This window comes from Cryptomeria japonica, chromosome 11 (assembly GCF_030272615.1).
Source record: "Cryptomeria japonica chromosome 11, Sugi_1.0, whole genome shotgun sequence".
Lineage (NCBI taxonomy): Eukaryota > Viridiplantae > Streptophyta > Pinopsida > Cupressales > Cupressaceae > Cryptomeria > Cryptomeria japonica.
Genome location: NC_081415.1, coordinates 566941492 through 567013580, shown reverse-complemented (window position 1 = coordinate 567013580; position 72089 = coordinate 566941492). Strand labels below are relative to the sequence as shown.

The following is a 72089-nucleotide window of genomic DNA, read 5'->3' as shown; positions in this document are numbered from 1 at the left end:
ACCTGGAAACTAAGGAGCAGCTTCCACAACATGAGGTTGATCAAAATTCACTCCCCTTATACGGGGTACTTGGAAACTATAAGATTGAGAGTAGACCGCCTCCTACATCCACCAACTCCTCCAAATCCTTAAAACTCTCATATGTCTCTAGAATCCTCCCCATCATAAGTGTAGAGTGCTCATCCATAGCCGTATTAAAAACCCTATTGAATCTTTGGTCTTTGGCAGGGTACTCAAATGCATTCACCCCATGTGCCTTGGTGAATGGGTGGCTCCCTTAAACAACAACATCCTTAAGATAATGCCATTTTTTTATGAACACCTTGTCTTGGTTCATCAAGGTCAGTGGTGCCAAGGATAGGCTATCCTTGTTCTACACATGGTATTTGCAGACAGTAGTAAGACCATTGATCTTCTCAGGCTTTATATTCTTGTGGTTATAGAATAATTAAGGAGGGAATGACTAGCTAGAACTCTGAGAATCTTATCTAGAGTAATTGCTGCATCTGGGTTGGTTTTTTATTGGTCGATAAAAGGCAAAGCCACAATAATATATTGATTTTAAAGATAATTTACATCAAGAAACTACAAATTTCTAAAATGTCCCAGTAGGGCCTAAACACTATGAAAATAAAGCTATGTCCATGAGTATGCACAGAAAGAGAAAACCACATCCAAAACCCTAAAATTCTCTAAACTTTGAGTGGAATTTGAGTGTTGATTACAATTCATTTATCCTTTTCATAAAATCTATTAAATTTTTTTTTAAATTTATAAGTGTAATGATACGTTAAAGTTTCTTTGTAAGTTTAAAATTAATAGAGATCAAAAAGAGCCAACTATGTGCTTTGTAGCAGCCTAAAAAAGGAACACACCAACTGAAAACCTATATGTTTAATCCTCTCTTTGAGGCATGGGTGGAGGCATTGGGGCACGACCTCTTCCAAGACCCCTTCATGGAGGACGACCCCTTCCTTGCCCAGAAGCATGACTCGTACCTCGGCCACCACCTCACCTACTCTGCTCTTCTTGGGGACCCTCTTCTACTATTTTGGGAGGCATAACACCATTGAGTCTAGTAAAGTCTAGGAATTCTTCCCTACCTGTGTCCTCCGGATTGTCCCCTAGAAACCTCCATTTTAAAACCCTGAGGGCCATGGCAACAAAGGATTTGTACTTTTGTAAGTCCTTTCCCGTCAGGTCTAGTAGAAAAGGATAGAATTTAATCAGCTCTCCTGGGACATTGAAGAGGATTCTCTCACTCGGACACTAAGTGCTAGAATCATGTCACACTTTATTTAGGACTTCTTGGAATTCAAGTAAGATGTCACCTGGGAAGAGTCGTTTGGTGAGGTTCCAGATTTCCTGTTTATCAAGCTTGACGTCCATCAAGGAGGCAAAAAACTGGGACAAAATTTTCATTTTTTCTCAGGGGTATTTATCTTTAATGATATGCCCACTACTAATAATGAGCCTAACGGCCAAGATGACTGTTGGCTCAGGAACTAAGAGGAGCCTCTTCAATCTTAGGTCTATGATTAGTCTAAAAGAGACTTGGTGGATTGAGGCAAAGAGAGAGATGGGGGTATCTGCTCCAAAGCATGAGATTGGTGTTGGGAAGACACTCATTATAAACCCGAACGACTCCTCCCTAGACATTGCTTAGAAACCTGTAGTAGATTTATCTTTTGTGAAGATGGTTACGGAGAGAATCCGGTTGATATTCTTGTGGAGGAAGCCAAATAAAAGCTAATAAACATTTTCCTCAACATGCATTTAATACAAAATGCCTTGCAATGAATTCTCCTGCAAAGGTGGCAAGGGATATATGTCTAGCATCATGCCAAATCTTGAGACTAAAAAATTATGCACTTTCCAACAGATAGCGCATGCCTCGTACTTCCAATGACGGCGGACCGTAGGCTGTCTTTTTGGGATGAAAGTGGGAAAATCATTTTTAGAAAGGCCAAAATTAGATGATGTCATAGTTGATGTGACAATTTCACTTTTGATAAGCTAGCAGAAAAGTTTGAATTTGAAAAGATAGTCGTTTAGACCAAGTTGGCGGAAATTTTTTATGTCTGACGTATGAAATTAAGAATCCACTACTAAGAAATGTTGATATACTAACTGTAGCTTTAACCATGATTAATGATGTCCTTCTCCCACCAATGTAAAGAAAGGCCTTCTGCTGTAGTTTTTGAGAGAGATTTTGCTTCTGTGTTAGCCTCTTTGTAGACATGTTTAGCCTCATATTGCTCTAATTTGATCAAAATATTAGTTATGCTATCCAAAATCGCCTGTAGCCACCAGTTTGGTGTTCTTCTTGATTTAATTTCATTGATTGCTATCTCTGAGTCTCCTTGTACTAGGAGGTTTCTTATCCCATGTTTGTGGCAATCGAGTAAGCCTAGGAGCAAAGATTTGTATTCTATTATATTGTTAGTATCTAGTGGCAGTGGCATGGCCATCTTTCCAATTACTGTTCCTATATGATCTCTAACCACATATCCTATACCTAAAGCACCTGGGTTTACTTTGGAGGCTCCATCAAATTTTAGCTTGAACGAACCTTGTTTAGGGGGAGACCATATAGCATCCTTTCTTGCATTAGGGTTTCTCCCAAAGGAAGGAGGAATCTTGATCCCTTGCCATTTTTTTCTTATACTGTCATCCCGAGTAGAATTTTTTTTGCTAGAATTTGTTGAGAAGGCTAGTTTGCAATTTATTGCCTCAACAATTGATGTTTCAATTGAGCATAAAACTGATTCAAATATTCTTTCTTTGTCATCAAAAAGACTTCGATGCCTTTCTTTCCATATTACCCAAACAAGGCAAGAAGGAGAGATTTCCAAAATATGACTTAAAGTGCTTTCCTTAGAAGGAAGTGGCCGGCATTGAAAAAGAGTGACTGTATCATTAGGGAGGGTTATTTTACACCCAAGTTTTGTACAAAACCATCGCCAATATTTTGAGGCAAACGGGCAGTTTAAAAGGAGACTGTCTACTATTTCTCCTTGAGCTTTGCACAAAATGTATCTTGAGGGCCCTTCATAGCCCATTTTAGTGAATCTTTCTACTGTTAGGATCCTCTATTTGAAAGCCAACCATGGAAAGATTCCTTCTTTTGGGATAATCTTGTTGCTCTAAAATAGGTTTAGTGGAATATCTTGTTCCTCTTGATTCCCAAAGTTTGCTAGAACCCCATAGCCATCTTTAGCATTATATTTACCTATTTTAGAACAAACCCATATAAGAGAATCTTTCCCTCTTCTGGGATTAATATTTCTTTCTCTATTGAGCTCTGATAGCTGGTTCATTTCAATAGTAGGAATAGGCAATCCCTCCAATTTCTTCCAGCTCCATCCTTGCATTCTAGTAGCCCTGTCCAAAACCAAATAATCACTAACTAGAGTTCCCCAATGTTGTTGAAGCCAATGCTTAGCTGTTGGAATATTGAGAGAGTTGTCAATGCTTGGATATCCTCCCCGTGAGTCTTCCTAGAAAAGGCTAGAGGATCCATCGTGGATATCCCAAGACAAAGAGTTTGCAATTAAATTTTTGCATGTGACAATGAAATTCGAGGTCCTAGATCCCTCTGGATGAGAATTTGATCTTAGAAGATTTATAGGAACCCATCTATAAGGTTTTTCTTTTACCATTATACTTACCCATATTTCTTTAGGGTCTTTAATGAACTTCCAAACTAGTTTAGCTCCCAAGGCTTTGTTCTATAAGTGAAGATTTTTTATTCCTAGACCCCCATGGACTTGGGTTTGATGATTTTTTCCCATGCAATTAGAGCAATTTAATGTTTTTCTTCACTGTTTTGTCAGAAGAAGTTTCTCATCTTTTCAATGATGAAGGAATTTGCACCAGTAGTGAGGGATAAAAAAGGATAAAAGGTAGATGGGTAGAGTAGAAATAACTACTTGGAGCATTACCACCCTACCAGCCCATGAGCGCCATTTCCCTTTCCAGGAGTTAATATTTTTATTCAGCTTTAACTTTAGAGGATCCCAAGGTTTTGAGTTCCTTAATCCTCTGTCAATTGGGATGCCCAAGTGAATATAGGGAAGAATGCCTCTTTTAGAGTTCTAAATTATTGGGATCTTAACCACTAAGGGGGCATGGGTGGAGAAGAATTTAATTTTTTATTTTTCTTTTTTCATAATTTAGCCTGAGGCCTTCCCAAAGGATTCCAGGAGCATTTTCAGCTAAATTGCTTCCTTGATCTTTTCTACACTCAACAAGAGGTTATCATCTGCAAATTTTGATGCCAGTCAATGAAACATCTGATGAGGATGTTGTATGTCCTATTGACATTCTCTCGTCGAGCAGGTGACGAAATTATGACGTCCGCCTAGGAAACATCCAATGAGGATGTTGTATGCCCGACGACATTCTCTCACCGCATGAGGGGTCACGGCCACCGTCGAAAGAGTCCCGGGTGTTGTCATAACTTTGACATCCACCTAGGAAAAATTCGATGAGAATGTTGTATAACCAACGATATTCTCTCACCGGATGAGCGGTCATGGCTGTCGTCAGAACAGTCCTGGGTGCTGTGGGAATTTCCACAACAGTCAAAGAAACATCTGATGAGGATGTTGTATGTCCTATGGAATTCTCTCATCAAACGGGTGTCAGAATTCTGACATGCACGTAGGAAACATCCGACGAGGAAGTTGTATGCCTGATGAAATTCTCTCGCCGGATGAGTGGTCATGGCCATCGTCGGAAGAGTCCTGGGTACTGTCATAATTTTGACACCAGTCAAGGAAATATCTGACAAGGATATTGTATGTCGTATGGTATTCTCTTGTCGGATGAGTGTCAGAATTCCAACATCCAATGAGGATGTTGTATGCCTACCGACATTCTCTCACCAGATGAGCGGTCATGGCTGCCATCAGAAGAGTCTCGCGTGTCGTCGAAATTCTGAAGTCTACTGAGGAAACATCCGACAAGGATTATGTATGCCTGATGATATTCTCTTGCTGAATGAGAGATCATGGCCATCGTCAGATGACATTCTCGGTGTTATCTTTTATGGATGGTTTGTAAATAATTTGTGGTTATATTTGTGCTTAACTATTATATCTATTATTCTGGTATTTGGTTTATGTATTCAAGTAATAAGGTTTTAATGCTTGAAGTTCTATAATTTGTTGACAACTGATTCACCCCCCTCTTAGTTGTCCTTCGGTTATCTGAGTTGTCTAACAACAACAACATGCTAAATGTAGTCTAAAGTTTTTGTGGAACTATTTTTAGAGTGGACATGGAAAAGGAGAGCATGATGGAGAAGGAGCTTGAGTGCAGCATGCACTTCGCCAATATAAACTTAGAGGTAACAACATAAGAAATTCAATTGAGATAGTAGAATGGTGCAAAAATTATTTTGGTGCATGTGACACAACGTACAAAAAATGTTATTTTGGGGAAGTTAAAAATTTTGATCGATCATAATTGCCAAACAACAAATGGCATTAGAAGTTTGCATCAAGTGATGACTATAGGACATAGCAAACCTCTTTTGATTCAAGTTAGATAAAAATCATGTTTTTGTGTTGATTGTATTGAAATAATGCAAATATTCAACAATAGCAAAACATTAGACATGGATTTGCTTCAGAATGGAAGATGAAACAATTTGTCACAGTGCCTCCTTTTGAAGATAGTGACATTGTAGATATTCATGATCCTATATACTTAGCTAATTATGAACGTGTTTCTTATTTAGTTGTGCGAGGTACACTTGCATTTTATTTAAATATACTTACGGTTTTTCATGTACTTTGTTTAAATTTAAATTCAATATGAATTCTTTTTACACTCTACCATAGACTATAATTTAATTGTTTGTATTTTGCCATATACGTGTTATATTTTTGTTGTGCTTGCAAATCCTAACAATGTAGAAGGTGTTGACTATTACCTACTATGATACACAAAACCAAAATGTAAATTGTCAGAATCAATGGAAGATGTTCATGGGGAACAATATCCCACTGGATCCGTCATTGTTGAAGGTACTTACTATCAACAAATGAAGATAGATAACAATGGTGTTAAATTAATTGAATACATGCCCAGCCAAAACGTTTTGCATTATAGTCATTTAGTTATAGAAACAAGATTACATTTTGAAACTTTACAAAAAAGAGTTTGAATCTCCCAAAAGTGGTGGTTGTCTATCGAAGATCATGAAACGATATTAGAGATAGTAAAAGATAGAGAGTATCCATTTTTTTTTAAAATAGATTAATAGCTCTAGAGGGGTAGTACCCTTGTATTACTCAAAATTGAGAAATACATACCTGGTTCAGAAAGAGTCATAAAGGGAAAGAACTAGGAAGAAAACCCCCTACCATTGCTCCAATAGTGAACAAAAAGGCCAGCCAAGCTGGCAAAGATCCTAACAAGCTAGAAAAAAGAGACAACAGGAGGAGAACAAAATATCAATTGAAACCAAAAGCCTCTAATTATCTGAATAATGCAATAAGATGGGATATGGAAAACAAAAGAGGATCATAGCATGGGACAAGGAAGTGAATACATTTAGGATTCTTCATCACTTGATCCCAGGTCCTTGTCATCGAGAGCAAGAGCAATGGCTGCATCCAAAATTACCAGGCAGTCATTCCCGCAAGAAGCATGAGCCAATGCTTACGCTTTTTCCTAGGGGTGGTGGACATCATCTGGAATCCACTCTTCACTGCAGCCAAGACCCCAAGAGTTTCCTTCAACTATGTAACCATTAGCCATAATGCCAATGTGTTCTCTACCCAAAATCCCTTCCTCCTGGATAAAGGTACTTCTCCCAACAGTCGTGAAGTCTGGTAGTATACTGGCAATCTTGTAGAGGAACTCAATATTTTTGTTAATAATAGGTCAGGAGGCCTCCAAGGCATTGAAGTCAAGAGAGTTTACAATCACCTTTATTCGCACCTCCACACCATTACCCAAACTCATATAATATTTTTGGGGGAAGGGCAATCTGAGATTGTCGTCGACATTGTCCAAAACTGCATCAATTTCCCAAAGAAAGTGGTGCTCAACCACCATTTGGGTGAGAAGATTTGCCTTTTGATTTCTAATCCTCATATAGAGCAGCATAGATAGGAAGAAAGCCAGGGTGTTCACATTGGCTCTGTGTCTGTGGTATGCATTAAGGAATTCCTTTCCCAAAATTATTTTAACATAGTGCAGAATCAAAGGGTGGTTTGAGGAAAGAACTGATTCCAAGAGCTTATCAGAGATTTTTCCTAGGAATGCCAACTGATGACAGGTTTCCTCCAGCAAAATCAATGTTTCCATTGAAAAACAACAGAGAGAGAAAGAGGAAGAGTTTGATATGAGCTCACTTAATTTATTAGAACAAGTGAACTCGTGTAATATTTTGATCATGATACATGTCTATATATGCATATATATGTATACATACATGTATATATATACATAATATGTATATACTATTTTTTTAGATTGTCATACGTATGTATGTATGTACATTCGACCTCTTTTTTTGGATTTCTATACATATGTACAAACATGTATATTTGAGTTATTTTTTGCAACATATATACACATGTACATTTGAGTTTATTTGTTGCAACTTCTTTGAAATCAAAATTTGCACAATTTGAGTTAATTTGTTGAGTGCTATCTTATATTGATTTGAATCACTTAGTTGAATTGAATTAATTAATTGATTTGAATTGATTTGAATAAATAATTTGATTTCATTTGATTAAAGCATTGGAGGTATTTGAATCACTTAATTGAATTGATTTAATTAATTCATTGGATTGATTTGAATCACTTAATTGAATTGATTTAATTAATTCATTGGATTTATTTGAATCACTTAATTAATTGATTCATTCGTTGGATAATTAATTAATTGGATCTATTAACTCATTGCATTAATTAATTGGATTGATTAATTGATTTGATTAATTGATTTCAATTAGTTTTATTAACTCTTTGAATTGGTTTGAATTGATTTGAATTAATTTGATTAATTGATTTGAATTAGTTTGACTAATTCATTGAATTAGTTTGAATTGATTTGATTAATTGATTTGAATTAGTTTGATTAATTCATTGAATTGGTTTGAATTGATTTGATTAATTTCTTTTATTAATTAATTGAATTGAATTGATTTGATTAATTCAGTGAATTCATTTTATTAATTGATTTGAATTAATTTGATTAATTCATTGAATTGAATTGATTTTATTTAATTAATTGATTTGAATTAATTTGATTAATTCATTTAATTGAATTGATTTGATTTGATTAATTGATTTGAATCACCTTTTGATTTGAATTGATTTGATTAATTTAATAATTAAATCAATGATAAAACTAATTAAATCAAATCAATAACTAACAATTCAACTAACTAAATAATTTAATAATTCATTGGTTTGAATTAATTTGATTAATTGATTTGAATTAATTTGATTAATTTAGTGAATTAATTTGATTAATTGATTTGAATTAATTTAATTAATTCATTGAATTAAATTGATTTGATTTGATTAATTGATTTGAATTAATTTAATTAATTCATTGAATTGAATTGATTTGATTAATTGATTTGAATCACTTTTTGATTTAAATTGATTTGATTAATTTAATAATAGAATAAACAATTCGTCTTGAGACATGTAGTGTTGTGGTTAAAACACTTCATTGGTGAAGCGGCCACCAAGGTTCAAATCCCTGTTGGGCCATTGTGCTCGCAAGGCCTTGTGCCTTCACTGGGTAGTTGTGCTCGTGGATTTGAACAAGTGAAGTGTGGGGATGGGGTCCCTCGTTTGTTGCCTCATTGGTTCATAGCTCTAGGTCAAAAGTGTTCATGTGGAGCGAGAGGGCATGTCATGCGAGCATCACCGTTCATGTTAAAAAGATTACCAGACATTAAAAAAAAATTTTAAAAAATAGAATAAACAATTCAACTAACTAAATCAAATCAACAATTCAATTAACTAAATCAAGTCAAAAATTAATAATTGCTACTAGATTCTTTAATCTTAAAGATGGGTCCTCCTTGGTCATTTCCAACATCTATACTCCTAATGGGAGATCAGCTAGGAAATCCCTATGGTTTTCCATTTTCCTTTCTAGATCTCTCTTCCCTAATGAAAAATGGATCCCTCTGGGTGATTTCAATACCCATCTTTCTAATCTGGAAAAATCTGGTGGTTTACCAATTTCTATTGATAGTAGACAAGACTTGGCTGACATGATCAACTCTTTGAGCCTTTTAGATCTTGATGTTATTGGGGCTAAATTCACTTGGTCTAATAGACGCAATGGGGAGGAACTTATTCAGGTCAAGCTTGATAGGGGTCTTATTTCTTCAGATTGGCTTCGTCAGGCCTCCTACAGACTCAATGGCTTAGCCTGTGTTGGATCAGATCACTTCCCCATCTGCCTCTCAGTCTCTCCATTGTCTGGTAGAAAGGCATACCCCTTAAGATTTGAGAAAATGTGGCTCATGGCCCTAGAAATCCAAGATAAAATTTTGGAGTAGTGGAATATTGATATCCAAGGAACGACTATGTTTTGTATAGCCAAGAAGCTCTCCAATGTTAAGTCTAATATCTAACATTGGAATAAATCCACTTTCTGCAACATCTTCAAAGCTAAAGAGAAGCTCAAACTGGAACTTGCGAAGGTTCAAGAGCATATCCAAGCTTACAAGTTCGATATTGATGTCTCGAATAAAGAAATTGATATTTTTACCAAGTTATATGATATTATCTCTAAAGAAGAAGAATTTTGGAAGCGGAGATCTAGAGCATTATGGCTCAAAAGAGGTGACGAAAACACTAAGTTCTTCCATATGATGACTCTTAAGCACATGACTACCAACAGAATAAAAAAAATTAATATTGGGCAGAGATGGGTTGATAAGCATGATGAGATTTGTTAGGAAGCCATCAATTTTTTCTCGAAACTCGTTTCTGTGGATGATCCTCTTGATCCTTCAGCTCGGATTGAAATATTGCAGCAAATTCCCTCCATCATCTCTAGGTACATGTGTTAGGCCCAATATCGAAAGCTAATGTACTAAGAGGGGAGGGGTGAATCAGTACTTCAAAACTTTTCTTCAACAATATTCTTACTGTTATGCATAAACAAAATAGTGTAGTAATATAAAATAAAGTTAAAACAAACAGATAACAATCATACATGATTCACTCCATAACACATATAATTTGGTCACACAAAAACTCTTGGTTAGAGAGAAAAAATGTGGTGGGGATGGCACCCACAACTTCACTACTGCAATAATAAAGATTGCTCGGTTAGAGCTACATTTAGCTATTTCTGATAGCTTACCCTGTTAGGAGTAACAAGATCTGTTAGATCTATCTTGCTAAATGATTTTACAACATTAATCCAAATGCTGCACCTGGTTAGAGGATTTACAATTTATAGACTTGGTAAGAATCTTTTACCCTGTTAAAGGTATCTCTTTCAACTTCACAATATTACAATAAAATTATTACAAATATCTACAACTTTACATCTGAAATGTTATAGCAGATTCTATTTGCTTAGAATCAGATTACCTAGCTTATAGCATACCTCAGTAACCCATATTGTAACTCGGTAAACCCTTCTATTTACTCTATTCTTAGACTGTTCACTGATAACCTTCTCGGTGACCTCTCTGTGTCTCTGTAACAGTTTTCCTTCATACATACTTCTCTCTTCCCATGCTGTATAAATAGATCTCTTAAAGAAGTGATCTAATTCATTGCTTTGATCTTACAAACAAGATTCCTCGAATGAATAACTAAACAAAATATTTCATTAGTTAGATTGACCTTGCAATCATACACAATCTTCTAGTGCAATTTACAATGTAATAATGGTTAGATGTGCCTCGATCTTGTAACACGTTTTTATGTGCATGTCTAGGTTCAATGTATCTAGTAATATGTTTCACTCGGTGAATATCAACTCAGTGAGTTAACTTTACTACTCGGTAGCCATGAAACAATACTCGATAAATAGCTTGGTGAATACTGCATTCTGTGACTGCTTTCTTCTGTAACCAACTAGTCTGTTCATACCGACTTCTCTGTGTGTACCGACTGCATGATTCGGTAATACTAACCGACTAGAATATATAGTATGACTTTGAATATAAAAACTAATGGCAATTTGATAAGTAGTAACAACATGAACTTGGAGCTTACCAGAATCCCCTCCTCTGAATAAGTTCACAATGTTGTTTTCTCTTTTGAAGGTAACAAGGTCCCCAGACCTGATGGTTTCCCTCTTTCTTTTCTTTCAAAACTTTTGGCATGTTATCTTCTCTGATGTGGTCGCTGCTTCTCAAGAATTTTTTGGATCTCGCTCTCTCCTGAAGGAACTGAATGCCACCTTCTTGGTCCTCATCCCAAAGAAATATGGCACCTTCTCTTTTTTAGGATTTTAGACCTATTAGCCTTTTCAACTCTATTTATAAAATATTCATCAAGATTCTTGTGCTCGGGCTTAAGATTTTCATCCCCTCTTTAGTCTCTAAACATCAAAATGGTTTTGTGCCTAGGGGGCAGATCCTGAATTCTCCTATTGTGGTTCATGAGAACATCCACTCCCTTTGTATTAACAAAAAACCATTTTTTCTCCTAAAACTTGACTTGCTAAAAGCTTTTGATAGAGTTAATTGGTGCTTCCTCCTTAGAATCTTTGGGGCCTTTGGAATTGGAGATAACTTCATCCATATTATTGAGAAATGTGTTTCTACCCCAAATTCTCTATGTTGATTAATAGATCTGCTTCCAGTTTTTCTTTGGGTCTAGGGGCATTTGATAAGGGGATCCTCTATCTCCTTTCCTTTTCATTCTGATGAGTGAATCTCTTAGCAAAATAATTCAGAGGGAGGTCAGAAGTGGAAATATTATGGCCCTTCGGCCCTCCTCTTAGGCCCCCACTTTCTCTCATGAGAAATTTGTTAATGACACTATCTTGATGGGGGAAGGTTCGATCAAAGAAGCCAAGAATTTAAAAACGACTCTGAATATATATGAACATGGCTTGGGATAAAAAATTAGCTTGGCTAAAAGCTCTAGCTTCTTCTTTAACACCCCTAACCACAGGAAATTTAAGATTGCCTCGATTATTGGCTACAAAATTCAAACTTTGCTTGATTCCTATCTGGGCCTTCCCCTCTGCCAGGGCCTGGCTCTTGACTCTTTTTGGGCAAATCTTATAGACAAATTCTAGAAAAAATTGGCTGGATGGAAAGGTGCTTTGCTAAGAAAAGCTGGGAAGCTCCAATTACTCAAAGCCTTGCTTCAAAGATATTAAAATCACAATTAAAATCAAAGATAAATTGGAAAAAATTCAAAAAAAAATATTATGGATAGGAACAGAATCCAAAAATAGATTACACCTTGTGGCTTGGAATCAAGTTTGCTTGCCCAAACTCATGGGACATCTGGATATCTAGAATTTGAGAGACTTCAATGAAGCCCTGATGTCCAAGAATCTATGGAGATGTCTGAAGGTGACTAATGAATGGACTAATATATTCAAACTTAAGTACCACATTCCTAATATCCAAAACTCTATGGAAGCTTATGAGCTCCCCAACGCGGTTTTTGATTTTTGGAGCAATTTCTTTGGCTCCTCCAAAGTTATCTTGCATGGTTGGAGATGGATGCTAGGTAATGGTACTAGAATTAGGTTTTGGGATGACTGGTGGACTGGTGATGCCCCCCTATCAGACTCTATTTGGGCTCCCCTCTACAAAGAATTATGCCTCATAAAAATTAGCGCCTGGGTGGCTAATTGCATTAGAAATGGAGAATGGTTGGACCTCTCTTCTGTTGATAATGATCTGAGACCTATGCAACCTTGGTTGAATTGCATCCACATCCCCCACTCTCAAGGGGAGGATGAAATGTTATGGAACTTCTCCTCTTCTGGGAAGTTCAAAGTTGTTGATGCCTATAAGTTCATCTCTAGATCCTTCTCCCCCCCCTATTGGGCGGGTATCTATAACAAACTCCTAATTCCTTAAATTAACATCTTTTTCTGGTTATTTATGCAGGGAAAGATCTCTACCATTGATAATATTTGCAGAAGAGGTATTCCTCTCTCTAATTGATGTTTTCTCTGTAAAGAGGTGGAGGAAAATGTTGGCCATCTACTGTTGCATTGTGCCTATGCCAAAGATATCTGGAATCACTTCCTTAACATTTGGAACATTGACTAGGTCTTCCTTATGTCTACTCAGTGAATGTAGATTTAATGGAAATGCCCTTTTCATAATCCGGCCTTAGGTGTTCTTTGGAATTTATCTCTTCCTCATATTTCCTGGGGCATCTCGAAAGAAAGAAACAATAGAGTTTTTAGGGACTTTGAAACTCCTCCTTTTGTTGTGGCTATTAGAATTCACAATGATATCAAAGAGAACTTTCTCCACTACTTCCCCAACAAAAAGAATGACTCCCTCATTCCTACTCTCCAAGAGGATTGGGATACTATCAATCTGTGGAAAATTGATTGGAACATTGCCAACCCAGTCCACAAAACAAAGCAATGCAGAACAAATGTTGTATGACATCCTCCTCCTATGGGCTGGATTAAAATCAATGTGGATTGGGCGGCTAAAGGAAATACTAGGCCGGCCAAGTGCAGGGGAGTGGCTAGGAATCACTCTAGTCTGCTGGTTTTCGCAGTGGCGCTCCCCTTGGGAACACAGACTAACCACTACGCAGAAGCCAGTGCTGCCCACATTAGGCTACACATGGCTAAAAGAGAGGGGTTTACTAAAGTGTGGCTGGAGTCTGACTTGCTAAACACTATCAACTACATGAGTAGTTGCATGGATCCTAGCTGGATGATTTCCAGCCTGATCAAGGACTACTGAAATATAATTAATGAACTAACAGATTTCAAAATCTCACACATATACCTGGAAGGCAATAAGGCGGTGGATCTACTAGCCAATCTAGTGGTGGGATACTTGGTAACCAACTAATGGAGTAGAAGGTATTCTTTCCCTGAAAATCTATGCGATCTGGCATGTAACGATCACTACATTAATCAATGATCCCTCATCATGACCTGACTGAGTTGATAGGGAAATGACTCTTTCTATTTTTCCCTAGTCAAAAGTCTAGAAACCTCCTCGGTGACTTGATTTCCTATCTCATTGTGTGGTTTTTCCACTACTGCTTTGATATCCTTTGGGTGTGGCCAATTTTCTACGACTAGTTGGCGATAGTGAGCCCCTTCTCCTATTATCTGGTGACCAGGAGCATAACGGGACAGGATAAGAACAGACAAGAGCCCTCTACTTGCAAGAAGTCAAAAAAGAATAAAGATGTCTGGCAGGAAGTCATCGATGGTGGTCTCGTCCCCTATCTGGATCGGCTTCATGGCCCCTCTACTCTGATTACAGAGGCCTTTGTTAACGGATGGCAAAAAGGGAGTCTCAGGGCTTATGGTACTGATTATTATATGTCTGAATAGTGTCAATCATATGTAGTAACTCATCCCTAATAATATTTTCCCTTTCCTTATTAGGTTGGGTTGTGGTAAAATCTAATTTGGATGTAAGATGGTCCAGTGCGTTCTATAGGGCCTAAGTGCTTTTGGAAAAAATTTGAACCCAGACATCACTATCACTAGAAGGAATTCAACAAGACTATCTAGATGTATGGTTAGTGCCCTCTCAATGAACTCTACCATCCGATGCCTAATCAGCCATGTCGAAAATATCTATATGTACATAATTATAAAAGAAAAGAATTTAAAAAATAATTATTTAAAACTATTTTAAACACCTCTAACTAATTTTGAAAACTATTTAAAACTAATTCAAACATATTTAAAAATAATAAACAATTGTAATTTAAAGTACTATTGGAAGTAATTGAAACATTTGATACAAATTACTTTAAAGAAACATTAAAATTAAATACATGTACAAGATACACATACACATATACATACACATACACACACATATGCATATAGACATATACTATACCTATATACATACATACATACATGCACACATAAATAAACATGTATATACATATACATGTAAACACACACATACACCCACATACATACATACACAAATCCACATACGTGCATGCATATATGTAAACATACACATACGTGCACATACATAGGCATACATGCATATGTAAACACATACATGTTTACATGTATGCGTGTATGTATGTATGTACATATGAGTATGTGTGTGTGTACATGTGCATGGATACACATGCATGCATGTGTATGCGTATGTGTGTATGTGGGTGTATGTGTGTGTATGTATGTATGTGTATATGTATATGTATGTGTGTGCATGTGTGTATGTATGTATGTAAGTGTATGTATGTATGTGTGTATGTGTATGTACATGTATGCATGTGCACATGTGTATGAATGTATGTATGTCTATATATATGCATGTCGATGTATGTATGTATGTATGTATATAACATGTATGTATGCATGTGTGTATGTATGTTTATGTGTGTGTGTGTGTATATGTATGTATGTGTGTGTACGTGTATGTGTGTGTCTATGTATACACACATAAACACACATAAATACATACACTCACATACACACATAAACCCATACACACATACACATAAACATCATATACACATGCATGCATACATACAGACACACACATACACACACATATACACACGCATGCATATACACATATGTACATACATACACACAAACATACCCGCACATACCCATGCACACACATGTACAACTATGTATGCATGTGTATGATTATTTGTATGTATGTGCACATGAGTCTCTATGTGAGTGTGGGTGTGAGTGTAGGTGTATGTGTCTATGTGTTTGTATGAGTATGAGGATTTATTTTTTATGTGTAGTGTATTAATTATATTTTTTTATGGTTTATATGTAAGGGTAATGAGAAAATGATATTTTTTTTAATAATTTAATAGGTATATGTGCATTTTTTTTTAATAGTTTCATAGTGTCGGTTTTCACATTTTGCTAGGTTTAATTTTTTTAAAACATTTTTCTAATGTTTTCCTTCTAAAATTTTTTTAAAAATTGATAAACTATTCAATAAAAATAATTATAGCAATAAATATATTAATTTTTTAAATTACAAATATTAAACCAAAAGAAGAGGAAAAAAATGAACCTTCCTGGAAAAATGGGGGTTGGAAATAAGCTCCTTGTGAGTCTGACCAAACTCCCAAAGCTCATAAGGCTGCAAATGGGGGTTGGTGGGGAAAATATCAGTTTATATAATCGATAGTCCGGTCCGACTCCTGGCACCATTTCAGCACCATGCGGCCCGGGTGTAGTCTGGCTAGATTGAGTCCGAGTCCAGTCAGACTACCCATAGCTGGCTTAAAGTATGACTCAGGTTCATGCATTTACCCCCTGGGTAAAAGTACAAACCTGTGTCACACTTTTACAAAGGAAAAGGCAAACACAACAATAACTATTCAATTTCATCACCATAAAAGTGTCATTTGCATTTTGAATTTGAAGATGATGTAAACTGATTAAATGTGTAAAATTGGTTGAAGTTTAAGTCTGCTATTTTTCAAAAAAAAATTGTCAATAATTTATATTTTTTTTTTAGCTTTTTAGTCCAGTTTTTTATTGCTAAAAAATGTTGAAAAATAAGGGGTTTAGTTCCCAGCTCAAAAGAAAATGTAAATCAACTTTTTTTTTTCTGATTTTGATATCCATTATAGATCACATATTTATAAAGTGCATGAAAAAAAATAAAAAAATTTGATGTATATTTTCTTTGTTATAGTATTTGGAAGTCGAATACACCAGAATTTGACAGTTTTTGTCTCCCACCACAATTTTTCTATTCAATTTATGATAATAAAAAAGAAAAAAATACTCTTTTGGAGAAGACTCTCTCTTCTAGTGAGCTATATTTTTTAAAAAAAATTTCAAGTGATTCGATATCTTTTTTGCATCTTGTTATCGAACAAAAGAATACCGAGTTGTAGTATTTTTTATTTTTTTAATAAGTTTAATTTACCTATTGAATTTTGTTGCAGAAGTGACAAGTTGGAGAAAATCATCATTTTTGTTGATGTAGCTGCCACTTGACATTCCACATAGATTGTTCTGGGTGGAACTGTGAGGGCCAATGCAACAGGTCACTTGAACCACATATGAAAAAAAGTAAATTCTATTCGATAGGTCTTATTTTGATAAACTCATATATATATATATATATATATATATATATATATATATATATATATATATATATATATATATATATATATATATATATATATATATATCTGTGTGTGTGTGTGTGTAGCAATTTGGATAAGTTATAGAAATTTAGTTTTGTTGATGCATTTATTTTATGTTTTATATGTTGATTTTACATGTTTTATTCTTAAATTAAATATTTTGTGTCTATGCATTGAACATGTATACATATTGATTTTAATTTTTTATTTTATTAATGTGTATGGAATCATTTTATTACATGTTGTCTTAAGCGGTCATTTAAACACATGTATGGATTCATTTATATTTGTACACATGCTTGGATTCATTTTATTCATCTATGTATTCATTTAATTTATATTTACACATGTATAGTTTCATTTAATAATGTTGTATATATAGTAACGCATATATATATATATATATATATATATATATATATATATATATATATATATTAACACAGGTAGCTTGAATTTTCAATGTGTGAATCACCTATTAAATCATCTTTAAATGTATGTATATATTTTTACACATGCATGCATTCATTTTATTTATCTATGTATTCATTTAATTTATATTTACACATGTATGGTTTCATTTAATTATTTTGTATGGATTCATTTAATTATGTTGTTGTAAGGTGTTTTAAGTGGTCTTAAGGGGATGTAAGGGGATAATTGTGTCATTGATATAAGTTCATTAAATTTAAATATGTAGATATAAGTTTATTAAATTTTTGAAGATCATTAAACATACATAAACACTTAACTACAATGAACAACTAAATTAAATTTTAATGACTAAATTTTTATGCTTAAGGGGAGTTAAGGGGATTTAACTAGAATGAACAACTAATTATGTTGTCTTAAGGTGTTTTAAGTGGTCTTAAGGGGATTTAAGGGGATATTTGCATCATTGATTCTTTTATATTTTTACACATGCATGGATTCATTTTATTCATCTATGTATATTCATTTAATTTATATTTACACATATATTGTTTCATTTAATTATGTTGTTTAGATTCATCTAATTATGTTGTCCTAAGGTGTTTTAAGTGGTCTTAAGGGGATTTAAGGGGACCTTTGCGTCATTGATTCTTTTATATTTTTACACATGCATGGATTCGTTTTATTCATCTATGTACATTCATTTAATTTATATTTACACATATATTGTTTCATTTAATTATGTTATCCTAAGGTGTTTTAAGTGGTCTTAAGGAGATTTAAGGGGATATTTGTGTCATGGATATAACTTCATTAACTTTAAATATATAGATATAATTTCATTAAAATTTTGAAGTAAGTTCATTAAACTTGTACATAAACACTTAACTAAAATGAAAAACTAAATTAAATTTTAACAAGCAAATTTGTTTAACAATGAGCAACTAAAATATACATAAACACTTAACTTTCATGTACAAATACAATTAACTAGAACACTTAACTAAATTCAAATGACCTAGAGATTCTATCATTTAAACACAAAACTTTCAAAAACGTAATCTATATGTGTGTGTGTGTGTGTGCAAAGTAGTATGAAATGCAAATCTATCTAACACATACACATTGATGCAGAGCCATCCTTGTAACCTACGAAAAACCTCAAAATGTATGACATTGACCCCTCAAAAAAAGATTGGGATCCTATCAAGACAAGGCTCTACATCTTTAGTTAAATCCTCTCACCATCTTCAAGACTCATGCCTACTCAATCTTAGGTACCTTGCTCCAACACACTCTACGATACCCCAAAGGGTTACTGACCATTTGTATACTATTTTTGGGTCATACAAGACTCCCTAAGGTCAGACCAAGCACCGATTGTAAGGATTCATCCCCATTCCATTAGAAACCTACATAATTAGGCCTAGTTGCTTGTAGCCCTTTTTAGCGGGTAAAGGGACCTTAAGTTAAAACTTTCTCAAACAACATAGCAAAAAAATTATGGATTCAAGTACCCTTTTTGAAGTTACACAAATCCCCAAAAGGAAGTGTCAGGTTCTGACAAAAAAAGGACTGAGCCGGTAGGATGTTGATTGTCCTAAAGGGCTAATTAGGCCTCCATTTGTGAAGCACCTATATCCAGATGAGTGAATCCAGAAATTACAACCCCATGGGCATGTGGGTAACCATAAACCATAAGGGATTCCAAGGTTACACACCTAGAATCATCACCATTTACACACAAGAGCAAGTTTGTTGTTCAAAATCTAGGTAGCCACATAGAGATGTCTACCTAGGGTTTCTTCAAACACACCTCTCCCTTGCTCCTCCTGCAAAACACTTTTGTAATCCTATAATAAACTGACCATAATTTCATTTCACCAAATCCCATGGGTCTCAAATTGATAAAGTGCAAGGTATGGCCATGGAGGAGGAAAAACCCAAGGTAAACCCTGGTTTTTCGGGAACCTACTGTAAAATTTGAATATCAGGAGAAAAACACATGACTATAACTTCAAACTAAACCCCAAAAAAATTTAACTCTCCTCTAAAACCAATTCATATCATTGGGAATGGATCTTAATCTGTACAGTACCGTACCACGGACCAAAACTCCAGAATTGCAGGAAAAACTCTGAATTCTATTAGTTTGTTGTCACCAAAACTCTCCTTTGTACAATCTCTCCTTGGGAATTGGAACCAAAAGGTGTATAAACCACTCCAAAAATTCTCTCAACCAAAACCAAGAGGTTAGAGTCATTGGAGGAATTTCAAATAATCAAAAATGTAAAAAGTGCATAAAAGCTGCTCATGACAACTTTTGACAACTTTTGCAAAAGTTGTCAAATTGTCATATTTCACCTCCTAATGCCTTGGGAAAAGTCTAACCCCTCCTAAAACATCCTATAAGAATTAAAACCACTTGGATAACTATTTCCTACACACATTTGATCCACTATTGTCCAAAAGTCCTAATTGGCTTATAGAAATACCAAAATAGGAGTTTGGCTCACAAGATGGGGTTCTTTATTACAAACACACAATGCATGATTCAAAACCTATACAAAAAATTATAAAGACATATTTGATGCCTTATCCTCCCTTCTCAGAGTCTAATTTATCATCTTGAAGGGTTTAATAGGGTTCTCCTACACCATACTCCCCGGAAGAAGAAATGTCAAGTCCACTTGAGATGAGAGTCCACAGGTCTGCACCATGGTCTTTGATATGTTGCTCTGTCATCTAGATGGCTTCAGAATCAGGTTGTCTTTTCCAAGCCACCAAATACTCTATGTAAACTTTACTCTTGGTTCACTTTGCAACCTTAGTGTCTATAACCTTATGCAACTTTGGTGGTTCATGTTTGGGAATGTCATCATCTACAATAATTCGAATTGTGTCTTCTCCTGCACCAACACTACATTTATAAAGAGTTAAGTCACAAACATTAAAGATACCTAACAAACCAAGATCATATGGGAGTTGAAGTTCATAGGCATTTGGACCCCATTTCTTCAAGATTTGGCAGGGTCTAATCTTTCTTTGCATTAGCTTTGTGTATCTGCCTTTTGGAAGTCTTTCCTTCTTCAAGTGAACCCACACCAAGTCTCCCACATCAAACTGAACATCTCTCTTCTTTTTGTCAGCATGAGATTTATATCTTTCATCAAATTGTTGAAGATAAGTCTTAAGTTGGTCATGGATTCCTTGATGATGGTAGCAAAGGTTTCTCCATTTGCACTAAAGGCTTCTCCTTGAGGTAGCTCTCTCAACTCCATCACACCCCTTGGGTGGATGCCATATACAATCTGGAAAGGTGACTTACCAGTAATCCTATTTACTATATCATTATAGGAGAATTATTCCTGAGACAATATACTATCCCATCTTTCTCCATGACTATTCAAGCACCTTAGCAGATTCCCTAGTGACCTTTTTACAACTTCAGTTTGGCCATCCGTTTGGGGATGGTAGGCTAAGGAGAAGGATAAATTTGTACCAAGCTTCTTCTAAAGGGTCCTCTAGAAATGACCAATAAATTTCACATCCTTATCAGAGATTATAGTCCAAGGCAACCCATGTATCTGGACAATCTCCTTGAAGAACAAGTCTGCAACATAAGAAGCATCACAAGTGGTTTTGCATGGCAAGAAATGTGCCATCTTACTACACCTATCCACCACTAAAAAAACACTATCATATCCTTTCCTTGTCCTTGGTAATCCTAAAACAAAATCCATACTTATTCTTTCCCATGGTCTTGAAGGGATGGGTAAAGGCTGGTATAGGCCTACATTGGTAGACTTTCCCTTTGCCTTTTGGCAGATCACACACATCCCTCATAAGTTGAGACTTTGTCACATTTTTATCATCAAAACTCTTAGGTTTTTGACATCTTTTGGTTTGCATAGTAGTAGTGATGTATTGTAAATTGACTATATGTATTCCATGTGTTAAACCTAAACTTATGAAAACATGTTTGAACTTTGCCGATCTATTCCTGTAGCCATGCCATTTATTCCTACAGCCATATGATTTGTTCTTGCTGCTATGCGGATTATTTAGGGTAATATCATATGTGGATTAGTAGATGTGTTAATTAAATAAAATGTGTATCTATGTCCTTGTAAGTTGTTTTTGTTGTAGTGCAAGTAATAAATGATGTCACAGTGGATATTCTCCTTTCATTCTTGAAGAAGGAAAAATCATGTAAGAGATAACTGAAGATCAAACAGAAGAGGAGTTGAGTGAGCGCAAGGTACAGAATAGGCGGAGAAGCCAGGAAACACTACTGAAGTCTAACTTTAGTGGGTATTGAATTTTCAAAACACCACCACGGCATGCAAAGATTGTGGTTCAGTTTAGATCCATGTTTCTTGCAGCCAAGCTCTAGTTATCTTCTTTAATTAGTCAATCATCCACTGCTTCTTCTGGGAGTGATTTATGTTGTCTATTTTAGTTGATCTTCTCTTTATTAATAAGCTCTTCCTTTTTCTTGGAGGTTAGATAGAAGAGAAAGAAATAGAGTAGAGGATTTTTAATAAGCATTTTTAAGTTTCTTTTCAAATATATGTAATCACTTTCCAGAAGTAATGAATAAAAATTATGTTGTTCTGATCCGTTAAAGGTAGTTTTTTGGAAGCTTGATATCACTCATCCAAGGGGACAACTTGGTGAGTGATCATGTATGTGCTCATTGAAATTAGTTTTTCTTTAGTTGCAGTAGAAGTTCTTGCTTTGACTATTCCTGCAACCACTAGAAATAGATCTACTGATTGTTCCTACAGCCATGCCAGAACAGAGTAATTTCTGTTATCTATATTAAATCTTTCTAGCATTGTTTTTATAATTTTTTCCTATAGCCTTTCATAATTTCCATTCTTGCCTTTACTTTTCACATAATGTTAGTTGCTGTAGTAATGCAAAATAGCCATTGAAGGAACTTAGTGCATATATCGTGCAGACCCATTTCAAGTACTATGTCCTTGGGTTGATAACTAAATGAACACTAGCCATGAAAATAGTAACTTTACCAGATGAATGTCCAAACTTCGGGTTGAGACTTCAGTTAGAGTTATTATTATTATTGTTGGAGTAGACATTTTTGGCATCGTTGTCGAGGATGGTGTCAAACTAAGAACCTCTTATGGTTATTATTCTTTTTAGTTTTAGTTAATTATTTTGGTATACTTGATCTTTTGAAAAATTTCATGAATCTGCATGCATAGAAGAAGAAGAGACCCCAAAGGTAGATTCCTGCCCACTCATTATAATCATGTAGAAGATAATTTCCTAGATATAAATCCGTTTACTGAACTTTACCAAGCCCAACATAATTTGAACCACCCTGAATCTGAATTTTTGGAAGGTAGTCTTCAGTTCCTTTTTAGTCTTCATGAAGAAGAATTTCCTATAGTAACATTGCCCACAAGTCCAATGCAAGGGAACCCACCTCCTGGTGAGAATAATCCTCCACCACCACCACCAGGTCCAACGTTTGAGTTTCCCATATCTGATCAGCATGATAATGCTAATCTCAAGAACATTTCAGCATCTTCACTCCCTAAATTTTATGGATTGGTGATAGAGGATCCAGACACATTTTTGTTTGAGTTTGATGTTCTCTATAGGAGTTTTGACTATACTATAGATGGCCATAGACTCAAAAATGTTCCTGCAACTTTGAAGGAGTCATCCTTGAGATGGTTTATGAGCTTGGGTAGTAGCACAACCAATACATGGGATGAGATGAAATGGTTGTTTCTTGCAAAATACAAAGATTATTTTAGAGGTACTGATCGTCATGGTGATGATATCTTTAGAATGACACAAACTAAAGAGGAGAGTCTTGAAGATTATCTGGAAAGGTTCCTATTTAGTGTCAAAAAGTCCAAGCATAGTACTCTCAATGAAGATTCCATCAAGTTGATTTTTTTGAGGGGAATCAATGATGAATGCACTAATTCTTTGGATCTTATGGGAGAAGGTGACATTATACAATCCACTTGGGTTGAGATAGGACAAATTTTCAAGAAGTATTCTTGATCTGCTTCTAAGAAGAATAGGAGATTTAAACTAGGAGCACCATTATCAGCATCTGGAACTGGAGTTTCTAGATTGGAACTTAGTCTTATGTTAAAGTACATCAAGGAGGACATTATAAACAATATGGATACCCAGTTGGATACACTGGCAGCTAAGAAGAAGCATGAGGAAGTTGATACATTTCTTGCAGAATTTTGTCCTCATTGTAAACAACAAAACAAGGATTGCAGATGTAAAATGGCTGCAAATGTGGAGGTACCTGACTTCAAGCCAATTCAAGGTGAGGATGAGCAAGTCTTCTATGTTTCTCAAAGAAGACCAAATTTCCAACAACAAGGTATGCCTCCAGGTCCACTTTCTTTTTCTGGTTATAGTGGAAACTCTTATGCACCGAATAACCAATGGCAATCACCATATTCTCAAAATTTTGGTATTTATCAAAATTGGTATGGTTCTCAAGGCCAAGGGTAGCATTTTGGTAATAAAATGCCATAGTGGTAGCAGCCACAAGGGAACTAGTACCCACCTCAGGGACAAGGAAACCAATTTCAAGGGAATTGGTAACCTACTTCTCAATGGAGGGGGAGCCAGCCATGGAATGCCCAATCTCTTGGTTATCAACCACCTATCTAGCAGCCACAACCTCCAGCACTAATGCCTCCTCTTGCAGCCACGGCTATACCTCCTAAACCAATGCAGTTGCCTACTCAATCATTGCCAAATCCTAATATTAAGTCTCAGCAACAACCACAAGCTTATTTAGCCGATCTAAATCAATACCTAGCCTATTCTTTATCTCTAAAGGATATTCACCTCCGATCTGGGACAACTCTGCCTAATCCCTCTCATCTAGTTATCATTAAGGTACAAGAGGAGAAAGAGATATCTCATCCAACAAATACAATACCTTAGAACCAAATATTTCCACCATTCCCCCATAGACTACAAGAAAAGGAAGTTCCCACAGAACAATAACAAAGCTTTGATATTATTGATCAACTGAAGCATATTTATTTTAAAATTACATTGTTGCAAGCAATAAAAGATGTTCCCATAAATGGTAAGGCACTGAGAGAAACATGTCTAAAAAAACCAGGCAGGAAGAAAAAGGATCCACAAACACTGCATGTTATGGGTCAACTGGCAGATACTATGTTAGGCAAAATTGCCATTCCAAAGTATTTTGATCCAGGTAGTCCTATTGTGAGTATAGTCATTAATGGCAGTCAAATAAAAAATGTTTTAATTGATTTAGGTGCAACCATTAATGTAATGACAAGGGAAGTAATGAAACAACTTGAGATCAATAGTTTAAGGCCTACACTCATAGTTCTACAGCTTGTTGATAGCTCTATAGTGAGACATGATGGTATCATTGAAGATATAGTAATTATTTTGGATTCCTAGGAATATCCTCCAGACTTTATGATTTTATCTCCAAAAGCAAAATTGGGAGGATATCCGGTGATTTTGGGTAGACCTTAGCTTGCCACAGCTGATGCATATATTGGATGTAGATCAAGGGATATGACTATTTCAGATGGGAGTTCTACAAAAACATTAGCCTTGTATTCTCTAGCACGACCCCAACTTGAACAATAACAAGTCGTTTGGCCTATTTTGGGAGAAGAATTTGAGGAAGTTGACTCTATTAATGATGATTAATCGAGGGCCATTCATGAAATTATATAATGAGGAATAAATTCTTTATAAAATTTTGATAAATGAATTAATAGAAGAGAAAGAATTGTAGGAATTGGTTCCAAATGTTGCAAGTTTGGACTTTCCTGCAGCCACTGATATATTGCATACTCTGTTGCCACAAGAATTATCTTCTTGTAGCGTCCTAAAATTGTGACACTCGCAATTTTGATTGCATTTCGGTGTTCATGATGGCGACGCAACACGCAACCTGAATGGAGACCCCGAAACCTGATTACGACACTGAAAATTGCATTTTCTTGTACCCTGGCCTGAACCTCCTTTGCACCCTGCTGTCCTGGGAGGTGGGACCAGAGCGCCCAGTGCCCTGGTCCTTCAGGACCAGGGTGCCCAGTGCCCTGGTCCCCAGGACCATGGCGCCCAGCGCCTTGGTCCCTGGGTCCTATTTTGGGCCCGGTCTCCTAAGGGGTCTCGGGTCTTTTTGTTTGCAAATTGGAAATTAAACTTTCCTGGTCGGCCTAAGGTCGGGAAAATCAGTCTATCAGCCCTAAATGACAAGTATATAAACTACATTTTTCTCTCTCATTTGGCATGAGAAGGACATATGTGTACAAGCGTGGAAACTATACTCAAACATTCAAGCATTCAAACATTCAAGCATTCAAGCATTCCTTCTAAGTCTCCATTCAAGGATAAGTGTTGCATTCAAGTCAAGGATTCAACCATTGAAGAGGAGATCACATACAACATCTATACCTTCGCACATAAGGATACAAACATCCTTAGAACAAGGTATTAGTACTTGTTTTATAGTCATTTACATTTACAACACTTGCTCATTTCTTGGTTAATTCCAAAACCGGGGTTTGACCTAAAGGCAAACCCCTAATCCCTAACCCCCCAATCATCTTCGCTTTTCTGTGTGTAGGTTGCAGGTACGTGGCTGAAATTGAAGATCTGGAATCCTTGTGCAGAGACGAACAGATCCCCCTTCATTTCACGGATTTTTTGGAGGACCGTGGCACCGGGCGCCATCGTCCTAACAACTTTTGCTCAAATTTGCAGGACAGCGCCGTATCGACATTTTACTGCTAATTCCAGGTCTGCAACTTCATACTGTATCTCTATCTCAGTTTATAAGCGAATCTTTGTCATTTTCTATGCATTCCTAGCTTAATTCTTCTATGCACATTCTTTACAAAAGAGGGTAGCCTTGCTGTCTTAACCCTTGAAACTCATTTAGCATCCAATCTTGCATTGTGTGGGATTGGATCTTGTGGGTTTCAACCCCTCTTTTGAATGTAAAGTCTCTCCCCTAAGTGAAAACCATCAACCCTAGCGAATCTCCCTTCTCTCTCCTCGAAGTTGGAAGAGGGGAGAGCAACTAGGGTTCGATCGCGATTTTCCGCTTTACACTTCTTCTCATTTTTTTGAGATGAACTAGATTAATCTTACTATTAAGATAGAAGTGGAGTTGAATAAATGTTTGAATATCAATAGAGATCTATCAAATACTCAAAAAGAGGGCCTTGTGGACTTGCTAAAACTTCATAAAAATGCTTTTGCATGGGATTACAAGGATATGCATGGGATAGATCCAATAGTTTGCACCCACCATATTTATATAAAGGAAGAGTGTTGCCCACTTAGATAGCCTCAAAGAAGAATCAATCCTTCCTTGAAAGAGATAGTTAAAAAACAATTGCAAAAGTTATTAAAAATTGGGTTTATCTATCCTATCTCTGACAGCGAATGGGTATCACCTCTGGTCATAGTCCCTAAAAAAGGAGGAAAATAGAAGGTATGTGTTGATTATAGAACTCTGAACTTAGCCACAAGAAAAGATCATTTTCCATTACCATTTGTGGATCAGGTATTGGATTCTCTAGCTGGTAAAAGATATTTTTCATTCCTTGATGGATTCAGTGGCTACAATCAGATCCAGACAACCCCCAAGGATCAAAAGAAGATAATATTTACTTGCGCATGGGGGATGTATGCATATTTTGTTCTTCCTTTTGGGTTGTGTAATTCTTGAGACACTTTTTAAAGAGAAGTGATCAGTATCTTTTCTGATATTTCTCAAGACATTATGGAAATTTATATGGATGACTTTACAACTTATGGTTCTGAATTTGAGAAAGCATTAGGTAATCTAAAAAAAGATTCGCAGCAATGTGAAGACTACAATTTGTCATAAAATAGTTAGAAATGTTTCATCATGATGGAACAAGGAATAGTCCTTGGTCATCATATCTTTGTAGAAGGCATCAAGGTGTATCCAGTAAAAATTAAGGTCATTCAGCATATCAATGACCCTGTGAAGCAAAAAGATGTAAGAAGTTTTCTTGGTCATGCCAGATACTATAGACAGTTTATCAAAGATTTTAGTAAAATTACAAGTCCCTTATTTTCACTACGTACTAAAGATATGGAATTTGAATGGACCCCAACATGCAATGAAGCTTTCTTAAAGCTTAAGCATGCTTTGACTCGAGCACTGTTTCTTAAAGGCCCAAATTGGTCTCTACCATTCCAAATCCATACAGATGCTTCTGATTATGCAATAGGAGCATTGTTAGGACAGAAAATTGACAAATTGGAAAATGCAATATATTATATTAGCAAGAACTTGCAGGGACATGAGTTGAATTACATAGTCACAGAAAAGGAAATGCTAGCTGTCATATATGCACTTAACAAATTTAGACATTATGTCACAGGATATCCCATATTTTTGCATATAGATCATACTACAATTAGATATCTCATGAATGAGCCATCAATTATTGGTAGATTATCTCGCTGGTTATTGTTGATGTAGGAATTTGATATCACAATTATTGATAAACCAGGGAAGTCTAATGTGGTTGTAGATTATCTTTCAAGACTTCAATTACAAGAAGATTCTACAGTGATAGATGACGCTTTTCCAGATGAACATTTGTTTCTCATTCAAGCTCACACTCCTTGGTATGCTGATATTGCCAACTATTTAGTTGTTTCTAAGATGCCAATTTATTTCTCTCCTAAGGAAAGAAGGTTGCTAGTCAAAAAAATCTTTAACTTCTCATGGATTGCTGATTGTCTATTTTACGCTGAACCTGACCAGGTCATGAGAAGATGTGTCAGAGAAGATGAAACGTATGACATCCTGCATGCATGTCATGATGAGCCATGTGGAGGCCATTTTGCTGTCAAAAGAACAACACTGAAAATACTCAATACAGGATACTATTCGCCCACATTACATAAGGATGTAGCATAGTACACACAAAAATGTGACAGATGTCAGGGAATGGGAACACCTACAAAATTTGATGAGATCCCACTATATCCATAGATATCAGTTGCACCATTTGATAAATGAGGATTAGATTTTGTTGGCCTAATTGATCCACCTTCTAATGGCAAATCTTATATTTTTGTATGTACAGACTATGTAACAAAATGGGTAGAAGCTCGTGCCATGACACATGCAAGAGATAATAAGGTAATTGAGTTTCTTTATGAAGAGATATTTACAAGATATGGAGTACCAAGGGAAATTATCTCAGACCAGGGACCTCAATTTACTTCAATATAGATAACAAATATGGTCAATGAATACAATATAAGGCATAGGAAATCTACTCCATATCATCCACAAGCTAATAGACAAGTAGGAGTTACAAATAGAGAGATTGAGGCTATTCTTACAAAAACAGTATTGGTTCATAAAAAAATTGGTCTCATAAGCTTTCAGAAGCAATTTGGGCATACAGGACAACCTGGAAAACACCAATTGGTTTTACACCTTTTGAGATGGTTTATGGCAAAACAACAATGATGCCTATTGAATTTGAGCGTAAAACTCTGAGGATAGCTTGGCAATTAAATATGACATTATCTGAAGCACAGAAGGAATGCATTCAACAATTAAATGCTCTAGATGAATGGAGGAAAATAGTTGTTCAACAGACAAAATTGATTCAAAATCAAAGAGCAAAGTGGCATGATAAATATATCAAGGACAAGAAATTCAAAGCTGGTGACTGGGCACTATTGTATGATTCCAGATATAAATATGCTATGGAAAACTTCAAACCAGGTGGTTAGGTCTGTATGAGATAGAAGAAGTTTTCCAGAATGGAGTTGTTCGCTTATCTACAGTTGATCCTATTTGATTCAAACTCTTAGTAAATGGTCACTGACTACATCTATATCATAAGCCGACAACTAAACAGGAGTTCCTGCAGCAATTTGCTCGATAGGATGAAACAAAGGTTCCTACAGCAGCAAACAAGGTTCCTGTAGCAACTGATAATGATCTTGCAGCAACTCATCAGTTTCCTATTGCCGTTGAGCAAGGTAATAAAGGTAAAGTTCCTGCAGCCTCTACAATGAACATGTTTTCCACTTCATAATAAAATATTTCCATATCTTATGGGAATATTTTTCTTCATAAATAAAATTCCATCCATGTCATTCCATCCCATGTTCTTACCTGTCATTTCACTTCATTTCGTCGTCATTTTTTGTACAACTACAACTATGTGTATATTGTGTTTTTTTTAATTATGCATTAGTTCATTATGATTATATCTTTTTTAAATCTGCTCCACTCCTTGAAATATCGTCAGCTTGTGTGGACACATGCTAGGTTAATTTTGGGGGGGTTTTTTATGGTTCGATTTCCAAAGTGATTGATTATCCATCCTTTCAGGTACTCCGAATTGATTTGTTTCCATCATTGCTTATCATGCTATTATTTCACGCAAGGGAATAATAAATTCTATCACCAGAATTGAGATATGTATGGGAATTTTAATTTAGCAAGTCTGTCAGATATTCTGGTCTTCTGTTTCTCAGCTACAGAGTAAAAAAATAGCATAGTAAGAGATGGATGGTGATCCAATTCGCCATGAGCCAATGGTTCATGAAGTGTTTCTACAGGATTCTCTTTTTGAGCATTATTTTAGACACTAGAGCTAGCTGGATTACTTCTTAAAAATCAGAGATTATAATGAAGAAATTGCTTCAAAATTTATGCATTCCTTTAATGAAGGAGAAGCTACAATTAAAGGCTTGAGGGTTATTGCTACGAAGTAGCGAATAGTAGAAGTAATGGGGTTGTCGCAGGAAGGAGAACTATTTCCAGAATTAAAAGATGCAAGGAGCGCCAGGGGAGAGTTCACAATTCCGATGGATGGACCCCTAATGGTGGACAAACAAGGAACAAGAAGGGTTTCTCTGCCAGCAAAGTGTCCTCAGGTAGCTTTGTATGTTATGAAATACATTACATGTGAGGGGCGATATTCAAATCTACATTCACCTCATTTTAATTTACTTAGTCATCTACGACATGGCTGGCGAGTGAATGTTCCTAATTTCTTATACCACCTCATTTTTACAAGCGCTAAGGAGACACAAAAAAATGGAAATCACTCTGTTAGCCATCATGGATTGGTTAAGATGCTTGTACAATGGTCCGTGAGAGATGTTTCACAAGTAGAATGGGGTGTATTTGAGGATATACTGCAGTTTAGGATTGAAGATGCCCCTATTGGAAAGAATCCACCAGTTGAAGAAGAAAATGTTGCGGAACCCTCTTCCCCCGTAGTTGGTGAAGATGAGGATTTGCTTGTTGCTGAAGGAGCCACAATTATTATGGAGGAAGAGATGAGGGAGGCAAATATGGAACAACCCTCTACTTCTCTTCAAAGAGATTCATCAATTCCTCGAAGAAAAGGGAAGGAGTTGGAAAGGGATGAAATAGATGAAGAACCCATGGCCCAGCCACAGGTAACTTAGATTCCTCCTACAGCCAAGAGGCATAGGACAAAAAGAAAAACTCCTGCAGAAACTGAAGCAACTCCTACAACCACTCCAAAGGTTTCTGTGAGAAGAACACGTAGTAAGACACAAAAATCTCATCCTAAGGGTAATCCGACAGAGGTTATTACAGTGGAAACTTCAGAAGAAGGAAGCCCTGCAGCTATTGAAATTCAAGAAGAAGGAATCCCTGTGGATTATGAAATCCAAGTAAAAATTGATGAGGACAGACTAGGAAATATTGTTTTTGTGGCACAACAACTTGAAGAAACTGTTGGAAATATTTCTCAGTGGCCTGAAGAAATTGTTGGAGATATTCCTGAGCAGTTTGATGAGACTGTTGGAGACATTCTACAACAGCCTAAGGAAAATATTGGAGAGATTCCAACACAGATTGAGGAGTTTATTGTGGAAATCCCACGGTCTAAGGTAGCACCTATTAGACCTCCTTCATCCCTAAGGAGTTTATATATTGCTTTAACATTTTATAGACAATGGGAAATAAAGAGGGCTAGGTTGCAAGGGATTATTAATAAACAACAAAAAGAAATTGAAAAGAGAGATAACAAAATTGAGGAATTAGAGGCAGTGTACGTCACCTCCAAGGGTTGATGCAGTGCACTTGAAGGAGCGGTATTTGAACTTCAAATTGAACCGCATTATTAGGGAGCTTAGCCCCTCCTTAGAAACACCAAAAGAATTATTTTATGCTTACCAAACCTCCCCACCGACTGTGAAGAATTTTCTATGTGAATTGTACTTACATAACTATGTTGTACCCTCACACATTGACTGGAACCCTTTATTGTATATTGGGAATATCCATATCAAAGTTTTAATGTCATGGATCAAAAATGAGATCATCATGGGGGCACAAGCCAAGGAATATGAAAAATTAGAGTTTGAATGTCCATTACCATTAAGGAGAGAATCAAAAGCACCAAGAGTTCTTTATTATGAATGGCAGAAATTACTGGTAAGAGATGATGTTAGAAAATTAGTGCTTCCAATGAGAGAAGAAATCTATCAGGCATATGAGCATTTGGTTCAGACTGACAGGATAGCTACAATAGAAGGGTTAACTCAGTGCAGGAATAATTTACCAGAACGGTTAAAGCAAGGAGAACCTTATTCACTATAAAATTTTCAAGCAGTCATGCATAGAGCTCCGAGATATATACAGTTAGGCAAGGAGAAAGCCAACAATTGGCTACCATTGATCTTTCAGCCCCCAATCCTTATGTGGCCACTTTTGGCATATTAGCCTACAGAATAGAACTATGATGCAGTCATAGAAGAATCAGCTAGATGGTCCAGGTTGGAAAAAATGAAAGGATTTTATTGGAACTTGGCTTCATGGGGGATAGGTTAGGGCACCATTGGTGATTTCAGAATTACTACAAGAGTCAGAAATTTTCCTTTTGTTGTAGGATCAACAAGCTCTTAAAGTTGGGGGGCATGATAAGTTGAGACTTTGTCATGTTTTTATCATCAAAACTCTTAGGTTTTTGAAATCTTTTGGTTTGCATAGTAGTAGTGATGTATTGTAAATTGACTATATGTATTTGATGTGTTAAACTTGAACTTATGAAATCATGTTTGAACTTTGTCGCTCTATTCCTGCGACCATGCCATTTACTCCTGCAACCACGTGATTTTGTTCTTGTTGCTATGCAGATTATTTAGGGTAATATGATATGTGGATTAATAGATGTGTTAATTAAATAAAATGCGTATGTATGTACTTCTTTGTTGTTGTTTTTTAGTGCAGGTAATAAATGATGTCACAGTGGATATTCTCCTTTCATGCCTGAAGAAGGAAAGATCGCGTATGAGATAACTAAAGATCAAATTGAAGAGGAGTTGAGTAAGTGCAAGCTACGACATAGACGGAGAAGCCAAGCAACACTACTGAAGTCTAACTTTAGTGGGTATTGAATTTGCAAAACACCACCATGGCATGCAAAGATTGTGGTTTGGTTTAGATCCATATTTCCTGTAGCCAAGCTCTAGTTATCTTCTTTAATCAATCAATCATCCGCCTCTTCATCTTGGCATGATTTATGTTGTCTATTATAATCGATCTTCTCTTTATTAATAAGCTCTTCCTTTTTCTTGGAGGTTAGATAGAAGAGAAAGAAATAGAGCTGAGGATTTTTAATAAGCATTTTTAAGTTTCTTTTCAAATATATGTAATCACTTTCCAGAAGCAATGAATAAAAATTATGTTGTTCTGATCCATTAAAGGTAGTTTTCTAGAAGCTTGATATCATTCATCCAAGGGGGCCCACTCGGTGAGTGATCCTATGTGTACTCGTTGAAATTAGTTTTTCTTTAGTTGAAGTAGAATTTATTGCTTTGACTATTCCTGTAGCCACTGGAAATAGATCTGCTGATTATTCCTGCAGCCAAGCCAAAATAGAGTAATTTTTGTTATCTATATTAAATCTTTCCAACATTGTTTTTATAAGTTTTCCTGTAGCCTTTCATAATTTCCATTCTTTTGTTTCCTTTTCGCATAATGTTAGTTGCTGCAGTAATGCAGAATAGCCATTGAAGGAACTTAGTGCATATATCGTGTAGACCCATTTCAAGTACTGCATCCCTAGGTTGATAACTAAATGAACACTAGCCATAAAAATAGTAACTTTACCAGATGAATGTCCAAACTTCGAGTTGAGACTTCAGTTAGAGTTATTATTATTATTGTTGGAGTAGAAAGTCCTCACAAATCTCCTTACATCTTCCTATAGTTTGAGCCAAAAATAGTGTCTCTTCACCAACTATAGTGTCTTGTCAAGACCAAAATGGCCTTCCATTTGTCCACAATGTTTCTCCTTAATTATATTCATCCTCATAGAGCATTTGGGTATGCATAGTTGTGCACCCTTAAACAAAAATCCATTTTGAATCAAAAATTCAAAATACTCAACATGAAACCGTTCATCAAATGAAGCACATACCTTATAGGCCTCACCAAAGTCTTCATCACCCTCATACATGGCTTTCAAGGAGTCTATTCCAACACTCTCCAACTAAATTTGATTTGCAATTAAGACTCTTCTTCTCAAAGAATCTACCACCTTATTATTGACCCATTTCTTGTGCTTAAGAATGAAAGTGAAATCTTTTAGGGTCTCTACCCATTTGATGTTCTGGTGATTCAAATTTTCCTGACTATTTATAAAGATAAGGGCCTAATTGTCTGTGAAAACTATGAATTATTTTGGTAGCAAATGGTGTCTCTGCTTTTTCAAGGATTAGACTAGAGCATATATCTCTAGGTCATAGGAAGAATATCTTCTCTTTGCCTCATTAAACTTCTCACTGAGAAAAGAAACCCTCTTGATTGAGCACTGCCCCAATAGCCATGTGACTAGCATCACACTCCACTTGAAAGATCTTGTTCAAATTAGGTAGGGAAAGGAATTGTTGGGACTATTTAAAATTGAGTCAAAGTTTAGAGGCCCATTTCAAAATTTTGCCCTACATTTCCAAATGATTAAAATAACTCAGTTTGAATGGCCTAGTTTGCGAGAGGGTAAAGTGGAGCCAGTTGATTTTCAAGGGGTAAGGCTCAAGATTCTTGTCCTACACCTTTCATTTGGCCTATGCAGTGATGTGAAACTTTTAGAATTCAATTTGGATAAGTTTATAAGGTACCCATTTCGAGGGGTGAGCTGAAAGTGCATTCTAGGCACAAATGCAGATTTTATTGAGTAGACTACTTTGAGTGATTACATCTTTTGCCTTGTTGATTGTCATGGAAAATTTAAAAATGGATTCAATTGTATGCATAAAATTGAGTTACCCTACAAAATTTCAAGTCTTGATGAATCCATTTGCTCAGTTTTCAAAGCCAAATCCATTTGCAGTTTGTGTGGTTTGACTAGTCCCTGTTTTGACAGCTAGTTGGAGCCCTATTTCGCACAAGTGTAAAAGTTGCCTCACTAAGCATCATGTCAGAATGTTTCTTCTAGGTTAATGCTGATATAATTGATGAGCTATGTTTCCAGTTTCAAGCTCCTACCAATCTGTTTAGTCAGTTTGCAAAAAGGTTCATTTAGCTATCATTTTCAGTTATCCGTACTTTCAGTGCCGTATTAGTTAATGTAGCCATTTTTATAAGCACGCCATTTGAATCCTGTCAGTCTGGTGATCCAACTGGGAATTATAAGTTTTAATATGTACTTTTAAGGTACCTATGTTTTAAATTTGAGGGCCTACGAAGGTCGTTTGATAGTTTTGAGAAAGGCGTCATGTGTTGCCAGAACATTGACTTCGTCAGGTCCGCAGTGTCGACAAAGCCAGTTGGGCATTTTCACCAATTAATATCTCTTCTCTCAGGACTCATTTTGAGAAACCGTTTGGTAGATTTAATTCTTGCATATTAGATTACACGCTTGTCATATGGCGAGATCTAGAAAGGTGTTTTGACAGGTTTGAAAATTACGTCTTCGCGATTAAATGCGAAAATGTGGCATAATTGCCTGAATGTTGCAAATTTCAGTCTGATGATCCGAAAATGATGTCGATCATTTCCAGAGGTGTGTTTGAGGTGTCTGAAGCATTTCGAAGGCCAGTTGTATGAAAATGAAATTTTTTTTAGTCAAGCCCACATTGGGGCCCGACCTGGCTCAGGCCCGTGCATTAAAAACAACAAAATTGTTCTTAGTAAATGACTTCATTTATAGATAGCCCTGCTCAAGGTTCCCATCAAATTGCTATGGGTGAGATCGATCTAATGCCTGATATATCAACACTGTGTTGTATCCCCTGGTCCGACCAAGAGAAAATGGTATTGGTTGATATGCATTCAACACCCGGCCAACCTTGGGACTATTGTCCAAGGACAACCTTGAGAAGAATTGCAACTAAATTGGAAGAAGAATTTGGTTTGGTTGTAGGTATTGGTTTTGAGAGCCATTTTTATCTTCTAAGAAGGGAAGATAAGAACAATTGGATTGCAATTGATTCCACATCGTACTGCTCAGCTGCAGCCTTTGATGGTGCATCACCTGTTCTGTTAGATGTTCTTTAAGATCTTCAAAGCATGCATATTTCTATAGAGAAACTGAACACAGAGGTACGAGATGGTCAATTTGATGTAGCATTGGGGTATTCTGCTTGTGTATGTGTTGCTGACAATTTAGTCTTCCTACGAAAATCTGTAAGGGCAGTAGCAAACAAAAGGTCTCTACGTGCAACTTTCCTTCCCAAGTACTTCCTGATGCATATTGGTTCTTGTTGCCATGTACATCTAAGTTTATGGAAGGATGGCAAGTAACAAAGTTAATGGCTGAAGATATGTCGGTGATGCAGTATGGTATGTCTAAAATTGGGGAAGAGTTTATGGCTGGTGTCTTCCATCATCTTCCATCTATAATGGCCTTTATAACTCCATTGCCAAATAGTTATGACCGATTGCAGCCAAATACAAGGAGTGGTGAGCAAAGAGAAGTTTCAAAATTCTAGGGCCTATAGTATTAACAAGAGTCACTTTCACTTTATCCATGTTGCAGTTGTAATCATTGCGGACTCTTTAATCTTATGTTTTAGAGTGCTACCATGGGTTTGGCAGAAATCAGAAGTTGTAGTTTTAAAGTTAGGGCTGGATCCTCAAAATTAAATCATTCATACGATAGGATTTTTGCCAGCTATTACTCTGTGGTCTCAATTTATAGAACTTCCCTTTTCATTGTATTCAACCTCTGTCTTTGAGTATCGACATGGGTTTAATAACAAACTATTTCACTATTTTTTAGAGACATGCTCGTTAGTTTGGGTCTTATGGTTTTGCTTGGACCACCAATTGTTGTCGCAGTTGTCATAATTTTCCAAGAAGGAGGTCCATACTTAGCAACTTACCTCTGGGCATTTACGCTGGTTTTATCAATTGTGATGATGTCTTTGTACGTAGTTCTTATTGCTCCACTCTTTAATAAATTCACTCCTCTTCCGGAAGAAGAGCTCAGGTCATATATTGAGAAGCTAGCATCATCTCTTAAATTTCCATTGTGGAAGCTCTTTTTAATTGATGGATCAGGAAGATCGAAGTCATAGCAATGCGTACATGTATGGTTTTTACAGTAGCAAGCAGAATGTGATTTGAGAGAGCCCCCCTCCTCCAGTGCGTGAATGGTGGACGATTTATAAACTTGCAGACAAATGCAAAGGGCCTTCTACATGGTGTTTGGAGGCCACACAAGGGATTAAAAAAAACCTTAGAACCAATGCAATCTGCCAGTCCTCCCTCTCTGTGGCGTTGAAAATTTCATCAAAATCTTCAGCAAAGTCCAAGACGCCATTAAAACTCCCAGGCAAAACCTTGAAAGTGCATTACAAGGCAAAACGATATTATCCCACATTGGTGGAGGGAGGGAAAGTTTTAATATTTATAACCAAGGCCTTACCCAAGTATAATGTCAAAGCCTCAAGGCTTTTGACGGATGGTGCCTATGGGCGCCCAAGGTGGGCCCACGCGCGGGCACAAATCTCGAGGTGATGGAGGAGGTGACTGAGCGGTGACTAGGTGGACCCCATGTAGGCACGCTTCCCAAGGCAAATAGGTGAATTTTGTAGAGAAGGGCCAACTTAACCTGTGAGCAGGTTGTAGAGGACCCGACAAAGCATGTGATTTTAGAGGCCGAAGGTGCTCACCAGTTAAACCCTCTGAAATGGTGAAAAGGTTAAAGATCGTGCAGGTTCCAGCCGATTGGACGATTCGCACTATTTCGCGAAGGAAAGTTGCTCGCCAGTTAAGGTCCGCAAAACAGCGAAACACAAAATGGTGAAAATGCAGCAGGTTAAAGAGTGAGCATGTTTGGAGAAGATCGACGACCTATGCCATTTCGTGGAGTGTAGATGCACGTCGGATAAAGGCCACAAAATGGTGAAAGCTAGGTGGCAGGTCTTGTCAGTGGTCTAGCAGGCGGGCCCTGGTGAGGTGACAGTCTAGTGGCGATGAAGTGGCGATGATGTGGTGCAGAGGTGGCACCTAGGTGGACGACAAGCAAGTGGACACATGGTGGAGTGATGAGGTGTCATCCCAGGTGGCACCCAGTGGACCCCATCAACAAATCAGGTCCCGCCATGTGGCAAGGCATTAGGCACAAAAGGAGCAAAAATCAAAATTAAAATTAGTTAATGATATAGTTTCAACTATAGAGAAAATTCAAAAATGTAAATGACTGTGCACATGTTGAGGATTAATTCGCCCAGGGTCTCATTTTTGGCCAAAATATGAAGTGTTATATATCGCCGCAAAGCTCTTGGAATGAGGAATCCGGTCAAGTAGTTAATTTTGACAAATGTGGGATATTTCAAGAGTAGTTTCCATGGGAGTGAAATTCAGTTAGAGAGGATATACTTGGCAATTTCAGTTGCAGATTTGATTTTCTTCCCTCTCCTTTTTATTCCCATTTCTTCTCATTTGTAAGGGTTCCAAAATTTTGGAGGAAGTGCTCCAGTGTGCATGGCTTCCATTTTCTAAATTTCTTGACCCAAACTTGTAAATTTCCCATGATATTGTCTCTGTGTATGTATTTCATTGTTATGAATTGAATCCTCAAGGAGGCTTATAATTTGTCATCTCAAGCAGATTGTATGATTGTTTGTAGGCATTCTTCAATGAAGAGTTTAAATTCTATAATCAGTCATAAACAATGGAATGTGTCCGAGATTTGATAATTTTATGAATGGATTGAGTAATGCATTAGTACAAGGTAATAATGCAAGGATATTTTGTAAGGAAAACCAATTTGCAGTGGTGATTGACATTTTGTAGTTCTGTGTGTGTGACTCTATTGCGCAATGAACAAGGCACTGGTGTTTGACAGATTTGGGGATGGTTTCAGATTTATATTTTAAAAGACAAATCTATTTCCCTTTATGTTTAGGGGTGTGTTCTTCTCATTCCAAACTCTGTTTTCATTTATGATTTATATAGATCTAGCCAATCTATAGTGTGTTTCTAGATTTGGTGAGCTTGTGAAATGATCTATCTGCTTAGTGTTGATGCAGTTATGTGTTTGTAATTGTTGTATTCAAAGCATCAAAGGGTGTCCCCCCTAGGTCTAATAGAACCTGAAGTGCAGGAGGATCAATTAGGGTCCTATGTTATGTTGTCCAAGCCCTGATGTGTTTCATAGACTAAAATTTGCCATTCCATAGAAGGATTGCAGGTATACTTGGGTTATCACTTTTGGTGAACAACAAAAATGGTGACTCTGCTAGGGAAACAAATGGATATAAATGCTTGATTGATATGGTTAGAGGTTGAATGTGTCCCTAGTCTTGTCAATTTCATATCCAGCTAGTTTGTCCATTGTGTATGCATAGAGTGTGACACTGAATTTATGAGTTATAAAATGCTCCTTGTTCTGGATCTATAGAATGATATGTGTTTATATCATATTTTATGAAGGAGTAACAGTGAATTTATATTGTTGAGAGTTGTAAGATTTCCTTGCAGCTGTATGCAAATTTTTCCCCAATTCCTTATTGGGTGGCGACTTTGTGGTTCATACCAGTATTAAATAGCCTGGAAGAGTGTTTGTTGCAGCAAGATCGAATGAGTAAAGAGAATTAAATTTGTGATTGAATGGTTCTGCTGTTCAAAATATCCTCTGTGTAAGAGGTGGCGACTTTGATGTAAAAGACCGTGCTAAAAGTGAAGTAAATTTCCAGATCTACAAGAGTTTATAGCTACAAATCTCCAGGTATTTTCAGAGGTTTCAAATGCAAAGATGTTTGTTCTGAAAATTAGAATGTGTAATGTTGTTTTCCCATTTAGTGAATAACACTAGTTGAGAGGGAAAGAGAGGATCTCAAAATTGATTTGCATATCTATGCTGCTAAAATATTCAGTGTATGTTACCCTTCGTAGTATGCAAATTTGGAAAAACTTTGTGTCAAGCAATATTATGAATAGATTTGGATGATGATATGTGCTTGAAGAGTTTCAGTTTTTTATACAGGATTGTATAGTCATTTGTGGAAGTAGGAAAAAATGAGCAGTGAAGTTTTTCAGCCTTGTGTATTTCCACATAGAGCCATGCCTAGTAAACCGGAACAACCATGTAATAGAAAGAGTTTCAGTATGAAGTATTATGCTCCTCTAAACTTTGAAGGTATTCCGGGTTACCCAAATCCCATACCCACAGAAATCAGAAAGTATTTGCCTATATTTAGTGGGAAAAAATTAGAATTAGCATGTCTGCATGTGAAAAGAGTTTCAGATTTGATAGGAGAATTTGAAATTTGTCAGGAAGATATATGCATGAAATTGTTTGTTTAGTCATTGAAAGAAGATGCAAGAGATTGGTTTTCTTTTTTGCCAGTGAATTCTATTACCTCATGGGAAGAATTGATTTCAGATTTCATGGATCAATTCGATGAGAAGGTGAGTGATTATGACTTGCTGAAAGAATTCACTTATATACAAATCAGGGAAGATGAATTGGTACCAACATTTAACATCAGATTTTTACAAGCATTGACTAAAATTTCTAGAAAGTATAGGTTTGATGATACGATATGTCTGGATAGCTATATGAGTGCTTCTGGTAAGAAGATGGGTTTCCTATTGAGAAACAAAGAACCTTAGACTTTGTATTCAGCTTTTAACATAGCTAGAGACATTGAAAATAATTTGAAATTTGGGATAGCCAAGAGATTTGTGTCTGTTGTAGTTTCTTATCAAAATGCCTTCAATGGTGAAATACCATGTGAAGCTCAACCAATCATTTCGTCTCTAGGTGCATCAAGTTTTGTAGTTCCGAATGGTTTTGTTGATGCATGTGCTTCAAATTTGAATGAGAGTCAAGATCCTCTGATGTTAATGCTAGTCACCTCTCATAGTAATGATGGAATGATTAGTGTGCAATGTTGTGATAATGCTGATACGGAGATTGATATATACAAAGGATATGTACCATTTGATTTGTATGCCAGTTATGTTGACTATGTGACTACAAATTACCAAGTTAATCATGCATCTCCTAAGGTTAACAATAATGAAAATTATGGTAATGATGACCATCTATCTTTAAATGTTGCTGATGTATTTGATGTTCAAATACCAAATACTGAAGGATCACCAAATGTTGCTGATTATGTAAGTGAAGTTGTGCAATATGATGAAAATCAGATTTTGGTTAAGTCTGATAAATCTGAAAATGAAATTGTGAATGATGTTGATAATGTGTTCAGTGCAAGTATACCCAGTGATGAATGTGTTTCAGAATGGAGTGGTGTTACTGATTATGAGGACAATGAGTTCTACTCCCAGCACCTTGAAGGTATGCAAATGAACAATGAAGATCAATTTTAGAATGTGAATGATCTTGGCACAAGTGTTTCACTTTCTTTTGATCAGCAAATGAATGCCAGTTATGCAGCTGATAATGGCTATGAGAATTCTTATTATTCATCTTGTGAAGATGATATAATAGAAGACCAAGTTATGTACCTTAGTTATGAATCTGAAAATGAAAGTGTTTTTGAAGATAAGAATGTATGTGATAGTGTTGATAATGTTCTATTTTCAGATTTAAATGAACCCACATTGGAGTGCTTTTAGAATTTCAAGTACCATGATGAGGATGTGAATGCTAATAGTATGCTTGAGCCAGATTTGGAGTTATTTTTTTTTTATACTAATATCCATGGTGCTGATTTCATTGATGAAAATGATGAAGTTTCCCCTTGTGTGGAACAAATTTGTAATACTGATGTAGTTTCAAACAGTAGTAACATGGGTTGTAAAAAATTACTTCATGATGAAGACAAGAGGCATGGGTTATGGGATGACTTTTTCAAACCACAAATGGAAATGTTTCAGGTAGATGTAAGCCTCAATGAGGAAGACTTAGCTGAGGATTTTCTTTAGCCAGAGGTATGCATTCTTTTCCATGAATGGGATGTTGAGAATGCAGAGGTTTTCAATTTGATAAACAAGGAGAGTATGGACTGTGATCAGCATAGTGAAGTATCACATCCGGATTGTAACATTTATGTTCCTTGTTTGCTTCAGTCGATTAGTAGTGTCCCTCATTCTATTGATTTAAGTGGTAATAAGGCATGTACTGATGGGAATTATAATGTTGAAAATGAATGCTTTATTTTTGAGATTCAGCATGATGATGCTCTTGCAAATGGTAGAATTGATTGGGATAGTGAAGTGTATTGTAGCTTGTGTGAAGGCCTCTATGGTGAATTGTCTCATGTTTTTACTTGTTTTGAAGTAGTGTGTGATTACAAAGTTCAGAATCAGACAAGAGGTATGCACACCAGCTGTTACAGTAATGAGACAACAGAGGTTGATTATAAGAATTATCCTCAGTTGTTATTCAAAGGTGCCTCTATTTGGATCAGGATATCGAGTGATGAAAATCAGATTTTTGACTGAGGTAAATGTTTGTAAGTGGAGTAGTTATAATCAGTTGGGAGTGTGTTTGTATCTCTTGTATAGTTGCTTTGCTTTCAGTTGTGTGGTTTTCAATAAGGTGCCCTACTGCTTGGGTAGAATAAGGAAGCCTTGTTTTTGAGAAGAGAAGAATGATCCATTTTTGGGTGGTCTGCTCAACCAAAAATATCCAGACTCTTGTGTTGATCTTGAAATCAACCATCCCCAGTCAGAGTCACTATTGGGACTATTTAAAATTGAGTCAAAGTTTAGAGGCCCATTTCAAAATTTTGCCTTGCATTTCCAAATGATTAAAATAAATCAATTTGAATGGCCTAGTTTGCGAGAGGGTAAAGTGGAGCCAGTTGATTTTCAAGGAGTATGGCTCGGGATTCTTTTCCTACACATTTCATTTGGCCTATGCAGTGATGTGCAACTTTTAGAATTCAATTTGGATAAGTTTATAAGGTACCCATTTTGAGGGGTGAGTTGAAAGTGCATTTTAGGCACAAATGCAGATTTTATTGAGTAGCCTACTTAGAGCGATTACATCTTTTGCCCTATTGATCATCATGGAGAATTTCAAAATGGATTCAATTGTATGCGTAAAAGTGAGTTACCCGGCAAAATTTCAAGTCTTGATGAATCCATTTGCTCAGTTTTCAAAGCCAAATCCGTTTGCAGCTTGTGTGGTTTGACTAGTCCCTGTTTTGACAGCTAGTCAGAGCCCTATTTCGCACAAGTGTAAAAGTTGCCTCACTAAGAATCATGTCAAAATGTTTCTTCCAGGTTAGTGCTGATATAAATGATGAGCTATGTTTCTAGTTTCAGGCTCCTACCAATCTGTTTAGTCAGTTTGCAAAAAGGTTCATTTAGCTATCTGTAGCGTCCTAAAATTGTGACACTTGCAATTTCAACTGCATTTCGGTCTTCACGATGGTGACGCAACACGTAACCTGAATGGAGACCCCGAAACCTGATTATGACACCAAAAACTGCATTTTCTTGCACCCTGGCCTGAACCTCCTTTGCACCCTGCTGTCCCGGGAGGTGGGACAAGAGCGCCCAGCGCCTTGGTCCTTCAGGACCAGGGCGCCCAGAGCCCTAGTCCCCCAGGACCATGGCGCCCAGCACCCTGGTCCCTGGGTCCTATTTTGGGCCCGGTCTCTTTTGGACTTTGGGTCTTTATGTTTGCAAATTGGAAAATTGTCTTTCCTGGTCGGCCTAAGGTTGGGAAAATCAGTCTATCAGCCCTAATTGACAAGTATATAAACTACATTTTCCTCTTTCATTTGACATGATGGAAAAAGCGTGGAAATTATACTCAAGCATTCAAGCATTCAAGCATTCCTTCAAGTAATTGATCATTTCAAGTCTCCATTCAAGGCTAAGTGTTGCATTCAAGACAAGGATTCAACCATTGGAGAGGAGATCACTTACTACATACTACTACAACATACAACATACAACATCTATACCTTCGCACATAAGGATACAAACATCCTTACAACAAGGTATTAGTACTTGTTTTACATTACAGACATTTACATTTACAGCATTGCTCATTTCTTGGTTAATTCCAAAACCGAGGTTTGACCTAAAGGCAAACCCCTAATCCCTAACCCCCCAATCATCTTCGCTTTTCTATGTGTAGGTTGCAGGTACGCGGCTGAAATTGAAGATCTGGAATCCTTGTGCAGAGACGAACAGATCCCCCTTCGTTTCGCGGATTTTTCGGAGGACCGTGGCGCTCGAGTGCCATCGTCCTGACAACTTTTGCTCAAATTTGCAGGACAGCACTGTATCGACATTTTACTGCTAATTCCAGGTCCGCAGCTTCATCCTATATCCCTATCTCAGTTTATAAGCGAATCTTTGTCATTTTCTATGCATTCCTAGCTTAATTCTTCTATCAACATTCTTTACAAAAGAGGGTAGCCTTGCTTTCTTAACCCTTGAAACACATTTAGCATCCAATCTTGCATTGTGTGGAATTTGATCTTGTGGGTTTCAACCCCTCTTTTGAATGTAAAGTCTCTCCCCTAAGTGAAAACCATCAACCCTAGTGAATCTCCCTTCTCTCTCCTTGGAGTTGGAAGAGGGGAGAGCAACTAGAGTTCGATCGCGATTTTTCGCTTTACATTTTGGTGAACCCGACGTGAACATCCTTTCTGATTATTCATAGTTAGATCTGAAAATTGGATTCCTTGATTACATTTCCATGTTGATCTTTTGCAAAATTTTAGAGGTTAATTGCATAAAAACCCTAAATTTCCTTTTTAAGTAATTAAACTTGTGAAATGTTTAATTATTAATGCTTGTTTCAGATCTGCCCTTCTATTAGAAATTATCAATTCATATTTGTGCTTTAATTTTGAAAATTAAGTGGTTAAGTGTCAAAAGCCTAATTTTTGAAACCCTCTTGATTCAACATTTGTCCGACAATTTCACTGATCAAAACATCCCCAAATCAGCTGTAACTTTGGATTCCGCAATAAAATCACAATATCTTTCATCCCTAAAAATTTGGAAAAAAGTTGCGAGGACCATGTGCACTCCGAGCGCCATCGTCCCTGACATTTTTTCCAAAATTTCGGGAGCTAGATCTTACTGTATTTTCCTGCTTAAATCTAGAATTTTGGTTGATTTTATCAATTATAACACTTTCAAAATTAAAGTCAAAGTTGGTCTAGGGATTGCTTGGATTAACGCTTCTAATCATTCAAAAATCATTGAAATTCAAATTTTGTGTCAAAATTGTGTTCTTACTGTCCTAAATCTAAAAAGTGTGTTTGCATTCATTCAAAATTTTAGTGCTTTATTCAAATTCTTGCAATCTGTGACTTTTGAAATTAAGTGCTTAACTACAACAACTTTGATTTCTGCTTCCAAAATTGAATTTTGCGTGAAATTGAGTCAACTTTTGAATTTCAAAACTTGCATTGCTTTTGGTATTCCCTCTAAGATCATAAAATTCAAAATTTCAGTTTCCCTCTCTTTTTCAAAATTCAAATTTTTGCATTTTTCGACAATCTTGGTAGGGTTCAATTTCGAGATTGCAACTTTAATTTGGCCTATCTACAGATCGTAAAATGACTCAATTTTTTCAGATTAGCTCCAAAATCATCATAACTTTCATCCCTACAAATTTCAAAAAAAGTTGCTGGGACCATGTGCACTCTGAAGCGCCACGGTCCCTAACATTTTTTCTGAAATTTTGGGAGATTGTCCTGATTGTATTTAACAGCTTAAATCCAGAAGATTGGCTGATTTTACTGAAAATTGCTACCTCTAAATTCAAAACTTTCTCTCTCTCTTTAGTGCATGAGTTTTAGAACAATAAGTCCTACTTACACTATTCCCGTTAGACGAAGCTGTAGAATTAAGTCTTTCCGAGGTTTAACTACTGAGGAGATGGAACCTAATTTGAATAGCCTTTTTAACGAGGACATGGGTAATTCCTCTAATCCTCCTAATGATGAAGAAGCTCTCCATGAGGTTTCTGAAGAACAACTTTCGAAATTGGATAACCAATTTGATGATTTTCGACAATGGATGTCTCAAGAATACCCTGATAGTCAAGCTCTTCCTTTAATTGAGGGTCTAAAACGTATGCTTCAAAGTGATAAGAATGGAATTGATATTTTGCGTGGTATGGCACACATTGTGGATTCGAATGTGATGCCTATGAAGAGTTGTGCTGAAAATTTGGGTTATACACAACCTCCTACTCAAGTCAATCATTCTATTCCTTTGATGACTTCTATTGCTAGCGTACCTACCTTTACATCAAACATAATGGCTACTTCTACACAAGACATTCCTCCTATGATCACTAGTCATGGGGGCAATCCTTCCTCTTCAATTAACCCTCTTTCTTCATTCAATCTGATTTCTTCATTCGTCCCTTCAATGAGTGTTCCTATTACATCTCCACAAATGAACATGATGCAAGGGGGCAATTCATTCAATCATTCCATTCCTCCTTGTAGTGTTCCTCCTGTCCAATCATCTCCTATGACTAATTATCATAGAGTCCCACCACCTTACTCTTTACCTTCTTTCAATAACATAACACCTCCATCTCAATCTAACACATCTAATATGAACTCTTCGACTGAAGCGACCATTAACAATCTTGCACAAACTATCTCTTCTTTACAGCAACAAATTGCCTCTATGAATCAATCTAAGTTTAGTGTGCCCACATTTGATGTTGCGAGCCCACTTTCTCTTGACATTGTTCGAGCTATCCCTCCTAAACATGTTGAAATCCTGCATTTGGAGCCTTATAATGGTAAAGGTGATCCTCTAACACATGTTAAGACTTTTCAAACAATATGTACTGATTTTGCTTATGACCAAAGGTTGCTTGCAAAATTGTTCACTAGAACATTAAGAGATAAAGCCCTACAATGGTATTGCTCGTTGCCTTCCTACTCTATTACTTCTTTCGAACAACTTGCAAATGCTTTCATTCAACAATTTCAAAACAATATAAGTCCTAAAGTTACTTTGATTGATTTAATGCATTGTAAACAAGGTGTTAAAGAAAAAGTGACTGATTTCATTGGTAGATATAAGCATTTGTATGCTTAAATTTCCTTTCCAGTGCCTGACAATGATATTCAAAGAATCTTTATTTCTAATTTACAAAAAGATATTCGAGACAAACTTTTGTTTTCTGAGTTTACTTCTTTCCAACAGTTGTGTGCAACTCTTCACAATTATCAACTGGCTGTGAGTCAAATGGAACAATCACATCCTATGGCTCTGAGTGATAAGGGTGATAGCATTCAACAACCATTTGGGAAGTTTAAACCGAACAGAGATTCCATCAAATTCAATGAAAACATCATCAACAACAATGTGAATGCAGCATCAGGTGTGCCTCCTATTTCTAAATTTTTCAAGAAAGAAAGAAAGTATACTCCTTTGAATGAATCATTGCATAGTATTATGAATAAGTTATTGGAACAAAATGTGCTTACACTTCCTCCTATAAGGCAAATTGATGCTGCAAAGATTACTTCACCTTATTTTGATAACAAATCTTTTTGTCAATTTCATCGTCAGCCTGGGCATGATACTGAAAAATGTTTTTCTTTAAAGGGTAAAATTCAAGATTTGATTGATAATAATACTATTTTTATTTCTGGAGTGAATGATAAAGGCAATACATCTGTAGCTCCTCCTAATCAAAATCTTCAGATTTTCATTGATCCATTACCTTCTCATACCTCTAATGCAATTGTGGCTAATGATTCCTCTCTTTCATCTGATGGTCTTGTGTCTATGACTCTGAATGTGATTAACTTTGTAGAGCAGCAAGAAAACCCTAAAGAACCTTCCATCACATTTGATTCCAGTGAAACCATTAGGGCACCTGATGGTCCTTTATACATAGTTGCAAAAGTCAAGAATACACCTTGCCGTGGAGTGCTTATTGATCCTTCGTGCATGGTTAATGTTATTACTGAAGAATTTCTTTTTACTTTGCAATTGAATCAAGTGATATATGACAAAACAGATGTGACTGTGAAACTATTTGATGCATTTTCTTCTCCTGCAATTGGTTCTATTACATTGCCTATTGAGGTCCATAACAAATCCCTTGATGTGAACTTTGCTATTATTCCATCTTCCGAACAATTTCGTGTGAAGCTTAGCTATCCTTGGCTATCTTCCATGAAAGCTATTGCTTCTCCTATTCATAAGTGTTTGAAATTTCCCCATAATGGTGAAGTTGTTACTGTCAATCATAGTCTCTTTAAACCAGCTGAAAGAACTTCTAGCGTTCCTATTGATTACTTTTGGCCTAAACAATTCCAATCTCTTCCTCCGCGAAGTGATCATGTTTTCAAATCTTATCAAAAGTGGAAAACAGATATGATCCTATCTCTAAGTGAACCTAGAACACCCAAACTTGATATTCCTATCATTCTTGAGAAGGAAGTTCTTCCTTTGAAAGATAAAACCAATGTCTTTCCTCAAGAAGATTCCCAACCCATTCCTATGGATGTGACTATGCCTATATCTAATAAACTTCCTAAAAGTAGACCTATCCCTCCTCGTCATGATGGACTTGGTCTCCTTCCTAAACCAAATATTCCTCCCTTATATGGAGCAGTTCCTCCTCCTTCCTTTTATAGAGAGAAGAGACCTTCCTCTTCTCCTATTATTCAACCTAAGAGACCACAACCTAAACACCCAAGTGATAAGGATGAGAACATTCCTCCTCCTCAATCTTCTCAACTTCCTACTAAGACTAGACGAAATCGTTCGGCACGTGAACGCCGATGAAAGCATCATCTTAGAGCTCAGGCAGCTGCTTCTCAAACTTTGCAATCTCCAAAAACACCTTCAACAAGCATTATTCCATTTTCTCCAAAATCTCCAAAACATAAGATGCATGATGGTCTTGATCCTGTGCGAATTAAAGGCCCTATTTTTATAAATCTTGATGATGCTATAGATGAAAATGTTATTCATGATGAAAATGTTACTCCTCTTGCTTCTAATAGTGAATATGAACTTGTTGATATTGATAACCATTTATCTAATGAATTTTCTAAAGCACTTATCCTAGCTCCTAGACAAGAACAACGTGGCTTGGAACATGAACATAGCCCTTGTTTGGATCTTGTGATAGCTCCATCTACTGTGTTGGATGTTCCTCCTCTAGCGTGTTCCCTACCTTCTCGAAACATTGGTCAGCAAGATTGGGGGGTAGATGACGTGCTAGACTAGTTACATTAGCATAGCAGATTCTCTCCTCCTCTCTTGTGTTACTTCTTCTATATGTTATTCTCATTCTTCTATTTGTTTTCCTTAGTGTTGTCTACTTGAGGACGATGCAAAGCATTGAGATCTCTTTTGGTCTCTCTCATGTTGACTCAAAAGACACATGTGTTCCCTTCTTCTAGGTGACCTTCCTTGATTGGGGAATGAAGAACAATTATGCATACATACATATGATATATATACATGACTTATCATACAGCATACTGACCCCAAGGAAAGCGAAGTCACCTCGTGCTTTGTGTTTTGTATCTATTATCCTTGGGTTTATCTCACACTTGGGGGCTAAATCCTTGCGATAACGTGCTCCTTTCCTTTCTCATTTCTTATGTGTATCACTACGTTAAAACAATCACCCCCGTTGAGGCATGTGTGATCGCTTTAACATAGGGGGGCATACACCCTGTCTATCCCTTCAGGATACATGAAAATTTCTTGACAAATTTAGCTTTGCCTTGAAAATTTTTGATATCTTTCTTGCATGACTCATAGTGAGGGAACCTTATTACTGACAGTCATGGTTCTCCCTCGTGATCTTCCTTTATACTTTGTCAATCGAAGTCGTTAGATCCTTAGTCCACTGGGGGCTTGGTGTGTCTTGCCTCCTTGACGTGGTGAAAGTCTTTCAATATTGTTTCCTTGTACTTTACTGGAAGTATGAGCATACATACTCCCGCTAAAGTGGGGGCTAAATGTAGTGTCCTAAAATTGCGACACTTGCAATTTTGACTGCATTTCGGTCTTCACGATGGCGACGCAACACGCAACCTGAATGGAGACCCCGAAACCTGATTATGACACCAAAAACTGCATTTTCTTACACCCTGGCCTGAACCTCCTTTGCACCCTGCTGTCCTGGGAGGTGGGACCAGAGCGCCCAGGGCCCTGGTCCTTCAGGACCAGGGTGCCCAGCAGCACCCTAGTCCCCCAGGACCATGGCGCCCAACGTCCTGGTCCCTGGGTCCTATTTTGGGCCCGGTCTCTTTTGGACTTCGGGTCTTTATGTTTGCAAATTGGAAAATTGTCTTTCCTAGTCGGCCTAAGGTCGGGAAAATCAGTCTATCAGCCCTAATTGACAAGTATATAAACTACATTTTCCTCTTTCATTCGACATGATGGAAAAAGCGTGGAAATTATACTCAAGCATTCAAGCATTCAAGCATTCCTTCAAGCAATTGATCATTTCAAGTCTCCATTCAAGGCTAAGTGTTGCATTCAATACAAGGATTCAACCATTGAAGAGGAGATCACTTACTACATACTACTACAACATACAACATAGAACATCTATACCTTCGCACATAAGGATACAAACATCCTTACAACAAGGTATTAGTACTTGTTTTACATTACAGACATTTACATTTACAGCATTGCTAATTTCTTGGTTAATTCCAAAACCGGGGTTTGACCTAAAGGCAAACCCCTAATCCCTAACCCCCCAATCGTCTTCGCTTTTCTGTGTGTAGGTTGCAGGTACGCGGATGAAATTAAAGATCTAGAATCCTTGTGCAGAGAAGAACAGATCCCCCTTCATTTTGTTGATTTTTCGGAGGACCGTGGCGCTCGGGCACCATCGTCCTGACAACTTTTGCTCAAATTTGCAAGACAGCGCTGTATCGACATTTTACTACTAATTCCAGGTCCGCAGCTTCATCCTATATCCCTATCTCAGTTTATAAGCGAATATTTGTCATTTTCTATGCATTCCTAGCTTAATTCTTCTATCAACATTCTTTACAAAAGAGGGTAGCCTTGCTTTCTTAACCCTTGAAACACATTTAGCATCCAATCTTGCATTGTGTGGGATTGGATCTTGTGGGTTTCAACCCCTCTTTTGAATGTAAAGTCTCTCCCCTAAGTGAAAACCATCAACCCTAGTGAATCTCCCTTCTCTCTCCTTGGAGTTGGAAGAGGGGAGAGCAACTAGGGTTCGATCGCGATTTTCCGCTTTACACTATCATTTTCAGTTTCCGTACTTTCAGTGCCATATCCGTTAATGTAGCCATTTTTATGAGCGTGCCATTTGCATCTTGTCAGTCTAGTGATCAAACTGAGAATTCTAAGTTTTAATATATACTTTAAGGTAACTATGTTTCAAATTTGAGGGCCTATGAAGGTCGTTTGATATTTTTGAAAAAGGCATCATGTGTTGCCAGAACATTGACTTCGTCAGGTCCACAGTGTCAACAAAGCTAGTTGGGCATTTTTGCCAATTAATATCACTTCACTCAGGACTCATTTTGAGAAATCGTTTGGTAGATTTCATGCTTGCATATCAGAGTACACACCTGTCAGATGGCGAAATCCAGAAAGGTGTTTTGACAGTTTTGAAAATTACGTCTTCACGATTAAATGCGAAAATGTGGCATAATTGCCTGAATGTTGCAAAATTTCAGTCTGATGATCTGAAAATGATGTTCATCATTTCTAGAGGTTTGTTTGAGGTGTCTAAAGCATTTCGAAGGCCAGTTGTATGAAAATGAAATTTTTTTTAGTCGAGCCCACTTTGGGACCTGACCTGGCTCAGGCCCGTGCATTAAAAACAACAAAATTGTTCTTGGTAATTATAGATAGCCCTGCTCAAGGTTCCCATCAAATTGTTGTGGGTGAGATTCGGCTAATGCCTAATATATCAACACTGTGTTGTATCCCCTGGACCGACCAAGAGAAAATGGTATTGGTTGATATGCATTCAACACCCGGCCAACCTTGGGACTATTGTCCAAGGACAAGTTTCAGAAGAATTGCAACTAAATTGGAAGAAGAATTTGGTTTGGTTGTAGGTACTGGTTTTGAGAGCAATTTTTATCTTCTAAGAAGGGAAGATAAGAACAATTGGATTGCAATTGATTCCACATTGTACTACTCAGCTGTAGCCTTTGATGGTGCATCACCTGTTCTGTTAGAAGTTCTTTAAGCTCTTCAAAGCATGCATATTTCTGTAGAGTAGCTGCATGTAGAGGCAGGAGATGGTCAATTTGAAGTAGCATTCGGGTATTCTTCTTGTGTATGTGTTGCTGACAATGTAGTCTTCCTATGAAAATCTGTAAGGGCAGTAGCAAACAAAAGGTCTCTACGTGCAACTTTCCTTCTCAAATACTTCTCGATGCATATTGGTTCTGGTTGTTGTGTACATCTAAGTTTATGGAAGGATGGCAAGAAACGTGATGCAGTATGGTATGTCTAAAATTGGGGAAGAGTTTATGGCTGGTGTCTTCCATCATCTTCCATCTATAATGGCCTTTATAACTCCATTGCCAAATAGTTATGACTGATTGCAACCAAATACAAGGAGTGGTGAGCAAAGAGAAGTTTGAAAAGTCTAGGGCCTTTAGCATTGACAAGAGTCGCTTTCACTTTATCCATGTTGCAGTGGTAATCATTGCAGACTCTTTAATCTTACGTTTTAGAGTGCTACCATGGGTTTGGTAGAAATCAGAAGTTGTAGTTTTAAAGTTAGGGTTGGATCCTCAAAATGAAATCATTCATACGATAGGATTTTTGCTAGCTATTACTCTATGGTCTCAATTTATAGATCTTCACTTCTCATTGTATTCAACCTTCGTCTTTGAGTATCAACATGGGTTTAATAACAAACAATTTCGCTATTTTTTAGAGACATGCTCATTAGTTTGGGTCTTATGGTTTTGCTTGGACCACCAATTGTTTCCACAGTGGTCATAATTGTCCAGGAAGGAGGTCCATACTTAGCAACTTACCTCTGGGCATTTACACTGGTTTTATCAATTGTGATGATGTCTTTGTACCCAGTTCTTATTGCTCCACTCTTTAATAAATTCACTCCTCTTCCAAAAGAAGAGCTTAGGTCAAATATTGAGAAGCTAGCATCATCTCTTAAATTTCCATTGTGGAAGCTCTTTTTAATTGATGGATCAGCAAGATCGAAGTCATAGCAATACATACATGTATGGTTTTTATAGTAGCAAGCAAAATGTGATTTGACAAAGCCCCCCTCCTTGAGTGCATGAAAGGTGGAAGATTTATAAACTTTCAAACAAATGCAAAGGGCCTTCTATGTGGTGTTTGGAGGCCACACAAGGGATTAAAAAAAACCTTAGAACCAATGCAATTGGCCAGTCCTCCCTCTCTATGGAGTTGAAAATTTCATCAAAATCTTCAGCAAAGTTCAAGATGCCATTAAAACTCTCAAGCAAAACCTTGAAAGTGCATTACAAGGCAAAACGATATTCAACTCCATCAAAATCTTCAACAAAGTTCAAGATGGCATTAAAACTCTCAGGAAAAACTTTGAAAGTGCATTACAAGGCAAAAGGATATTATCCCACATTGGTGGTGGGAGGGAAAGTTTTAATATTTATAACCAAGGCCTTACCCAAGTATAATCTCAAAGCCTCAAGGCTTTTGACGGATGGTGCCTATGGGCATCCAAGGTGGGCCCACACATGGGCATGGATCTCAAGGTGATGAAGGAGGTGACCCCACGGAGGCATGCATCCTAAGGCAAACAGGCAAATTTTGCAGAGAAGGGCCGACTTAACCAGTGAGCAGGTTGCAGAGGATCTGACAAAGCGCATGATTTCAGAGGTCGAAGGTTCTCACCAGTTAAACCTGTGAAATGGTGAAAAGGGTAAAGATCATGCAGGTTCTAGCCGATTGGATGATCCGCGTTGTTTTGCGAAGGAAAGTTGCTCATCAATTAAGGTCCGCGAAATAGCAAAACGCAAAATAGCAAAAATGCAGAAGGTTAAAGAGTGAGAAAGTTTGGAGCAGATCGACAGCCTGTGTGGTTTCATGGAGTGGAGATGCACGCCGGATAAAGGCTGCGAAATGGTAAAAGCCAGGTGGCAGGTCCAGTCAACGGTCTAGCAAGTGGGCCCCAGTGAGGTGGCAGTCCAGTTGCAATGATGTGGTGATGACATGGTGTACAGGTGGTGCCTAGGTGGACGACAAGCAAGCAGACACGTCGCAGAGTGACGAGGTGTCATCCCAAGTGGCGCCCAGTCGACCCCATCAACCAATCAGGTCCCACCACATGGCAAGGCATCAGGCACAAAAGAAGCAAAAATCAAAATTAAAATTAGTTAATGATATAGTTTCCACTATAGAGAAAATTCAAAAATTTAAATGACTGTGCACATGTTGAGGATTAATTCGCCCAGGGTCTCATTTTTGGCCAAAATATGAAGTGTTATATATCGCCGGAAAGCTCTCGGAATGAGAAATCCGGTTAGGTAGTTAATTTTGACAAATGTGGGATGTTTCGAGAGTAGTTTCCATGGGAGTGAAATTCAGTTAGAGAGGAGATACTTGGCAATTTCAGTTGTAGATTTGATTTTCTTCCCTCTCCTTTTTATTCCCATTTCTTCTCATTTGTAAGGGTTCCAGAATTTTGGAGGAAGTGATCCATTGTTCATGGCTTCCATTTTCTGAATTTCTTGACCCAAACTTGTAAAGTTCTATGGATCTGTTCAGGGTATAGATGCTACATTGCAGGATGATAGATTGTTTTCTAGTTGCAGGTCTTACTTATGTCAGGCATGAGTAAATTTCCCATGATATTGTCTCTATGTATGTATTCATTATTATGAATTGAATCCTCAAGGAGGCTTATAATTTGTCATCTCAAGGAGATTGTATGATTGTTTGTAGGCATTCTTCAATGAAGAGTTTAAATTCTACAATCAGTCATAAATAGTGGAATGTGTCCCAGATCTGATACTTTTATGAGTGGATTGAGTAATGCATTAGTACAAGGTAATAATGCAGGGATATTTTGTAAGGAAAACTAATTTGCAGCGGTGATTAACATTTTGTAGTTCTGTGTGTGTGACTCTGTTGCCTAATGAACAAGGCACTGGTCTTTGACAGATTTGGGGATGGTTTTAGATATATATTTTAAAAGACAAATCTATTTCCCTTTATGTTTAGGGGTGTGTTCTTCTCATTCCAAGCTCTGTTTTCATTTATGATTTATACAGATCTAGCCAATTTGTAGTGTGTTTCTAGATTTGGTGAGCTTGTGAAATGATCTATCTGCTTAGTGTTGATGCAATTATGTGTTTGTAATTGTTGTATTCAAAGCATCAAAGGGTGTCCCCCCTAGGTCTAGCAGAACCTGAAGTGCAAGGGGATCAATTAGGGTCCTATGTTATGGTGTCCAAGCCCTGATGTGTTTCATAGACTGAAATTGGCCATTTCGTAGAAGGATTGTAGGTATACTTGGGTTATCACTTTTGGTGAACAACAGGACTGACTACTCAGCAACTTTTCTCTGAAAATGTTTCAAAAGAGTTATTTGCTTCTTCTGTCCTACTAAACCAACACTTTTGTCCTCCCTTTATGGTATAAAGCATAGGAGCACAAATATGGCTAAAGTCTCTTATAAAATTCCTATAGAAGGCAGCCAAGCCATGAAAACTTCTAACATCATTCATTGTTGTAGGTGTAGGCCAAGACAATATGGCACTCACCTTTTCTTGATCCATTTTCAATTCACCATATGATATTACAAACCCCAAGTAAATGATCTCTTCCTACATAAAGAAACACTTTTCCAAGTTGATCATTAATTGTTCTTCATACAATCTTCTTAGGACCAGGTCTACATGTTTTAGATGCTCTCCTTTGGTTTGACTGAAAAACTAGAATTTCATCTAGGTAGACTATAACAAATTTCCCTATGAAATCCCTCAAGACTTCATTCATTAACCTTATGAAGGTACTAGGTGCATTGGATAAGCCAAAGGGCATGACTTTCCACTCATAAAACCCCTCATTTGTTTTAAATGTAGTCTTCCACTCATCTCATGGCCTAATCCTAATCTGATGATAGCCACTCTTTAAGTCAACCTTTGTAAAATACCTAGCACCCCCAAACAATGTAACAAATCTTCAATCCTAGTTATTGGAAACCTATACCTGATAGTAATCTTGTTGATAGCTCTTGATTCGGTGCAAAGCCTCCAAGTGCCTTCCTTTTTGGGTTCCAAGACTGCATGGACTGCACATGGGCTCAAACTTTTGCCAATCAATCTGGACTCCAACAATTCTTCAACCTATTTAGCCATCTCAACATTCTGATCTGGTGTGAGCTTGTATGCTGCTTTATTAGGAAAGTCGGATCCATGTATAAGGTCTATACAATGGTTTATGTCCCTCGTGGGAGGTAGTGACCTTGGCATGCCATTAGAGATGACACCCTTGTATTTGTCTAGTAGCTGGTGCACTGTAGGGTCAATCAACCTCAATCTATCCTCTTTCTTGTCTTCAGACCTCTGTGCCTTTGTTACTGTTGGACTAGTGATAAGGGCATAATAGACCATGCCTTCATTTGCCATGTTCTTCATGAACTTCTTTCCTCCTAACACCAACACCTTGGCCCCCTTTTGTTTGGTCTCCTCCTCAGTCTCCATTAAAGGTAGCAACTCAATCACCTTACCATATTTGGTGATGGAATATGTATTCCTAGAACCATCATGTTGTGCCTTCAAATAAAACTACCATCGTCTCCCAAATAGGAGATGGCAAGCATCCATCTTTGCAATGTCAAACATCAACCTATCTTTATAGGTTCCAATCTAGAATTCTACCCAAGCCTGCTCTTCCACAATAGCATGTTGTCCTTATGTGAGCCATGAGACCTTGTAGGGGCAAGGGTGAGGTAGTCTCCTCAACTTTAGTTTCTCCACCATCTCTAGAGACACAAAGTTCTCAGTTGAACTGGAATCTATTAGGACCTTGCATACTTTTCCACTCGCTTTGCAAGTGGTCTTGAATAGAGACTTCCTCTATGGGAGTTCTCTATCAGACATCTTCATAGTAGTTACTATTCTTCTGATCATCAAAGCTTCACCTCTTTCAGGGTAGCCATAGCTATCAGGGGTATTGACACTTCGGTATGTGTTTTCACTTGCCACACTTAGGAAGTCAGCCTCTAAAATCAAGTTACTCCTTCTTTCTCCCATGGAACTAGTAGTTATATCCGGGCATCTATTGGCCATGTGTCCCTCTTGATTGTAGTTATAACATCTGATTGGACATCTACCTTGAGATCTCCCTCTAAATGGTGGTCTTCTTCCTCTGAAGTTACCTCTTTGACTGTATCCTCCATTGTTATTGGAACTACTCTCTCCTTTAGTGTCTTCTTGACTAGTTTCACTTTGGTTTCCAAAACCATTTCCCTTACTTTTGAAAAAATTTCTTCCACCCCTCTATTGTCTTCCTCTTCCTTTATTTTTCTACTCTTGTCTCCTTTTGATCTTCTCTTCCACCTTGATATCAAGTTGATGGCATCTACCAACGATATCCGGGATAAGAAGGTTTAATTCTTCTTGAATGTTGCATCTTAATCCATTTAGATACCGGGCAACTTTCTCACTTTCTTCCTCTTTTGTTTTAGACTTCATGCATAGCCTTTGGAACTCCTCAGTGTATGAGTTCACATCCATCTCCTTCTGCTTGAGATTTTGTCTCCTCTTATGGAGTTGTATTTCATAGTCTTTGGGTACATAGGCCTCTTTGATTAAGGTAACCATCCTCTTCCAGAAAAAAACCTTGGGCTTCTTGTACTTCTCTCTTTCCTCTTGGACAAAGTTCAACCAAGTTAGGGCTTCTCCCTTCAACTTGGACTTAGCAATCTTCACCTTCTAGTTTCCTGGAATGTCTTCACATTCAAGGAAACTAGACAGGGAGTCTATCTAATCCTCCATAAAATTTGGTTCCATCTTCCCAGTGAAATTTGGTAAATCAATCTTCTACTCCATGGTTCTCCTCTCCATGTATTTGCGGGCATTAAGGAAGTGCCTCTAGTCAGGAGGAATCGCCTCTTCCTATTGCATAGGGATCTCATCCTAATCCCCTTCTTCACCACTACTAGTGCCTTCATCTTCCTTCCCATCTACTCTACCTCTCAACCTCTCTAGCTCCCTCTGCATTGCCTTGCAAGAAGCGACCTACTCTCTCACAATCTTTGCCAATTTCATGTTGGTGATTGGTCCTCTAGGGACCTATTCTTCTTGTCCCTCTGATATCTCTCAATTCTCTATCTCCTTACCAAAGTCGTTACTAGATTTGATACCACTTGATGTAGAGCCCTCCTTGTAACCCACCAAACACCTCAAAATGTACAACACTGAGCCCTGAAAACAAGATTGGGATCCTGTCAAGACAAGGCTCTACAACTTTAGTTCAATCCTCTAACCATCTTCAAGACTCATGCCTAATCAATCTTGGGTACCTTACTCCAACACACTCTATGATACCCCTAAGGGTTAGTGACCATTTGTATACTAGTTTTGGGCCATACATAAATCCCCAAAGTCAAACCAAGCACCAGCTATAAAGATTCATCCTCGTTCCTTAAGAAACGTACACAATTAGGCCTAGTTGCTTGTAGCCCTTTTTAGTGGGTAAAGGGACCTTAAGTTCAAACTTTCTCAAACACCCTAGAAAAAAAATTATGGATTCAAGTACCCTTTTGGAAGTTACACAAATCCCTAAAAGGAAGGGTTAGGGTCTGACAAATAAAGGACTGAGCCGGTAGGATGCTGACTGTCCTAGAGGGCTAATTAGGCCTCCATTTGTGAAGCACCTATATCCAGATGAGTGAAGTAGGAAATTAAAACCCCATGGGCATGTGTGGAACCATAAACCATAAGGGATTCCAGGGTTACATGCCTAGAATCATCACCATTTAAACACAAGAGTAACTTTGTTGTTCAAGGTCTAGGTAGCCACATAGAGATATCTACCTAGGGTCATTTCGAACACACCTCTCCCTTGCTCCTCCTAAAAAAAAATTTTGGAATCCTAGAACACACTGACCATAATTTCCTTTCACCAAATCCCATGGGTCCCAGATTGATAAAGTGCAAGGTATGGCCATGGAGGAGGAAAAACCCAAGGTAAACTGTGGTTTTCCGGGGCACCTACAATAAAATTTGAATATCAGAAGAAAAACACATGACTAGAATTTAAAACCAAAGGAAAAACAAATATAACTCTTCTCTCCAAACAATTCATATCATTTTCAATAGATCCCAATCCGTATAGTACTGTACCACAGAGCAAAACTCCAGAATTGCAGGAAAAACTCAAAATTCTATTAGTTTGTTGTTACCAAAACTCTCCTTTGTATAGTATCTCCTTGGGAATTGGATCCAAAAGATGTATAAACCAATCCACAAATTCTCTCAACCAAAACCAAGAGGTTAGAGCCATTGGAGGATTTTTTAATAAACAAAAATGTAAAAAGTGCATAAAAGTTGCTCATGACAAGTTTTGACAAGTTTTGCAAAAGCTGTCAAAATGTCCTCTTTCGCCTCCTAATGCCTTGGGCCAAGTATAACCCCTCCTAAAACATCCTAGAAGAATTAAAACCACTAGGATAAATATTTCCTACACACATTTTATCCCCTATTGTCTAGAAGTCCTAATTGGCTTATAGAAATGCCAAAATAGGAGTTTGGCTCACAAGATGGGGTTCTTTATTACAACACACAATGCATGATTGAAAACCTATTAAAAACATTCTAAAGACATATTTTATTCCTTATCCTCCCTTCTTAGAGTCTGACTTATCATCTTGAATGGTTTAATGGGGTGCTCCTGCACCACACATACATGTCTATCTATCGCATGTACACATGTATTAAATGTCTAGTACACATACACACATGAAATATGGAAAATAAATATCTAGTACACATACGCATATGAAATGTATATAGTACACATGTATGAAATGTCTAGTACATATGTACAAATATTAAATGTCTACAAAGAATTTTCATGTGCACATATATATATATATAAACAATGGGTCACTTCAGGCCCTGTCCTGAACCATGTCCCAATCCATGCACTTACAATAGAGTATGCATGCATAAAATCATACATTAGACATTTAATTCATGTACTAGAGTAAATTTTTTGAAGTAACATAGATTAAGAGCATTTTCACGTAGACAAACATACCTCTGAAGAGTCTCTAACATCACCACCATGTGCATGCAGGATTCTAGGACATCTATGTGACGAGGAGCTCAACCCGTGTGATAGTGGTGCATCTTGCAATGTTGAAATTTTGTTAGATATACATACACATATATTTATAACTTGGAACCTAACCCTTTAAATATAGAACTTAAATATTTAAAAGAAACAATTAATTTAAATTTATAATGTATACCTGTGTCTCCTGGTGAACATGGTCGGTGGCAATGTGCAAATCCTCAAACATCATCCCATGCACCTGCAATAGAGTATGCATGCATAAAATCATATATTAAAAATATTTAATTTGAATACTAGAGTGAATTTTTTAAGTAACATATATTAAGTGCATGTAGGATTCTGGGACGTCTATGTGACAAGGAGCCCAACCTGCGTAATAGTGATGCATCCTGCAATGTTGAAATTTTGTTAGATATAAATGTACACATATATTTATATCTTGCAACCTAACCATTTCAAAATAGAACTTAAATATTTAAGATTGAATTAAATTAAACTTATAAAGTATACTGGTGTCTCCTAATGAATAGGGTCAGTGGCAATGTGCAAATCCTAAAACATTGCCCCCTGTGCCTACAATATAAATTACACATGAACTCAGATGTACATTATTTAAACATTTATTATTAAGTTTAAAATATATATATAGTTTATTTTAAAGATCAAATCAAATCTACTTGAACATGTACATGTATGTGGTTGTAGATAAACATACCTCGGGGTCTCTAATAGCTCCATCACGTGCATGCTGGACTCTAGAATGTTTGCGGGATGAATGGCACATCCTGCACAATGCTCACTCATTCTAGACAATGCACACATTTTTTTCAATATATATATAATTTAAATCACTTGAAATTATTTAATCAACCCCTAGATATCTGTTTAAATAGATCTTAAAAACAAAAACAAAAGTAATTTAAACTTTATATATACTTGTGTCTCTTGATGAACAACTGGGTTAGTGGCAGCATCCAAATCTCCATACATCGACCCTAACGTGATACCCTATATAGTTCAAAAAATACAATCCAATATATATAATTAATTCAATCCATGCAGTTCGTGTTTACAATCAAGTAGCTATATAAAATTTCCAAATTAAAATTAGTAAATTATATACTATCATTCATACCTCTCCTGCAACATGTAAGGCTCATCCGATCCTGCTGGTGTTAAAATCATGCAAGGAGCCCACTGCAACATGATCCCCCTTACTATCTGGCTCCATAAGAATGGTAGTGAACATCCCCAAAAATCCAGTACCAGGTACTATGACTCGATCAACTGATGTATAAATAGGAGGAGGAGGTGTATCTCGACCAACTGTTGTATGCTGGGGTGGGGCAGTAGACTGAGAATCTGTATGCTCACAACCACAGCTAAAAGCACACAATCTACCAAGTACATGCCTAACAAATGATGGGGCATCCTCTAGTGGGATCCCATGCTCCATAACAATGACTTGATATGAAACCAAGAGATCACTGGATAAGCATGTGCTCATCTGTCGTAAAGGATCTATGTCATGCATTCGTGGAACATCCATCGGTGATGGTATGTCTACTCAAACATATGGATCATCTCTCATTGATGCATCAAGAATGCAAATATGAGAGCCCAACAAATATCTACCCACCTGATCTGATGTCATCTCCTCCACCTGTGTGGCTATAGTAGGAATACTAGAAACGATGAATTGTTGAGTGTCATTTGTTACACTATATGCAGAATGTGCTAGGTCCACACTCTTGGGAAGAACCACAAGGTTTGGACCAATCAATTCCCATTTATTAACGGGCGGGGGTGCACATGGTCGTCTAAACTTATATGAAAATATGCCCTTCCCTTGCCCAACATGTTTCAGAAAATCGATGTAATCAACATCATCCAACAAATGAAACCCTACAAACAATTGTTTGCAGAAATAAAGGAGCAACACATCCTTTTGGGGCCACCCATGATGAGTGGCTAACCATCTAGGATAGATAAAAGGTGCTACTAGTGCATTTGTGCACCTAGTAGGCATATAACCCTTCACCCTAAGAAAGGCTTGATAATAAGGAAACATGATTTTGACATCAGCTGTGGAAACCCTATCATTCACTATGTCCCATTTCACCATACCACCTACACTGCATGAAAGGGATCTATATAATTCCTCTGTGTTGACCTGATCATATGGATTATAATTGTCAACAAGGTGAATCATATGAAGTAGCTCCCATCTAATAATATCATCCCTTTGTTTATTTGTTTGATAATGCATGTTTCCCAATGTGATATTTAAATGATTGTAGAGTTGTTGTCTCTCTTGTTGAGTTATACCGGACCTATGTGACGTCTTCTCACTCCCACGAGGATGAACACTAGGCTCAGAACTACTAGTGTTATGTGATCTAGGCTCATTAGACATGATGTGAGTGGGTAATGTATATATATATATATATATATATATATATATATATATATATATATATATATATATATATATATATATATATATATATATATATATATATATATATATATATATATATATATATATATATATATATATATATATATATATATATATATATATATATATATATATATATATATATAAACATGTGCATGTATATATTACACATTAAACAATAATTAAAAAAATATACAAACATTTAAATCATTTAAAACATATTTAAACATGTAATTTAAAAAAATTAGATATACAAAAAAGAAATTTAAATGTCAAAAATGCATACAAGTGAAAATTTTCTAGATATAAAGACAAATTTAAGATAAATTTTTAGATCTATGCTCAAAAGAAATTTAAACAACAACTATAAATTTAATTTTAAATTTCAATATATGTCTAATTTACAATTACATATATTTGAATATACATTAATTAATTTGAAAATTAGTCAAATTTAGTTAAATTAAGATAGATTAAGTCAAATTAATTTAAAATTAATTTATAATTGCATATACAATTTAATTAATAGGTCCTAATTTGGTCTTATGTGGTCCTAATACGTCCTAAGGGATGCAGATGTGTCGTAAGGGGCCTTATGTGGTCCTAAATGGTCACCCATGTGTTAGAACACATGCGCGACCCCTTAGCACCACATAAGAACCCTTTTGACATCATTTGCTCTTATGTGGTCCTAATAAGTGCTAAGGGGAGAACATGTGTCGTAAGGGGCCTTGTGTGGTCCTAAGGGGTCACGCATGTGTTAGAAAACACACGTGGCCCCTTAGGACCACAACAGACCCCGTGCACCACCATTTGGTCTTATGTGGTCCTAATAGGTCCTAAGGGGTGCACATGTGTCGTCAGGGGCCTTGTATGGTCCTAATGGGTCACCCATCTGTTAGAACACATGTGTGACCCCTTAGGACTACATAAAACCCCTTTCAACACCATTTGGTCTTATGTGGTTCTAATAGGTGCTCAGGGGTGCACATGTGTTGTAAGAGGCCTGGGCTGGTCCTACGGGGTCACCTATATATTAGACCACATGCGGGACCCCTTAGGACCACATAAGACCCCTTACGATACCATTTGGTCTTATATGGTCCTAATAGGTCCTAAGGGGTGCAAATGTGTCGTAAGGGGCCTTCTGTGGTCCTAAGGGGTCACTCATGTGTTAGAACACATGCATGAACCCTTAGGACCACATAAGACCCCTTGTGACACCATTTGGTCTTATGTGGTCCTAATAAGTCTTGAGGGGTGCACATGTGTTGTAAGGGGCCTTGTGTGGTCCTAATGGCTCCCCCTTATGTTAGAACACATGCGTGACCCCTTAGGACCACATAAGACCCCTTATGAAACCATTTGGTTTTATGTTGTCCTAATAGGTCCTAAGGGGTGCACATGTGTTGTAGGGGGCCTTGTGTGTTCCTAAGGGGTCACCCATGTGTTAGAACACATGCGCAACCCCTTAGGACCACATAAGACCCCTTGGGATAACATTCGATATTATGTGGCCCTAATAGGTCCTAAGGGATGCACATGTGTCATAAGGGGCCTTGTGTGGTCCTAAGGGGTCATCCATGTGTTAGAACACATTGGTGACCCTTTACAACCATACAAGCCCCCTTCCGACACCATTTGGTCTTATGTGGTCCTAATAGGTCCTAAGGGATGCACATGTGTCCTAAGGGGCCTTGTGTGGTCCTAAGGGGTCACCCAGAACATATGCGTGACCCTTTAGGACCACATAAGACCCCTTCCAATGCCATTTGGTCTTATGTGGTCCTAATAGGTCCTAAGGGATACATGTGTCATAAGGGGCCTTCTGTTGTCCTAAGGGGTCATTATGACTATAAAAGACCCCTTCTGACACCATTTCGTCTTTTGTGGTCCTAATAGGTCCTAAGGGGTGCACATGGGTCATAAGGGGCCTTGTGTGGTCCTAAGGGGTCACCCATGTGTTAGAACACCTGTGTGACCCCTTAGGACCACTTAGGACCCCTTACGACATTATTTTCTCTTATATTGTTCTAATAGGTTCTAAGGGGTGCATATGTGTCGTAAGGGACGTTGGGTGGTCCTAAGGGGTCACCCATGTGTTAGAACAAACGCATGACCCATTGGGACTACAACAGACCCCTTGCAACACCATTTGGTCTTATGTGGTCCTAATAGGTCCTAAGGGGTGCACATATGTTGTAAAGGGCCTTGTGTGGTCCTAAGGGGTCACCCATGTGTTATAGCACATGCGTAACAACTTAGGACCACATAAGACCCCTTGCCACACCATTTGGTCTTATGTGGTCCTAATAGGTCCTAATGGGTGCACATGTGGTGTAAGGTGCCTTGTGTGGTCCTAAGCGTTCATCCATGTGTTAGAACATATGTGTGACCCCTTAGGACCGCATAAGACCCCTTGCAACATGATTGGGTCTTATTTGGTCCTAATAAGTGCTAAGGGGTGCACATGTGTCGTAAGGGGCCTTGAGTAGTCCTAACGGATCACCTATGTGTTAGAACACATGCGTCACCCCATAGTACCACACAAGACCCCTTGCGACACCATTTGTTTTATGTGGTGCCAATGGGTTCTAAGAGGTGTACCTATGTCGTAAGGAGCCCTGTGTGGTCCTAAGGGGTCACCCATATGTTAGAACACATGCATGACCCGATAGGACCACATAAGACTCCTTACGATACCATTTGCTCTTATGTGGTCCTAATAGGTCCTAAGAGATGCACATGTGTTCTGAGGGTCCTTGTGTGGTCATAAGGCATAACCCATGTGTTAGAACACATGGGTGACCCCTTACGACCACATAAGACCCCTTCCCACACCATTTGGTCTTATGTGGTCCTAATAAGTCCTAAGGCGTGCACATGTGTTGTAAGGGGCCTTATGTGGCCCTAAGGGGTCACCCATTTGTTAGAACATGTGTGTGACCCCTTAGGACAACATAAGACCCCTTTGGACACCATTTGGTCTTATGTGGTTTTAATAGGTGCTAAGGGGTGTACATGCATCCTAAGAGGATTTCGATGGTTGTAAGGGGTCACCCATGTGTTAGAACACATGTGTGACCCCTTAGGACTGCAACAGACCCATTGCGACACCATTTGGTCTTATGTGGTCATGATAGGTCCTGAGGAGTCCACATGTGTCGTAAGGGGCCTTATGTGTTCCTAAGGGGTCACCCATGTGTTAGAACACATGCGTGAACCCTTAGGACCACAAAATACCACTTCCAACCCCATTTGGTCTTATCTGATGCTAATTGGTCCTAAGGGGTGCACATGTGTTGTAAGGGGCCTTGTGTGGTCCTAAGGGGTTCCACATGTGTCGTAAGGGGCCTTGTGTTGCCTTAAAGGCTCACCCATGGGTTAGAATACATGGGTGAGCGCTTAGGACCACATAAGACCCCTTGCGACACTAGTTGCTCCTATGTGATTCTAATAGGTCCTAAGGGGTGCATCACTGTCATAAGGGGCCTTGTGTAGTCCTAAGGGGCCACCCATGTGTTATAACACACACATGACCCCTTAGGACCACATAAGACCCCTTACAACACCATTTGGTCTTATCTGGTCCTAATAGGTCCTAAGGGATGCAAATGTTTTGTAAGGGGACTTGTTGGAACACATACATGACCCCTTAGGACCACATAAGACCCCATGCAACACCATTTGGTCTAATGTAGTCATAATAGATCCTAAGGGATGGACATATGTCGTAAGGGGCCTTGTGTGGTCCTAAGGGGTCACGCATGTGTTAGAACTCCTTAGCACCATATAATACCCCTTGCAACACCATTTGGTCTTATGTGGTCCTAAAAGGAGCTAGGGGTGCACTTGTGTCATAAAGGGCCATGTGTGGTCCTAAGGAATCACCCATGTCTTAGAACACATGTGTGACCCCTTAGGACCACATAATACCCCTTGTGACACCATTTGGGCTTATGTGGTCCTAATTGGTCCTAAGTGCTGCACATGTCTTGTAAGGGGCATTGTGTGGTCCTAAGGGGTCACCCATGTGTTAGAGAATATCTTTGACCCAATAGGACAACATAAGACCCCTTGCAACACCATCTAGTCTTATGTGGTCCTAAAAGGTCCTAAGGGATGCACATGTGTCGTAAGGGGCCTTGTATGGTCCTAAGGGGTCACCCATGTGTTAGAACACATGGGTGACCCCTTAGGACCACTTACGACCCCTTTCGACACCATTTTGTCTTATGTGGTCCTAATAGGTCCTAATGGGTACACATGTGTCGTAATGGGCCTTGTGTTGTCCTAAGGGGTCACCCATGTGTTGGAACACATGCCTGACCACTTAGGACAACTTAAGACCTCTTTTGAAACCATTTGGTCTTATGTGGTCCTAACAGGTATGCACATGTGTCGTAAGGGTCCTTAGGTGGTCCTAAGGGGTCACCCTTATGTTAGAATAGATGCGTGACCCGTTAGGACCACAACAAACCCCTTCCAACTGCTTTTTGTCTCATGTGGTTCGGATAAGTCTTGAGGGGGCCTTGTGTGGTCCTAAGGGGTCACCCATTTGTTAGAACACATGTGTGAACCCTTAGGACCACAAAGGACCCTTGTGACACCATTTGGGTTTATGTAGTTCTAATAGGTCCTAAGGGGTGCACATGTGTAATAAGCTGCCTTGGCTGGTCCTAAGGGGTCACCCATGTGGTCAAAAACATGCGTGACCCCTTAGGACCATAAAAGACCCCTTGCGACAACATTTGGTCTTATGTGGTCCTAATAGGTCCTAAGGGGTGCATATGTGTCATAATGACCCTTGTCTATTCCTAAGGGCTTAGTCATGTGTTAGAACACATGTGTGGCCCCTTGCGACACCATTTGGTCTTGTGTGGTCCTAATAGGCACTAAGGGGACTTGTGTGGTCCTAAGGGGTAAACCATGTGTTAGAACATATGTGTGACCCCTTAGGATTACATCAGACTCCTCGTGACACGATTTGGTCTTATGTGGTCCTAATAGGTCCTAAGGGGTTCACATGTGTCATAAGGGACTTGTGTGGTCTTTAGGGGTCACCCATGTGTTATAACACATGTGTGACCCCTTAGGGCCACATAAGACCCGTTTTGATAATATTTTGTCTTATATGGTCCAAAAAGGTGCTAAGAAGTGCTCATGTATCGTAAGGGCCCTTGGGTGGTCGTAAGGGGTCACCCATGTGTTAGAACACACGCGTGACCCCTTAGGACCACAAAAGACCCCTTTCGACACCATTAGGTCTTGTGTGATCCAAATAGGTCCTAAGGGGTGCACATGTGTCATAAGGAGCCTTGTCCGCTCCTAAGGGGTCACCCATGTGTTAGAACACATGTGTGGCCCCTTAGGACCAGATAAGACCCCTTGCGACAATATTTGGTCTTGTGTGGTCCTAATAGGTGCTAAGGGGCCTTCTGTTGTCCTAAGGGGTCACCCATGTGTTGCAACACATGCGTGACCCCTTAGGACCACATAAGACCACTTGCGACAACATTTGGTCTTATGTGGTCCTAAAAGGTGCTAAGGGGTGCACATGTGCCATAAGGGGCCTTGTCTTGTCCCAAGGGGTCACCCATGTGTTAGAACACATGCATGACCCCTTAGGACTACATAAGACCCCTTGCGACACCATTTGGTCTTATGTGGGCCTAATAGGTCCTAAGGGGTGCACATATGTCGTAAGGGGCCTTGTGTTGTCCTAAGGGGTCACCCATGTGTTAGAACACATGTGTGACCCCTTACGACCACATAAGACCCCTTGCAACACCATTTCATCTTATGTACTCCTAATAGGTCCTAAGAGGTACACATGTCTTGAAAGGGGCCTTGGGTGGTCCTAAGGGGTCGTCCATGTGTTAGAACACATGCGCGACCCCTTAAGACCACATAACACATGCGCGACCCCTTAAGACCACATAAGCCCCCTTTCAACATCATTTGCAATTATGTTGTCTTAATAGGTCCTAAGGGGTGCACATGTGTCGTAAGGGGCCTTGTGTGGTCCTAAGGTATCACCCATGTGTTAGAAAACACACGCGATCCCTTAGGACCACATAAGACCCCTTTCGAGACCATTTCATCTTATGCGGTCCTAATAGGTCCTAAGGGGTACACATGTGTCGTAAGAGGCCTTGTGTGGTCCTAAGGGGTCTCCCATGTGTTAGAACACATGCGTGACCCCTTAGTACCATATAAGACCCCTTCCGACACCATTTGGTCTTATGTGGTCCTAATAGGTACTAAGGGGTGCACATGTGTCGTAAGGGGCCTTTTGTGGTCCTGAGGTGTCAGCCATGTGTTAGAACACATGCGTGACCCCTTAGGACCACATAAGACCCCTCATAACTCCATTTGGTCTTATATGGTCTTAATAGGTCCTAAGGGGTGCACATGTGTTGTAAGGGGCCTTGTGTGGTCCTAAGGGGTCATATAAAATAATTATATACACCTTAGGATGTATACATACACATGCATACATACACCTCAAGATATGCTATTAGGGGTCATGTGTGGTCCTGAGGGGTCACACACATGCACACATGTGTGACCCCTAAGGACCACACACGACCCCTGATAGCATGTCCTGAGGTGTATGTATTTTTGTATGTGTATATACATGTAGGTATGTACATGTATGTGTGTATGTGTGTATGCAAACCTATGTATGTATGTTTATTTATGTATGTGTATTTCCTAAGGTGTCTATATAATTATTTTATATGTATGTATATGTATGTATGTATGTATGTAGGTAGGTATGTATTTTTGGGTATGTTTGTATGTAGGTTTGTATGTATGTGTATGATTGTATGTAGGTATGTATGTGTATGCATGTATGTGTATGTATGTATGTAGGTTTGTATGTATGTGTATGTATGTGTGTAGGTATGTATGTATGTATGTTTATGTTTGAGTATGTGTGTATTTATGTACATGTATGTATTTATTTTCTAATATTCTAAACTAATATGATAGAATAAATACAATAAAATATATATATTTTTAAAAAACATAAAAAAAACTAATTTTCTATCAAAAAATTAATTTTCTTTTAAAAACTATTTAAAAAAAACAATATAAATTAATATGGTAAAATGAATACATTTAAAAATAAAAATTAAAAAAAAGTACTTACTATCGAAACCCTTTCGACTAGATCTCTGGGAATATTTGCACCCTCCTGCTCAACTCCAAGCCACTGAATGCGAAATGAGGGGCTTGGGTGGATTTCAGCTCTTATATGGGGCAAGGGGGTTCTGGTCAGAACCCTTCCTGTCAGAATGTTTCCAGCCAGAAACATCTTGCCATGCGAGCGCTACGTGGCTGCCAAATTGGTCCAGTCAGAATAGGCATTGTTAGCCTAAAGTGCGACACAGATCCATACGATCACCCAGTTAAATTTGGTGATGATAAAGAGGTTGATGTAATGGGAAGAGGTACCTTATCATTGACAACTAAGCAAGGAGATACTAATTTCATTCATGATACTTTGCATGTGCTAAAGTTAGAGCATAATCTTTTAAGCATTGGGCAGCTTGTAGAAAAAAATTATAACGTTGTGTTTGAAGATAAGTGCTATAAAATATTTGATCATCTTGTAGCAAAGACATATATGATAGAGTAGGCATTTTACTTTCACATTGGGTTCTACTAAGATGCATTCTCCCAGAGCAACCACAAATGATTTGTGGTTATGGCACCAACGATATGGTCATCTAAATTTTCAAGGACTAAGATGGCTTCAAAAGAAGAATATAGTGAGAGGACTCCCTACAATTTAGGGAAACGAAGAAATCTACTTTGGGTGTGCACTTGGAAAGTAACATCAAGATAGCTTCCTGATCAACAAATATTGGAGGACAAAAGATCCACTAGAGCTTGTGCATGCTGATATTTGTGGTGACATGCAAGAGGAATCTTCGGGTAAGAATCTCTATTTTTTGACATTTATTGATGATTTCTCATGCCACACTTGGGTTTATTTTCTCAAGAAGAAATTAGAGGCTTTTGCATGCTTGAAGGACTTTAAGGTTTTGGTAGAGAAACAAAGTGGGTATTCACTGAAAATACTAAGAATAGAGAGGTGGAGAATTTAATTCTAAAGAATTTTATAAGTTTTGTAGCACTGATCGGATCAAAAGACTGCTTACCACACCCTATATCCCCCAACAAAATGGAGTTACTGAAATAAAGAATCATACCATTATGGAGATGGAATGAAGTATGTTGCAGTACAAAAATATTCCTAATTTCTATTAGGGAGTAGCAATAGCCGCCACAGTATATGTCTTGAATAGAAGCCCTACAAAGTTGGTTAAGAATATGGCTCCAAAGGAAGCTTGGAGTGGTCACAAGCCTTCAATGGATCACTTTCATGTATTCAGATGTCTAGCCTATGTTCATGTTCCATATTACACATGGAAGAAGTTGGAAGCAAAATATCAACTTTGTATATTTGTGGGATATTCTCATGCTACAAAAGGGTGCAAATTTTACAATCCTAACACAAAGAAATGGATCATCAATTGAGCTATAGTTTATGATGAGGGGGAGTATGGCAATGGAAGAAAGGTGTTCAACAAACCACACCACTCATCATGGGAATTTAGATGATAGTGTTCCTCCTCTCCCCACAAGTTCAAGTGGAAGTTCTAGTTCCTTTCCTAGCTCAAGTGTGAGCCCTCCAAGATCTAGTCCACCAGATTCTCTGGATAGTTCATCAATAGTTGATAGCTCGAGTTCAGAACCTTGTTCAAACACTTTCTAAAAGGCATGAAGTTTGAATTAAATTTATCATAGGAGTTCTAATATGGATACCATTGTCAATTTTGCTTTGTTTAGTTCAATTCAAGTTGAGCCTTCTTTGTATGAAGAAGTAGTTAAAGAAAAAGTATGGGTTTCTATGAATGAAGAGATGCAAGAAATTGAAAAAAAAAACATCGGAGTCAGTGCAACTTCCTAAGGGAAAACAAGAAACTGGCATGAAATGGATCTACAACCTATTAAGTATCATGCTCATGGTTTTGTGAAAATACAATGGAAGATTAGTTGCACAAGGATTTTCCCAAACAATAGGACTAGATTATTTAGAAACCTTTGCTCGTGTTGCAAGATTTGATACAGTCAAAGGTTATCTTTCGTATTGTT

The 72089-nt window shown here is 37.7% G+C and overlaps 1 protein-coding gene and 3 pseudogenes across 1 annotated transcript; 3 read left to right on the top strand and 1 right to left on the bottom strand.

Annotated features, from left to right (window-relative positions):
• LOC131027761 (caffeic acid 3-O-methyltransferase 1-like) overlaps positions 1-513 on the bottom strand; it is a 1442-nt pseudogene extending 929 nt beyond the window's left edge.
• A 35416-nt stretch (positions 514-35929) lies between these two features.
• Positions 35930-36292, top strand: LOC131027760 (uncharacterized). Its single transcript, XM_057957849.2, has one exon. The coding sequence runs from the start codon at positions 35930-35932 to the stop codon at positions 36290-36292; it is 363 nt and encodes a 120-aa protein (XP_057813832.1).
• Positions 36293-36546: 254 nt separating this feature from the next.
• LOC131027759 (CAAX prenyl protease 1 homolog) lies at positions 36547-37363 on the top strand (annotated as a pseudogene).
• Positions 37364-52729: 15366 nt separating this feature from the next.
• Positions 52730-53425, top strand: LOC131027758 (CAAX prenyl protease 1 homolog; annotated as a pseudogene).
• Positions 53426-72089: the final 18664 nt, after the last annotated feature.

Coding starts and splice junctions, on each gene's coding strand:
- LOC131027760 (XM_057957849.2), top strand. CDS start 35,930: ATGACTTCATTTATAGATAGCCCTGCTCAAGGTTCCCATCAAATTGCT.